The sequence below is a fragment of the Antedon mediterranea genome, chromosome 4 (genome assembly GCF_964355755.1).
Source record: "Antedon mediterranea chromosome 4, ecAntMedi1.1, whole genome shotgun sequence".
NCBI classification, from domain to species: domain Eukaryota; kingdom Metazoa; phylum Echinodermata; class Crinoidea; order Comatulida; family Antedonidae; genus Antedon; species Antedon mediterranea.
In genome coordinates, this window is record NC_092673.1 from 25,247,388 (window position 1) to 25,319,476 (window position 72,089).

General features: G+C 33.8%; 3 protein-coding genes across 3 annotated transcripts; 2 read left to right on the forward strand and 1 right to left on the reverse strand.

The window, feature by feature from the left end:
- The first annotated feature begins 1,767 nt into the window (after nucleotides 1-1,767).
- LOC140047731 (bromodomain and WD repeat-containing protein 3-like) lies at nucleotides 1,768-19,579 on the forward strand. Its single transcript, XM_072092766.1, has 5 exons — nucleotides 1,768-1,877; nucleotides 6,192-6,250; nucleotides 6,329-6,358; nucleotides 6,543-6,602; nucleotides 19,445-19,579. Exons 1-5 carry the CDS (start codon nucleotides 1,829-1,831, stop codon nucleotides 19,577-19,579), a joined length of 333 nt encoding a protein of 110 aa, XP_071948867.1. The 5' UTR covers nucleotides 1,768-1,828.
- Nucleotides 19,580-20,431: 852 nt separating this feature from the next.
- Nucleotides 20,432-34,326, forward strand: LOC140047732 (PH-interacting protein-like; the record flags this gene model as incomplete). Its single annotated transcript, XM_072092767.1, has 13 exons — nucleotides 20,432-20,494; nucleotides 25,351-25,572; nucleotides 26,394-26,494; nucleotides 26,629-26,693; nucleotides 27,014-27,114; nucleotides 27,657-27,826; nucleotides 28,049-28,181; nucleotides 28,540-28,674; nucleotides 29,032-29,160; nucleotides 29,508-29,733; nucleotides 29,997-30,182; nucleotides 30,939-31,112; nucleotides 31,714-34,326. Coding segments are annotated over 13 exons (2,127 nt in total), but the record flags the coding sequence as incomplete, so codon positions are not given.
- Nucleotides 34,327-61,172: 26,846 nt separating this feature from the next.
- LOC140047734 (uncharacterized) lies at nucleotides 61,173-68,379 on the reverse strand. The gene is made up of 12 exons (XM_072092768.1): nucleotides 68,324-68,379; nucleotides 67,840-67,930; nucleotides 67,171-67,308; nucleotides 66,821-66,894; nucleotides 66,096-66,261; nucleotides 65,812-65,907; nucleotides 65,412-65,567; nucleotides 64,744-64,896; nucleotides 64,448-64,563; nucleotides 63,373-63,656; nucleotides 62,359-62,550; nucleotides 61,173-61,757 (listed from the first exon to the last, which is right to left on the reverse strand). The coding sequence occupies exons 3-12, from the start codon at nucleotides 67,297-67,299 to the stop codon at nucleotides 61,255-61,257; spliced, it is 1,869 nt and encodes a 622-aa protein (XP_071948869.1). The 5' UTR covers nucleotides 67,300-67,308; nucleotides 67,840-67,930; nucleotides 68,324-68,379; the 3' UTR covers nucleotides 61,173-61,254.
- Nucleotides 68,380-72,089: the final 3,710 nt, after the last annotated feature.

Consider the following 72,089-nt stretch of genomic DNA (forward strand, 5'->3'; position numbering starts at 1 on the left):
TTAACATTAATTAACTGGAAACATTGTTAATTATCAGTTTGAGTTTGACTTTTGTCTCTTTTGTTGTAGAATTGAATCTCTGTTTATCCATTGCTTTCAACCTGAAAATAAACAGGCCTAATACCTTGGCATTAGCAATGAAATCAACTTACACACTGATGAATCTTAATACTCCTACCTACCTATCTAATATTTTATTAGGCATGGTCTCCTCAACTAAGGGAAGACATTCTTTTATTAGAAAAAGTTCAGAGGAGAGCAACTAGGCTACCACCTAGTTTGCATGGCATGCCCTATGCAGATAGGTTAAAAGTTTTTAATTTAACAACCTTAGAAGAAAGACGACACAGAGGGGACATGATTCAAACATATAATTTTCTTTCTAACAAAGAGGCTATTGATATTTTTTTACTTTTTCAAAAGTCTGAATATACCGCCACTAGGAGTCATAAACATAAATTGAAAAAGATTAATGCTCGATTAAATTGCCGTAGTCATTTTTTTACCCAACGAGTCGTAAATTCATGGAATGCTCTTCCTGCCAGTACAGTAGAAGTTGACACAACCATACTATTTAAAAGAAAATTTCAGAAGACGAGGGGGGCTAATAGAGGGCCACGACCGGCCCACCAGCCTCTTGCACCACTCATTTAGAGTGGTGTACGGTGAGTTATTTAGATAGGCTGTCTATGACCCCCCAGCTATCCCTAGCTAGGCCTATGCCTCTCTAGACCATTCTGCTGGCTAGCTAGCAAGGCCTATAATTAATAGCACAGGTCTCATATAGATAGGCCTAGTAGAGTGTTTAGACTGAGTCTGGTTATATGCCTAGGCCTATTTATTTAACTAGGACTAGGCAGGCCTAATCAGCCTAAACTAAGGCATAATAAACTAGTCTAGGCCCTAACTAGAATACATAGAGCTAGCTAGTTAGGCAGCCTAGGCCTAGCTACTTATGAGCTAGTATTCTAAGTAAGTAGGCCTAGCTAGCTAGCCTACCAGTTCCCTAGTAGGGCCTAACCAGGTGGGCCTAGCCTAGCCTAGCTACATACAGTACAGTAGTAGTAGTAGTTCCCGTAGTAGTATAGTAGTAGCCTACTACTACTTCTTTCTATTTCTAGGCCTAGCTAGACTAGGCTAGCCCTAGTAGGCCTAGCTAGGCTATAGGCCTAGTAGTACTAGGCCTACCTAGGCCTAAACTACTAGCTAGAGTAGAGAGATGCTAGCCTAGCTACCTAGTCCTATAGGCCCTACCTAGAGTAGAAGGGAAGTAGAATAGGCCTAATCTGCCCTTTTTGGAGGTTAAAATATTGTCTGAAATAAGCTATGACCTACAAATATAGCTTAACTATCTGTTAAGGGTGACACTGATGATGGGTAATCAATAAAATATGCTTCTAAATCTACCTTTTTGGCTTGTAATCATAATATCCAGTCTAGCCTAGGCCTAGGCCTGCACGGATCAGGTAGCGAAACGAACGAAGTGAGAGCAGAGAGAGGAGGAGGAGGCCTAGGGCCTAGGTTTCAGGCAGAAAAGAACATCTTGAGTTTGTGTAATTATATATCTATTTATAGTTATTTTAAAATATATCCCTAACATTTAAAAAATTATATATATTACTGATGATAATTAATTATAAGAATGATACTCTACCTAATGATATAATCAATTAAATGTATTTTCCGTACGAAATTAATTATATACGAGGATGGCATAAGTGATAGTTCTCTGTTATCAAAAAACAACTACATACTATACCTGCTTATTTTCGCCGCCAGTTTGTGACTAAACATCAGCCTATGTTGACAAACAGTGTGTTCTTAGACAATGTCTAAACAAGATGACCCCGGTAAAAACCCCACAGACATTGAAAGAGGTTTGTTTTTACAATTATTTTAAATAATGAATGAATAATGTTCCTTCCCTTTACCAGCTAACCCGTCATATATAAAGCTATAGCGGGTCGGCCAACCTCAATTTTCACTAGGCCTAAGCAAAGAATATATATAACAAGAATGAGTAATCCGCGATTTTCCCTGTAACAGTAATATTGTCCATGTGGTAGGGCGCCGCCATAAGTGTGGATGTATCTGGGATGTATACAACTTTTTGTGACGGTTTCAATAATCAAAGGCTAGACCACCGGTAGTATTTTCATGATAAAACTACATGCCAACATCATGTTAAATGCTATTTGGATATTTAATTGTTCGTTTTATGCAATTTATTTAGTAAAAACTGCCGTATAAACAGTTCGCTTTATCAACCGGGCGCTACGATAGCGTGACCGGGCGTGTTGGTGTTTACGCGATTTCACGAAGGATAGTTTAATAATATTCCTATATTTAACTTGTTTCTGGTAAAACAATAAATGTTAATGACATTTAACATTTTATCCTATAAATAACATGTATTTTATACTAATTTATATCATAAAAACAATACTTAATTTACCGGGCGTAGAGTAGTACGCGGCAATGGTAAAGAATAGGCCGTGCTGAGTAACGATTTGTTGATTTTGGTGTTGCTGTGTTAGGCCTTTTTTGTGAACTAATTTAGCATGTTAGTAAATAACTGTCTGTAAAAGTGAATGTACACTAGTTTGTTAATAAATATGTATTATAAAATAGTTTACAATTGCGAAATATATTATCATAATTCTATTTAATGTGACATGTATAATATCTATTAAATCAAGTCTTATTTAGTATGTATACATCCGCCCTTATGAGGGCGGGCATCACTCTCTGGAGCTCTCTGTTACAAATTTCTCATGCAAAAATCGCGGAATACTCATTCTTGTTATATATATTCTTTGGCCTAAGTGACAACTAACCTTGGTATCAAAGTAAAGAGCTGCGATTTACGAGAGCCAGTTGCAATAAATCACAGCTTGTGGTCTGACAGTGCAAGATAAACAGATACAGTGTATATAGCAAACCAAACAAAATAAATGTTTCCGTAAAGAAAAAAATAAAAGTATTCATACAGTTGTATTCATTATATAAAAATATTGTTTTTACATGTTCGAATCGTGAAAATCGGTTAAGTTTACGTGGAGCTAGAAGAAAGTTAAAATACATTTTCAATCATGTCAATGAGCGTAGTGATAGTAATTCCTCGATGATGCACTAGGCCTACATAAGACGTAATGCTGTTTTAGTATATCTATTTCTAACACTTCATCACGTTATTTTGCAGTAAATATGTTATATTATAATGTCAATATTATGATTATATTAATTATTGAGGAAAAACGATTTAATTTATTTTGATGTAATAAAAGTTCTGAACTATTTTTCTTGTGCGTAATTAAGTGACCGAGTCGCGCGGCTGCTAAGAAAAAAATACAATATTTTTGTGGCCGCTGCACACGTGGTCGAGAGCATGTAGATGGTTTACTTGATTGAATGGCGTATTAATTTTATATATAATAACAGGGCTCGAAATTCACGCTAGCAAACTAGCATTTTGCTAGTAGATTCTTGATAATTGGTAGTTAAAAATATCAAAACTAGCAAATGTTTGCTAGTGTAAGTTTAGCTTAGCCGCCGATCGCTATGACAACGGCTAAATAGTAATAGGAACCAATTTGGTGAAATCAATTGTTTCATTTACGCGTCAGCCAATTTACGCCAAGAAACGCGAATAGCACCGTGAATCATGTGGTAGCATAGATGTTAACGATGTGCATTATAAACAGCAAGCTTTTCCCAACACATTAAATCATGTGCATTTAGTAGGTCGCTGAGAATTACATCATCAGTCACGTGATTACAGAATACGCAATTATCAATTTAGGGATTTAACGAACGAAATCAATATTTTGCCTACACAGCCAGTGGTCGAAGCGCATGTTTAATATGTTCGTAAATATTAAACAACCCCATACTTAATGGACTCTACCAATTTTGTTTACGATGATCTTCCGCTCGAGAAGAAAGTCTCCTCGGCACACCACGAGGTCCTGTGCGATTGGTTTCTTATGCCTATTTGTTTACCTGTGGAATAATTACACACACTTTTCGCATCACAACTTTAATTTACACAGCCTAGCAATGGGCAAAGGATTAATTTAATCAGCCCACAATAAATTGAGACCAACATCCTGCTTCTCGCGATAGGATAATAGATTAGTCGAGCGAGAGACGGCGGACCATAGATGGCCGATGAGTGAGGAGGCGGGCGTAGCTTGGACGGATTAGTTAGGGTCTACACTACAATTTCGCTCGGTGGCAATTAAATTTATAATTTTAATTACGTCTGGATATAAACAATATAAAACTCAGTTTTGTCATCGGCAATACAATTTTATACATACAATTTTGTTCTGCTTAAAATTATAAAAGTTTGACGTTTCGACAAAAAAAAAGTGGGCCGAAACGTCTCGAGACGAATCGTCCATAGGCCGAAACGCCTCTGATTTGGCTAGCATGAAAGCTAAAATGGATAGTACAATGTTTGGTAGAAAAATGTTTTAATTGGGAGTTGAAATACCTATAAATGACAATAACATATTCAATATTTTATTCCCATTTTCAAGACAATATTTTACCTCTGCCAAGGAGGTATATGTAGTCACATGAAGATATTTACTTTGACCAAAAATTGGATTAAAAAAAAACAATTTATAGAAAAAAAAAATCAAATTGGCTGAAAGTCAATGGTTTTTGATTTAATTTACCTTTTTATTAAAGAGAACACATTTTTTGGATCTGCAAAATTGCGTATTTAAAAAATAAATAAAATATTCATTATTCATGTTTTTGGGTGACAATACTGTACGGTACATCTTTATAATAAAGCACATAATAATATTATTACAGTAGAAAAGAAATCCTATAATACAAATATAACACCAGTGCTAATGAATTTAGAAAGTAGTTCCAGCTTACTAGGCAGAGAGCACTAGCTGACCTTGCTTGAGCAATAAACTTCCTAATCTAAACAAGCTATTATGGTAATCCAATTAAGGCCCTGTTCAGACCCATGGCGTTAGACCGTTTTAGCGTACAACGTTACTATCAAGGTCACGTTACAAACCGCAGAGAAAAAAACGAGGTGTTCAGACCCATAGCGTACGATTATCGTTACAACGGAAGTACGTCATCCAAGTTGTTTCTAGTTGCATATTCATGTGCTCTTACCCACGTGTTTTCATCATTATTTCCACTGTATACAGGCCTAGATCTCAGCCCTACAATTATGACAAAATTTGCCGTAAATAAAACATACCTCAGCATTTATTTAAGAAAAATATAGTAAAGCCAAATTTCTGTTTCTATTGTTTTTATTTTGTAGTAAAAAACATTTTCCCCAGGCTCTTGTGTTACGAAAATAAAGCAGGCCTCGTAATGATGAAGAAAAAAATGATTGTGATTAGTCTATCCAGTCCAGTCAAAGATTATATATTCTTTGGTCCAGTCGGTTGAAAATAACCCTTAACTTGCTAATAAAAGGGAAACAGCTCCCCTTGTTTGTTTACTGATTTTTTTAGGAGTTAGGGTGTTTTCAGCATTAAACTTGTCCAGTCTAGTCTGCCTTGTATGAATGAGTGACTTGATGTCCCAGGCTAGTTTTTAGCTTGAATGAAATGCGTGTCTAGGCCTAGCTAGGCCTAAAAGCGGATGGGATCGTAGTCCCTATGTTTAAATACAAGGTGCATGTATTTATGTCATTTGTTAGAAAATATAATGGTAATCAGTTGATAATAGTTTGTAGCCTTTGTAACAGTTGTATTTGTAGTGTAGTTAGGCCTTATTTATTCTGGCCTTTTTGTTATTGAAATCCATCTCACACATTGACGATACAAGATGTCAGCCTAGGTCAAACCTTGTTTCGCGTCATAACAGGAAACGTTCTGATTGGATACAACGTTGACTTACAGTAGCGTCGTACGCTAAAACGGTACTATCAACCGTTTTCCACTACAACGCTACAACCGTTGTACAACGCGTTGTACGCTAATCCCCAACTGTTCAGACACACATTCTTTTAGCGTCGTACGCTAAAACGGTCTAACGCCATGGGTCTGAACAGGGCCTAAAATGCAACAGTCCTAGACCTTAATCCCTAAAATGATGGTCAGTAATCAGCAAAATTGGTAAAGGGAAGGAACACCTCAGGCTTCGAATTTTGACCAGTTTTTGAGAACGTCGAAACTGACTCCATTTTCATTTTCCTTTCTCAGAGTTGCACTTCCTAATCGTTAAATTTCTTGAAAATGGGCCTTGCAAAAAATCAGCAGAGGTAAGTAAAATTATCAATTACGATTATATTTAGGTTTTTGTTTGATTCTGTTTTAAAATATTTACTCTTTCTTTACAGAATGTTCGACGCGAATTGGAAGAGTATGGGGTGAGTGAACTAAAAATTGTATGGTTCTCACATGTGAATGTCTATTTCTCTGTAGTGCATGTTAGTTTTTAATTAATTTTCTGCGAATTGAAAATATTAAATAATATTGAAATATACCAATCGCTAGATTTATGATTGTTTTACAACTTTCAATAAAAATAAAATTGATTTATGTTATTTTCAGTTACTTCCACAACGATTTGATTGGGAAGGCAACGTGCGTTCGAATACCTTTGCAAACTTAGTAAGTAAAATCTGAAAACTTTTTTATTTGGATCATACAATCGTAAATTTTGAAATATTTGACTTAGACACCAGATTACATTAAATTTTGCAATTTGATAGAAAAGGGCAATATAATTTTATTCCAATAAATTTTTCAGGTAAAAAATGTTTTTTTATGAGCGAAAAATGCATTAAATTACCAAAATATTTCTCGGAAAACTATTTCTAAATACACATCCAGAGAAATCAGGTATATAAACTATACCAAACTGGCGAGTAAATCATGTTTTACTTTTTAAACCTCGCAACGTCTGGTTGAAAAGGCTACTTGGACCAATATTTTCTATTAGCCTAGGGGTTATTGCGATTTGGACGTTTCTGATTGGTTGTAGCCATGGACTATATTGATTAACACTGTTCTGATTGGTTGTAGCTTTGAATACATCTTCTCGGAACTCGTCCTTAATACAATAGCAATTTAGCACAGTGTTTTACTATATAACCAGATAAATAATAGGAAACATTTAATAATTTGATAAATGACATTTAAATAGCAATTTAGGTAAATGTCTTTTGAAATGAAATTAAATAAATTATAACCAATTTGGTTAGAGTAAAACACAATGATAAAGAATAGGAAACATTTAATAATATGATAAATTACATTTACATAGCAATTTAGCACTGTGTTTTACTATAACCAATTTGGTTAGAGTAAAACACAATGATAAAGAATAAGAAACATTTAATAATATGATAAATGACATTTACATAGCAATTTATCACTGTGTTTTACTATAACCAATTTGGTTAGAGTAAAGCACAATGATAAAGAATAGGAAACATTTAATAACATGATAAATGACATTCACATAGCAATTTAGCACTGTGTTTTACTATAATCAATCAGATTAGAGTAAAACACAATGATAAAGAATAGGAAACATTTAATAATATGATAAATGACATTTACATAGTAATTTAGCACTGTGTTTTACTATAACCAATTTGATTATGGTAAAACACAATGATATAGAATAGGAAACATTTAATAACATGATAAATGACATTTACATAGCAATTTAGCACTGTGTTTTACTATAACCAATTTGGTTAGAGTAAAACACAATTATATAGAATAGGAAACATTTAATAACATGATAAATTACATTTACATAGCAATTTATCACTGTGTTTTACTATAACCAATTTGGTTAGAGTAAAACACAACGATAAAGAATAGGAAACATTTAATAACATGATAAATTACATTTACATAGCAATTTATCACTGTGTTTTACTATAACCAATTTGGTTAGAGTAAAACACAATGATAAAGAATAGGAAACATTTAATAATATGATAAATTACATTTACATAGCAATTTATCACTGTGTTTTACTATAACCAATTTGGTTAGAGTAAAACACAACGATAAAGAATAGGAAACATTTAATAACATGATAAATGACATTTACATAGTAATTTAGCACTGTGTTTTACTATAACCAATTTGGCTAGAGTAAAACACAACGATAAAGAATAGGAAACATTTAATAACATGATAAATGTCATTACATAGCAATTTATCACTGTGTTTTACTACAACCAATTTGGTTAGAGTAAAACACAATGATAAAGCATAGGAATTTAATAATACGATATATAAAATTTACATAGCAATTTATCACTGTGTTTTACTATAACCAATTTGGTTAGAGTTAAACACAACGATAAAGAATAGGAAACATTTAAAAATATGATAAATGACATTCACATAGCAATTTAGCACTGTGTTTTACTATACCAATTTGATTAGAGTAAAACACAATGATAAAGAATAGGAAACATTTAATAATATGATAAATTGCTAGCACTGTGTTTTACTATACCAATTTAGTTTTGGATAAAGAATATGAATTTAAAGAATGGATATAATATGATATGATACAATATGATTTTCTCCCAATTAGTAAGACATTTTGGAATACTGCGTGCGTAGTGCATTTTAAAACCGTAAACGCATAAATTTGCGGACATACTCGTAAAACACACTTCCAGAGATTTAATAATTTTAACAGTACTACAACATCCATAATATAAAGTAGTATAGATTTGTATAAAAAGAGCAGAACAATTAAATTAACTGTCATTGCATCTACTGAACTGTCTCATTACATCTACTGAAAAATTCATCGCGATGAATTTATTAATACACCAATCAGATCACACGCAATTAGTATGGAATGCCAATTTAGGCGATGATAAAATCGCGTCGATGATGCAATGAAAATTGCGTCGATGTGATGAAAATTGCGTCGATGAATATAGTATTGATGTAATGAAAATTTAAGTCGATGTGATGAACATTGCGTCGATGAAAATTGCGTCGATGAAAACTACATCGATGAAAAAAAAAAAAAAATTTTCATCGATGCAGTTTTCATCGATGAAAATTGCGATCTCCCTGCCGGTATGATTTGAATATGATGTCATGGATGCTGGACATCTGAATTTTATGTACTGTACTGGTGGATTAACGGAAGCAATTAGCTAGAAGATATAATGTGTCCGAAAGGACAATAATGGATCCATTGCTAAAATGTGTTGACAATAAATCACTAAAATGTTAATCAGTGCATATATTTCAACATTGTTTTAGTGCGCGCTCACTGTGCGCTTGTCTATAACGCGCGCTAGCGCAAGCGGTAAACATGTTTATCATATCAAAATATTCAGAAACCGTCAATTTTTAGCAACATAATAACATTATTAACATCATTATTAACATCATCATTTACTTTACTAGTAGTAATTTTCATCATTAATTGAATTAAAACCATTTGGAATTTTCATAATCAATTAAATTCGTCACATCAATTTTCATCGATGGGTCATTCCATCTCAGTTCACCCAAAAAAAATGGAATTTTAAACCCTACCTCTTCCAATTTTGATGAAATTTGGTATATGGGTGATTCATAGCAATTAAAACCAAATTTTCAAATTTTAACCTTATCGGACCAACGGTTTTCGAGTTATCGCAATTTCAATTTTCGGTTTTTACGCAAAAAAGCGCGCGGCCGCCACGTTTCAAAGAGCTGTATCTCGGGAACTATAGGTTCGATTTTAAAAACAAAGGTATTTTTGTAAAGGGGAGACCATAAGGAACCTAAATATACTAATTGTGTGTGTTTTATGTTAATTTTAAGTTGAATAAAACTTTGACATATATTTTGACCTTGAAATTGACCCCGTGGAACACGCCCAATTTGTTGGTGACTATCACGAAAAATGTAGCCCTACGTGTCAACTACAACATATAAAAAAATTGGAGGGGTTTTTTTCTTTGTTTCCATGAAATTACAATTTGAAGTTGACATACCTCTTCCTTTTAGTGTATTTTTGGTGTTGTTATACTTATACACAGTGTGAACACTAACTGTTAAGGTGTCTTATTGTTACGCTTTCTCATCAGGCCCACTTAAACAGTAGATATATTTTGATATGAGAAATACTGGGTAACTCACATACTTTTAAAATCAATTTTGACACATAGTTTAGTGTCCTTACTATGTTATTATGCACATTAACATATGCATAATAAGTGATTGCAGAGAACATACAACAGTTACTGTATATGCCTTTTTAAAGGTTGTCATCCCCTATAGAAAAACAAAACTACCAACCATGAAAAAAGTTCATTATTTCACAGATGGATGTGGCGGCCAATACAAAAACAAATATAACTTTATTAACCTTTGCCACCACCAGGAAGATTTTGGTTTAGACGCCGAGTGGAATTTTTTTGCTACATCACATGGCAAGAGTGCGTGTGATGGCATAGGTGGAACCGTTAAGAGGCTTGTCACTATGAGAAGCTTACAGCGTTTGACTGAATGTCATATTATCACATCTCTCAGTATGTTCGACTACTGTGTAATTTTTTATTTTTATTTTATGTCTTTAGGCAATGTGGCCAAGGATTACCAATAGTGAATTAATCACTGTCCTATCAGATAGGTGGTAATCCCCCTGATACAGGGGCTATTGTGTGAACCAGTTCACCGGGGTAACCCCCTACTCTTTTTCAAATAATGAACTGGGTTCTTTAAAGTACACACATGTTATAACTGTGTGTAAATTAATCACTGTCCTATAAGATAGGTGGTAATCCCCATGAACCAGTTTATCGGGTAAACCCTATGTTTTATAGTCCTTATCCGAGAAGACTTGTTCCACCACCAGAACTAGGAGCGAGTCGGCCTCGAACCCTTGCCGATGTTGTTGTTGGCTCTTTTAGGTACGGTAAACGGCGCCCCTGCCTTAACCGCTCGGCCATATGACTCGCTCATATGGACATTCCAGGCATCAACTTTTTTCATGAGGGAATAGATGAGGTATCTACTGTGGAAAAAGAAATAAAGCTGAGATTCAACCTCGCCCAGACCATCAAGGGTACATTACAATATCATCGCTTTGTTCCCGTTTCTCTGGCACAGATGCGGGTCTACAAACTTAGTACCCAGATAAACCCTCCGGATGTGGTAGTGATTCAAGAATCTTTCAGTGATGAAAATGAAATTGTTGCTGATACACAACCCACCATTATTAGACTTCAGAATTTTGTGTGCTGTAGTTATGATGGTGTCCCATGGATTGGTTTGGTGGTGGATGTCTCACTCTCAGAAGAGTTTGGGGATTTTCAAATTAAATTTATGCATCCTCATGGGTCAGCGAAAACCTTTTATTGGCCCTCCAAAGAAGACTGTTGTTGGATTCCTGAATCAAATGTACATTGTATTATAGCCTCTCCGTTTATAAAATCCTCTTCGACTAGGAATTACAGTATTTCCCAAAATGAGTAAAGGCCAGACATAGACAATTGTAACATTATAATAATATTTAGTTTGTAATAAAATTAATTTTGGAATACATCAAATTGACATTGAAGTAATGCATGGACAGACACCAAAAATACACTAAAAGGAAGAGGTATGTCAACTTCAAATTGTAATTTCATGGAAACAAAGAAAAAAACCCCTCCAATTTTTTTATATGTTGTAGTTGACACGTAGGGCTACATTTTTCATGATAGTCACCAACAAAACGGGCGTGTTCCACGGGGTCAATTTCAAGGTCAAAATATATGTCAAAGTTTTATTCAACTTAAAATTAACATAAAACACACACAATTAGTATATTTAGATTCCTTATGGTCTCCCCTTTACAAAAATACCTTTGCTTTTAAAATCGAACCTATAGTTCCCGAGATACAGCTCTTTGAAACGTGGCGGACGCGCCCTTTTTTGCGTAAAAACCGAAAATTGAAATTGCGATATCTTGAAAACCGTTGGTCCGATAAAGTTAAAATTTGAAATTTTGGCTTTAATTGCTATGAATCACCTATATACCAAATTTCATCAAAATTGGAAGAGGTAGGGTTTAACTCATTGGGTGATCTGAGATGGAATGACCCCGATGCAGTTTTCATCGACGCAATTTTCATCGATGCAGTTTTCATCGACGCAATTTTCATCGACGCAATTTTCGTCGATGCAATTTTCATCGACGCAATTTACATTGCATCGACGCAATCTACATTGCATCGACGCAATCTACATTGCGTCGATGCAATTTTCATCGATGCAATTTCATCATCGAGGCAATTTTTATCATCGCCAAAAACTTGTGTAAAACGGCGTTCCATAATTAGTGACGAATCGCATATTCGCCGTTTATTGTTGAGACGCGTAAACAGTGTGCGCAATGCACGTTTTCTTCCCATGACGAGATGAATTGATATTCGACGCTTCGTGTGACGAATAATCGCCAAATTATAATTAATATAATTAATTAATGAAATAAGATACGCAGTTGATGTTTGCATCAATTGTTCTTTAGAATAAATACTTTCGAAATACAAAACAAAAAATGTGTGGTGAGTGACGATATGTTCAATCATGGACCTATAATTTACTAATTTATAGGTCCATGATTCAATATATGTAGCTTCAATTCAAACATAATGTAACAGAAAATTCGAAGCGTAAAAAACGTTCGTTTACACAACACTTTTTGTTATATTTTATTATTGATTATTATATTATACAGGAATACTATTTATTTCCTCATTTCCACCAAAAATAAACAATATTTTGGATACAAAACTTTGTGCATGTGAATTACATTACCAAAATATTAAAATGAGGATAAAAAAACATCGCGTAAAATACTCGTATTCAAAAGCTTCTGAAATTTGTAGATATATGTCATGAAAAAGAAATTTGACATTCCCAATAATTTTTTTTGGCAAAAATGTAATATATGAAACATACAATTTACATAGTTTATCATTGTTTTTTATTAGAACCAATATGGTTACACAGTTAAACATAGTGATAAAGAATAGATACTTGTTAAGTTACTACCCTCCCTCTAGTTTGAAGCGACATTATAAATTCATCGCGAAAAAAAACGTATCGTATTCAGAAACGTTTGACATTTTGTATAGATATGTTCAATAAGACAAAACAAATTATAAATTTCAAGACAAATCGATGATTTCAATAATTTGCATTTCTAAAAATTCACACTTATGAAAGACCATACATTTTCAACATATTCGTTTTACTTCATTGATGATTCTCACAAAAGTATACAATAAAACCATTAGAATATCATCATTTTTTCTGTGTACCGAGTTTAGAAACTTTTTGAATACCAGAAGTATTTTTTTGTGATGCTTTTTCATTTGAATTGTAGTATAAAATGTCATTGAAACGAGATAAAAATCATACAAGACATGTTATAATAGGTTGCTCTATATACATAACAAAATTAATCCTTTTTTTTTTGGTAAGAATCGCCAATGAAGTAGAAAATTAATAATCATTAATAGTAGGCCTAAAATATAATATTAAATATTATAAAGAATATCAAACATTTTATGTTATGAAAAATAAAATTTACATATAAGTTTATCATTGTGTTTTACTATATAACCAATTTGGTTAAAAGTTAAACACAGTGAGTGATAAAGAATAGAACTGTTTTAGTTTATTTAACCCTAACCCTAGTTTGAAGCGATCACATATTTAATATTTATCGCTAAAAATACGTATCGTCTTGAAAAACGTTTGATATTTGGTAGATATGTTCAATATAGGTTCTTACATCTATAATGCAAAAGAAATATCCTAATAGTTTTATTTTGATTTCTGGGAATCATCAATGAAGTAAAAATGTGTTGGAAATGTATGGTCTTTCATAAGTGTAAATGTTTAGAAATGCAAATTATTAAAATCACGAATTTGTCTTGAAACTTTTATTTTTTGTTTGTTTTATAGACGTAAGAACCTATTGAACATATTTACCAAATTTCAAATGTTTCTGAATACGATACGTATTTAATTTTTCGCGATGAATTAAGTATGTGATCGCTTCAAACTAGGGTTAGAGTTATAAACCTAAAACAGTGTCTATTCTTTATCACTGTGTTTAACTGTGTAACCAAATTGGTTCTGTAAAACAAAATGATAAACTATGTAACTTGTATTTATTATATTACATTATATGTATCCTATAATGTAATATGAAAAATAAAATGTACATAGTTTATCATTGTGTTGTACTAAAACCAATTTGGTTAAAAGTTAAACACAGTGTTAAAGAATGGAACTGTTAGGTTAACCCTAACCCTAGTTTGAAGCGATCACATACTTAATTCATCGATAAAAATACGTATCGTCTTGAAAAACGTTTGATATTTGGTAGATATGTTCAATATAGGTTCTTACATCTATAATGCAAAAGAAATATCCTAATAGTTTTATTTTGATTTCTGGGAATCATCAATGAAGTAAAAATGTGTTGGAAATGTATGGTCTTTCATAAGTGTAAATGTTTAGAAATGCAAATTATTAAAATCACGAATTTGTCTTGAAACTTTTATTTTTTGTTTGTTTTATAGACGTAAGAACCTATTGAACATATTTACCAAATTTCAAATATTTCATAAGTGTACATTTTTAGAAATGCAAATTATTAAAATCACGAATTTTTCGTGAAATTTATATTTTTTGTTTGTTTTATAGACGTAAGAAACATATCTAACAAATTTCAAAAGTTTCTGAATACGATATACGTACTTTTTCGCGATGAATTTATTATGTCGCTTCAAACTAGGGTTAGGGTTATATAACCAAAAACAGTATCTATTCTTTATCACTGTGTTTAACTGTGTCACCAAATTGGTTCTGTAAAACAAGATGATTAACTATGTAACTTGTATTTATTATATTATTACATTATATGTATCCTATTCTTTATCATAACGTTTAGATAATAAGATATATTTAATATAATATTTTGCTATGTAAATAACATCATATAATAAATGTTTCATTATCATTGTGTTTTACTGTAACCAAATTGGCTATGGTAAAACACAATACTAAATTTGTATGTAAATGTATCATATTATTATGTTTCCTATTCTTTTATTTGTGTTTTACTGTATCCAACACAGTGCTAAATATCATTTATCATAGTTTAAATGTTTTACTCTAACCAAATTGGTTATAGTAAAACACAGTGATAAATTACTATGTAAATGTCATTTTGTCATATTATTAAATGTTTCCTATTCTTTATCATTGTGTTTTACTCTAACCAAATTGGTTATAGTAAAACATTGTGCTAAATTGCTATGTAAATGTAATTTATCATGTTATTAAATGTTTCCTATTCTTTATCATTGTGTTTTACTCTAACCAAATTGGTTATAGTAAAACATTGTGCTAAATTGCTATGTAAATGTAATTTATCATATTATTAAATGTTTAAATTCCTATTCTTTATCATTGTGCTTTACTCTAATCAAATTGGTTATAGTAAAACACAGTGCTAAATTGCTATGTGAATGTCATTTATCATATTATTAAATGTTCTTATTCTATATCATTGTGTTTTACTCTAATCAAATTGGTTATAGTAAAACATTGTGCTAAATTGCTATGTAAATAATCATTATTATTAAATGTTTCCTATTCTTTATCATTGTGCTTTACTCTAATCAAATTGGTTATAGTAAAACACAGTGCTAAATTGCTATGTGAATGTCATTTATCATATTATTAAATGTTCCTATTCTATATCATTGTGTTTTACTCTAACCAAATTGGTTATAGTAAAACACAGTGCTAAATTGCTATGTAAATGTCATTTATCATGTTATTAAATGTTTCCTATTCTTTATCGTTTTGTTTTACTCTAACCAAATTGGTTATAGTAAAACATTGTGCTAAATTGCTATGTAAATAATCATTATTATTAAATGTTTCCTATTCTTTATCATTGTGTTTTACCATAATCAAATTGGTTATAGTAAAACACAGTGATAAATTGCTATGTAAATAATCGTTATTATTAAATGTTTTTACTCTAACCAAATTGGTTATAGTAAAACACAGTGCTAAATTGCTATGTAAATAATCATTATTATTAAATGTTTCCTATTCTTTATCATTGTGTTTTACCATAATCAAATTGGTTATAGTAAAACACAGTGATAAATTGCTATGTAAATGTCATTTATCATATTATTAAATGTTTCCTATTCTTTATCATTGTGTTTAACTTTAACCAAATTGGTTATAGTAAAACACAGTGCTAAATTGCTATGTAAATGTCATTTATCATATTATTAAATGTTTCCTATTCTTTATCGTTGTGTTTTACTCTAATCAAATTGGTTATAGTAAAACAGTGCTAAATTGCTATGTAAATGTCATTTATCAAATTATTAAATGTTTCCTATTCTTTATCATTGTGTTTTACTCTAACCAAATTGGTTATAGTAAAACACAGTGCTAAATTGCTATGTAAATGTCATTTATCAAATTATTAAATGTTTCCTATTCTTTTTCATTGTGTTTTACTTTCCAAATTGGTTATAGTAAAACACAGTGCTAAATTGCTATGTAATTTATCAAATTATTAAACGTTTCGTATTCTATATAATTGTGTTTTACTCTAACCAAATTGGTTATAGTAAAACACAGTGATACATTGATATGTAATGTCATTTATCATATTATTAAATGTTTCCTATTCTATATCATTGTGTTTTACTATAACCAAATTGGTTATATAAAACACAGTGCTAAATTGCTATGTAAATGTCATTTATCATATTATTAAATGTTTCCTATTCTTTATCATTGTGTTTTACTCTAACCAAATTGGTTATAGTAAAACACAGTATATTTTAACTCAGCAACATGTATAACATCGCCGCAAAATTGTTTATACGTTTATTTTGATTGGCTAACTAAAAGTACGGTCTAATGAATATTGATATCAGAAGATTCCCTAGCTTAGTAAAAAAGTTTTATTACCAAAAATATGCTGATTACGTCACTACCGGAAGTTGTAGTCTAGCATGATTCAGACGCAATTGATTATGTACGTTTGTTAAACATATAAAAAGCTGTAAATTTCCACAAAACGACGATAGGAAAGAATTCAAAGAAATGCCCTACGTGTTCAAAATCATTGTTTTAATATAGTATGTATGTATAACTAACAATTGACCTTGTGGAAGAGCGTATAAATTTAATTTAAAGTAAAACATGATTTACTCGCCAATTTGGTATTGGATATATAGCTCGAGAAATCCAGTGAGGCTAATTTACATAATCACAAATGGTTGACATTATTTCCTATGACGTCGTATTACAACCCATTCTGGCCAATAGGAATGCAGAATTTTATCTACACTTTGACCTATAAGCCCATGTGTAAGATAAGCTCAATTGTGATTGGCTGAATTCCATAATCACATTTTCAGTAATCTTTCCACAGAGAGGGCTCTCTTTCAGATGTTTTTGCAATTAACTAAATAAGATTACATTTCAGATAAATTTTAGTGCAAGAAGAGTTTTTAAATAAATTATTCAGTATAAGCTTGTAAATATTTGATTAAAAGCTTGATTTTAAAAAAAATAAATATTACCAATTTTCTAATTAAATCAACCAGTGATGTGTAATATAAATTGCACTTTTCACTTAATAGTAATTCATTTATTAATATTAAAGTGGAGCTACACTCAGACTTTCTCAGCTTATATTATGTTTAAGTATGTTTAATTGAAAGTGATTACATAAAAAAAAACAGGAAAAATACGGAAACATTTTCCAAAAACTCATTTCTAAAAAATCGGTCAGAAAATAGTGTTTTTTAACACATTACAGTTTTTCAGTAACTTAGGGGTTATTAGTTTACAATACGTCGCAAAACGCGTTACACTTAGCGACTGACGCGTTTTAGTCGCCGTTAAACGCATTGATGAAATGTCTCCCCTTGGGTAAATTATGTGTCGAAAAATGGGGAATAAATTTTATACACACAATTAATACGATTTGTTTAGGCCTAAGTAATATTTCCGATAAGAATGTCAGTATAATTTACATGTAACCTCATGATTTTCACTGTACAACAACAGCATAATAATCTTATCAGATTGCTTTTAACTTTAAGCTAGGGCTAGGCCTAGCTCAGCCGTGTGCTCAGCCTAGCTAGCCTTGAATTTTTGTCTAGAGGCGTATGTATTCATAGGCATGGTCGTTTCGCCCCATTTATTGTTCCTGGGTTTTCTCGCACATTAAGAATTGTGAAACACAAAATCCTATAGTATACAGAACAAGAGTAGTAAAGCGATGTGCAAGCTTAGACCTGACTGAAAAGCAACTATTCAGGCACCCTATCATGGCCCATGGGTAGGCCAAGGTCGGGTGCCAGCAAAACAAACTTCACTGCTGTCAGCCTAGCCTAGCTAGAGGCCACGCAGGATCGGTACATACCTACACTCTAGTAGGCCTAGGCCTAGCTTTATTGAATATACTGTATAGCCACGTCTTTCTCAAATCTCGTTAAATTTGACATTTTAGTAATAGTCTCATAATCACATTATTACACTGTGAAATATAATAGGGTCACATTCAGAATGTTTTAATATACTTTTCGCCCGTCAAAAATAACATCGCGACAAAATAACAGATCGCCAGCTGCAGTAGTGTGATTGTGAAAAATGTCACGTGATCGTACTCCCTAGCAAAATAAAAAACCCAATTGGACCCGATCGGGGGAAAGTGTCTATTTACGCACAATTGCGCAATGTATACGTGATAAAAATACCAGAAATAGAAAGATCTGGAAAAATTACATAAATTTACATTTTACATTTTTTTTTTGGTGAAGAAATGAATTTTTTAGGATTATTCAAATATACCCCCCTTTTGCATGTAAAAGAATAGGAAATTACAAGGTATCCCCCCAAAACGCAAAAAGGCGTGATTTTCAAGAAAATCGTACTCATTGAAAAAAAATTCAAAAAAATATGAAGTATAAGGGATGATATTTTTAAATAATAGTTGAAATGTATGAAAAATAGTAATTTTCTGGGTGGAGCTCCACTTTAATTTGAAAAAATAAAAATTTAAATAAATATTACCAATTTTCTAATTAAATCAACTAGTGATGTATAAAAATAAATCGCACTTTCCACTTAATTAGCAATTAATTTATTAATTTGAGAAAAAAAATTAGAAAAAAAAATGAAACAAATAATTAGGGTTTCTTGCAAGAAAGAAAACATTTGAAAAATTATACTAGATCAGTGACTAAAAGAAAATAATATTAGTGAGTTAAATAAATGAATTATCAATGATCATATTTTTCTTTCTCACAGTAGTCTTCACAGTAGGTTCCTTTTACAGTAAGTTACTTCATGAATATGTGTTTAAGTAGTTTTTATTCATTGTTTTTGGTGAATATCAATGTATCATCTACCTTTTTTAGGCCAATACTTATAATCATATAGGAGCAGACCATCTATTAAAAGTATGTGAACCTCGTGTTAAAGGTGTAAAATCATTGCTTGGTGTAGGAGGACACTCTCTACTGAGAACTGCTGAAGGTAAGTTCCTATGCTAGCTATAGGCCTACAGCAATACCTGTTTCTGCAAACTAGTTTGACAAACAACTTAATATCGTATTTGGAGACGTTTTAGACCATTTTGTGCATTTCGATGAAACTTGGTTACACAAAAATATCAAAGTGCTTAAAATCACATTAGAAACCGTTTAAGGCCATTTTGAGCAATTCGATAAGTATGATGTGCCTAAATTTGGTAGTGATATGACATCATCATGTCCATGGACACGTCACATGGTTTTGTCACATAAAGTTTGGTAGTTGTAGACAGAGCTTTAGACAATAACCCACATTGTTGTGCTTATTTGCATAACAAAGTGCAATTTCTGTTGTCATACTATTATTTAAAGTTAAATTATATGTTTATATTTCTTCATCTTCAATTTATTTAGTACTTACTTTATAATGTTTTTTTGTTTAGATGTAAAACCCAGAGCATGGCGACCATACATGCACAGTTGTACAATAAACCACCATCCACTACTCCCTCCTAAAAAACTTGGTAGAGTTCCAAATATTTGTAAGTACCATTATTTCCAAAAAGGAAATGTTATTTAATTAGATCTGAAATGAATCTTTATATGAAAAGAATATCAGACTTAAAACTTTCAGAAAATTAAAACTAAACATTTTTAAAATGAACCATTAAAAAACATATACCAGGTCTACATTTATTTATCTTGTTTCTTTTCACAGGTTATTTTCCTCCTCTGATTTTAACCCCCCCTTTTACATTTTTCTCACAATATTCAGGTCATGTAATTAGCGGTCGTAGCAATGTTGGTCAAGCACGACATTGCCAACTTTTGCCATTAGAGAAATACAAATCAGTGACACAGCATCTGCGAACCCTAGGTCATCTTTCGTCCGTCTTTTGTATCGTGTTTGATAGAAGTGGGAACAACATTTTTACGGTAAATGTCATGTAGTTTGGAATGTTCAACGTGTTCAATTCTAGCATTAGGGTCATCATTAGCAAAGACCCTATCATGGTTTAAATTCTCTGGTCGTTAATTCAAAGCATTTTTTGATAGCTCATGATTGATATAGTGCCTCCAGGAGACAAACAGGGTTCATCCTGTTTTATTTTCATTCATACCTCACCTGTGGTGGTCACTTTGATTGTTGATCGCACTTATGTGCGTCACTATTAAGGAATTTTCTACATTTCCCCACACGTACGGGAGTGGACCACTAGTCGTGGTTGACCCAGACCTTGATTTAAAAGGAGCGCCATGGCGCTGACGCTCCTTGGCGCTCCTGAAAACGTTCAAAGGAGCGCTCCCCAACCTGTTACAGTGCGTCATAAAAATATATATAATGATAAGAATATTAACCCCGAATACAACGATCTTTTTTGAGTCGGGTTGGTGAACATCAGTCCAAAATATGCAGAATTTTTTCCAAAATACGTCAAATTGAGGGTGCTATACTAATCCTAAATACGCGAGTCTTTCCAAAATACGTCGACTTGAGGGCGCTATTCATTTTCCAAAATACGCGAATTGTCCACAAATACGTCAAGTTGAGGGCGCTATAAATTATCCCAAATACATGAATTGTCCAAAATACGTCAAATTGAGGGCGCTATTTATTTCCAAAATACGCGATTTGTCCAAAATACATCAATTTGCAATTTGTGACCGCTAGTAATTTTCCAAAATACGTCAACTTGAGGGCGGCAAACTTTTTTCCAAAATACGAGAGCCTTTCCAAATGTATCATATTGAGAGTGTAAGGTAAAATTACAGTTTAATGTATTAAAAAAAAGTTTCTTGGAATAAAACAAACAAGTACATTTTAGTTATAAATGAAAGTATTAGAAGGCAGCATTTTTTGTAAATAAAATGTCATAGAGTAGCCAATTATTATTTTTCAATGTAATCATTTATTACTGAATAAAAACAAATATGTGCCAACATCAGTCAATAGACAGTGCCTATAATATACATTAATAATGTCTGAACGATGTACGATTGCATTGCCAGACGTAGCTAGTTTAAATGCGACATAAACCGGCTACAAAACCAGCATGTACGTATATAGTATTTAAGTATAGTCATAGGTATGTGTTATATTGGTGATCTACAAAATCGATATTTTTCCCGAGCTCGACAGACAAACATCGCTTTCAATTTAATGTACAGTACTTATGGTCTAATAAGTTACCTAATCTGAAATCTAACATAATAATTATTTCATACCGGCGCTATATATAAGTTTTCATTTATTATTATTATTATTATATAATATATAATAATAAAAAGCATATGGTATTGTGATTAAAATAATATCAATAATTAATTGGTTAGAAGAAGTAAAGGAGTTATTTAAATTGCGTATTTTGGAAAATGAATAGCGCTCTCAAGTTGACGTATTTTGGAAAATTATAAGCGGTTCCAAATTGACGTATTTTGGACAAATCGCGTATTTTGGAAAATGACTAGCACCCTCAACTTGACGTATTTTGGACAATTCGCGTATTTTGGAAAATGAATAGCGCCCTCAAGTCGACGTATTTTGGAAAGACTTGCGTATTTTGGATTAGTATAGCGCCCTCAACTTGACGTATTTTGGAAAAAATTCTGCGTATTTTGGACTGAATTTCACCAACCCTATTGTCTTTTTTATGGCTACCCCCGATAGGCTAGGCGCGCCTACAATCTTTGATGTTGCGAGAAAAATATCGTAAACAATTCATTCTAAATATAGTATCAGAACGTTCAATCGGTCGCTTAAAAAGACTGCCGACTGAAGACCGTAATTATACAGACCTAGTTTTTTTGGTCACATGGCATGAAACGCGATACTCTCTGCTTTACCGCAACATCTCGCATGTTTTTTTTAAAACTCAGTACGAGAGGGTGGCTGCCGACGATAAACAGTGATTAAGATCGTGTACCTGGATTTTGGGGTGTCACGAAACCTAAGACCACGAAAGCTAAGACCCCCTAAGACCTAAGATCACGAAAGCTAAGACCCAACACCTAAGATTACAAATACTAAGATATACTACAGCTTAAAAACAATACTTGTTTATCCATACATAATTTTAAACACAGTAGGTTTCATTTATTACCATAAATATAATTTAATACTACCGCAAAACATAGATAAACTCACATTATTTTCGCCCGTTGAGTAAATGTATATTTTTTCTTTACAACAAACAAACTTGACAGGTTGTTTGTTGGTATATATTTACTCCATTGTGTTGGTTCAGAGGATGTTTTTCTTACGCACCTGCCTTTCTTGTATTTTGACTCCAAATTTGTTGACTAACTTTATCCTGAACACCACACTTTAAAATTAGGACTTTCAGAAGGAGAAACACATAATAACAAATAAATAAATCCTTTAAATTGATGATTTTACTGATGTGTTTCTTTGTATACTGTAATGTAACTCCTCGAGCTCCCCATGCTCAATGTTTTTGTTTCTATGGAGCGCCAAAAGAGCAACAATAATAGTACAAGTATAAAAACAGAAAGAAAACGAAACAAAAAAACTTATCATGATTTTTAAATTAAAATTTATTTGCCAGTATTTATTTCTTCGTACTTGCATGATTATACTATTATCATTACAATTTTAATTTTACATTGTTCCATCCACACTGTAGATGGACTCCACAGAGTTTTCAGCCCTCTATATAATTTTTGCTCTTTTGACGTTCCATAGAAACAAAAACATTGAACATGGGGTAGGCCTACTGTACTGTAGGCTAGTCATTTTGTGTGCGAGAAAAACGTCTGAAAAATCATCAATTTAAAAATGTATTTGTTACTTTTTATGTGTTTATTTTTCATGAAAGTGCCAATTCTAAGGTGTGGTATTCAGAATAAATGTTGGGAGTTAAAATACAAGGCAGGTGCGAAAGATAAATATTTGTAATCTTAGGTCTTGGGTCTTAGCTTTCGTGATCTTAGGTCTTAGGGGGTCTTCGCTTTCGTGGTCTTAGGTTTCGTGACACCCCTGGATTTTGTGTCACATGACATGAAACATAATAGGCACTAGTTCCGTTTCGCACCTGTCATTTATTTCGACTCAAAATGTGTTAAGAAACGTTATCGTGAGTACCACACCTTAGAATTAGGCCTCAAAAATACTTTTACGAAGGAGATCACACAAAAAGTGACAAATAAATGTTTTAAATTGATGAATTTACAGACGTGTTTCTCACACATCGGTTCGTCAATTTCGCATACGCCATGTTCAATGTTGTTGTTTCTATGGAGCGCCAAAAGAGCAATTATAATAGAGGGCTAAAAACTCAATATAATACGTATATAATGTATGTGTAATGTAGAGCCATTAGGAGCTCTCCTCTTATATTTATAAATCAAGGTCAATGACCCATGTTGTCGTTTTTTAATTTTTGTTGAATGTATATGTACCTTACATTTAAATGCATTTAAATGGTTACCAAACTGACAATTACTCACTTCTTTTGGTATACTATTAAATATTGTAAATGTAATTGTAAATTTGTGAAAAAAAAAAAAATAAACAAATGTTTATTTAGAAATAGGCCCTGTTCAGACCCATGGCGTTAGACCGTTTTAGCGTACGACGCTAAAAGAATGTGTGTCTGAACAGTTGGGGATTAGCGTACAACGCGTCGTACAACGGTTGTAGCGTTGTAGTGGAAAACGGTTGATAGTACCGTTTTAGCGTACGACGCTACTGTAAGTCAACGTTGTATCCAATCAGAACGTTTCCTGGTATGACGCGAAACAAGGTTTGACCTAGGCTGACATCTTGTATCGTCAATGTGTGAGATGGATTTCAATAACAAAAAGGCCAGAATAAATAAGGCCTAACTACACTACAAATACAACTGTTACAAAGGCTACAAACTATTATCAACTGATTACCATTATATTTTCTAACAAATGACATAAATACATGCACCTTGTATTTAAACCATGGAGCTATAAATTATAGCTCCATGTTTAAACATAGGGACTACGATCCCATCCGCTTTTAGGCCTAGCTAGGCCTAGAGCCATTCACGCATTTCATTCAAGCTAAAAACTAGCGTGGGACATCAAGTCACTTAAGGCAGACTAGGCTGGACAAGTTTAATGCTGAAAACCCCCTAACTCCTAAAAAAATCAGTAAACAAACAAGGGGAGCTGTGTCCCTTTTATTAGCAAGTTAAGGGTTATTTTCAACCGACTGGACCAAAGAATATATATCTTTGACTGGACTGGATAGACTAATCACAATCATTTTTTTTCTTCATCATTACGAGGCCTGCTTTATTTTCGTAACACAAGAGCCTGGGGAAAATGTTTTTTACTACAAAATAAAAACAATAGAAACAGAAATTTGGCTTTACTATATTTTTCTTAAATAAATGCTGAGGTATGTTTTATTTACGGCAAATTTTGTCATAATTGTAGGGCTGAGATCTAGGCCTATATACAGTGGAAATAATGATGAAAACACGTGGGTAAGAGCACATGAATATGCAACTAGAAACAACCTGGGTGACGTACTTCCGTTGTAACGATCATCGTACGCTATGGGTCTGAACACCTCGTTTTTTTTCTCTGCGGTTTGTAACGTGACCTTGATAGTAACGTTGTACGCTAAAACGGTCTAACGCCATGGGTCTGAACAGGGCCTTAGTGTCATCAGTTTTAATGCCCTATCATGGTTAAGTATCAATTAGTATAAATGGAAAATTGTTTTGTTCAAGTTCTATAATTTCCAAACTGTATACTAAGTTTTTAGTTCTCTAAAACTTTCTAACAATTTACAGGGAGCTGACGACCATCTTGTAAAGATCTGGTGTAGCCATACCGGTCGGCTTCTGGGCACACTTCGAGGACACGCTTCAGAAATCGTTGATATGCATATTAATTATGAGAACACATTAATTGCTGCAGCCAGTGTCGATAAATTAATCCGAGTCTGGTGTTTACGGACAATGGCACCAATAGCTGTTCTTCAGGGTCATACGGGTACGATCACATCCCTTGAGGTAGGTACTGCAATGGCATAAATCATATTCATATAACTTTACAAGGACACTCCTAGATCCAATTTGACCGTTAGGATATAAGCCTAAATTGATCAAGGTGTTTTTGGGGTGTTCTTGGTATTTTAACAGCAATCAATACACATGTTTAACCTGTTGACTTTTAGCTACAGTCCTATGGATTTCAGAAGTATTGATTTGTTTATATTTGTTTTGAGTTTTAGAGAAAAATTTAGGAGGATATTATTATGCTAGGTAATTGGCTTTTTAAAAACTTGAAACTAGGTATATCCATTCAATTTTACAAAAAAATTGTTTAAAAAAAGCAATTATTTTTAACATGTTAACAGTGAATAATGTTTTATCAAACAGTTGTTTTACAAAAAAAAATATTATGTGTATACAGATGTATTGGAATCATTTTAAGGATTTTTGAATCGAAAAATTAAAAAACTCCATGCTACATAAAACATTCATAATTCAACCTTTAACACTGAATGCTATGCAGCGTACACATTGAATTAATTACGTTATTAAATTATAAATTTATTACTAAACATTAATAACATTATTAGTTACATTACGTGCAGTTAATATAACCCAGAGGGATAAGCAAATACCCCACGTTGTCCGAAAATAGTTTTAGTTCCAACGTTTTTGTGGTAAAAGTTATTTATTTACAATAAGTAAGAATTACAGAAATGTAGAAGTCTGTTTTTGTATAAAAGTTTATTTTTTGCTTTCATTCATTAGCATAGTGTAACTGTAAAAAAAGATTTTTCTTGCTTTTCTCTACTTAATAATTTATTGTCTTTTCTTTTTAGTTTTCACCTTTAAATAGTGGTCCAGTGCGTTACTTGGCCAGTACCGGGACAGATGGGTGCGTCTGTTTTTGGCAGTGGAACCCAGCCACTAACACATTTAAGTAAGCTAATACAATTTGATTTAATAGGCTTTAATATTTTATCTATTAGCTGATCTTTTATATATATTTTTTCACTGATTATGTTAAAACATTAGATATCACATTGATGTATTTTATCCTATGTATTTTTCTAGTAACCGACCAGTTCGATTCCTGTCAAGATCAAGGGCGCAAATGCTGTGTTTGTCTTTCAGCCCAGGTATGTTGACAGTGGCGTAACGCAGGAGGAAAAGGCCCTGGTTTAGCACTCCTAAAAGGCCCTCCAACCCTGGGTAGTAGTTGCATTGGATTGCTCATGCTCTGGGTTCCTTAAGCTCTGAGGCCCCTGAGTTTAGCCAGTGATTGCTCATAGCCACTCACCCTGTTCAAGATTTCTTTAGCCTTCTAAAATAGGTTTTTAACTGCTAAAGATACAATTTATTTTCCTATTGTATTAGTAAAAAAGCTAAGTAAATATTAAACAGAATTTAATTATTGTTTAACATTACTATAACATATATAACATATTTATGTTTGTAGGTGGTACATTCCTTGTAACTGGTAGCTCAGATCAATTAGTTCGTGTTTACATGTTTTCCGGGTCCGGTCCAGAAAAAGTAGCTGAGATTGAAGATCATGCTGTGAGTTTTATTGTTCAAGTATCTTTGCGTCAGGGAGCTATGTAATTGGTCAAATGTATTCCCTACTCTGACGTTATTGTACTTATGCTGATTACATATTGAGAACACTTGCAAAACAAATTCGCAAGTAATTCAAGTGGGACTTGAACCTAGGACCTCCAGATCACTAGCCTGGCGTTTATACCTGTAGACCTTGCGCTGATGGCTAGGGTTAGATTCGAGCCAAGAGAGCAGTGGGTACTACACCAACAAAGATTATATTTTAAGTACTGCAAAGTACGTTTGCATCAGGGAGCTATTTAATTGGTCAGATTTATTCTACTCTGACTCTGAGAATTACTTGTGAATTTTTACTCGGCATGTACTTAACATAAAGTATGAGTACATCAGGGTAGGGCAAACATCTAACCAATGCTGTGAGTTCACATTCAATAATATTTTTTGCTATAGTTTGATGTTTGCCAATATTAGACATTCAAGAAAACGATTTCGTAACCATGATTGATACAAATTTTTTTTTTTCTTTTTACTTTTTAATTTAGGATCGCGTTAATAGCATTGACTTTTGCCATGCAGGCGATAGATTTGTTAGTGGGAGTAAGGATGGGACCGCGCGAGTGTGGCGCTATGAACGACAAGAATGGAAAAGTATGCTTCTCAACATGAGTACAAGGCTGCAAAGGTATATTAACATTTTTGGAATTGAATTACAGTAGAAAACCTCTATTAAGGGACACTTTTTCTTGAAACAACGAGGGACAGTATGTTTTAACACTACAGCCAACCCCTATTAAGGGACACTTTGTTGGGTCCTGAAGGTGTCTTCTTAATAGAGGTTATATTGTAATCGCATGGATGAAAACTGTTGTAATTGTATAGAAACTAACACTTAATTACTTTAAAATAGTTCAAGAACAGCCACAACTGAAGAAAGCAACAAAATTATGAAGAATTGTGTCACGATGGTCGGATGGTCTCTGTACGACGACTTTGTTGTGACCGCGGTTAACGACCTATCGGTTCAAGTTTGGAATTCGTACACAGGGAAACTGCAAAATGAATTAAAGGTAAACTAACAATTGTACAACAACAAGCCTTTAACAGAATAAAATTGAAAAATATAAAAAAAAAACATTAAGCAAATTAACTATAGTATAGTAACAATGGTAATCATTGAACATTAGAAGGTTAGTAATACTTTTTATAGCAATGTTTTATCATTATTATTTGTTTTTTATCAATCAATCAATCGTTCCATTTTTAAAGCACCATTCCAACGATCATTGCTCATAGCGTTGTGACTTAAAATTGTCCAAAGATGTCGATTTCCTAATATGTAAATGCAGATTGTTCCAGGTCCAGCAGTACTGAATGTCTGATCTCCTCAGCTATGTTTTCTCCTTATGTATATATTTTTTATCACAGGGTCATACAGATGAAATCTTTGTGCTTGAAGCTTGTCCTTCTGATCCGCGTGTGTTTCTAAGTGGCGGCCATGATGGTATGATCAATCTCTGGGATCTTGAGACTGGTCAGAGAATAACAAGCTTTTGCAACACAGTAAGACCTTACTTACGCACCTCTCTTCTCATCTCTCTCACAGCAAAAGTCTGAATCTATCTAAGTACATTAGTGTCCATTTCACAGTTCACATTTACTCATGCAAAACCCACTCATTAATTAATACAGAAAAAGTTCAAGAAAATGTTCACACCAATATAAACTTCTTACAATAGGAACCTTGATCTCCGCTGGGATCTGGTTATACTTGTGGTGAACCAAACTGAGGAATTAATTAGTAATCAATCAAGTTGTTTATTTATTATTTGAACTTCAACTTCGTTTGAGTCACCATAACTTCTAAATTGATCTAAGTATCACTCTGTTGTAATTAAAAACTCGACTTACTTTCTGTAGATAGAGGGGCAAGGCCATGGTGCTGTCTTCGACTGTAAGTGGTCACCAAATGGTTGGTACTATGCATTCACAGATTCACATGGGCACCTGAGTATTCATGGCATGGGTTCTGGTGAAAACTATAAAAAGGTAAGTGATCAATTTTAATTATGATGTAATATGTTTGTGATGATTTATTGTACAACATAGGTGTATGTACGTATAGTTTGTAAAGCTCTGTCTACACTATCAAACTAGTTTGACAAAAAAAGTGTGACGTGCCTAAATATTGTAGTGATATGGACAAATATGGTAGTGATAAGACATCATCATGTCCATATATGGGCACATCGCATTTGTTTGTCACATAAAGTTTGACAGTGTGTTTAAGGTTTAATTAATGAAAAGTCCAAACACATTTTAAAATAATAGATTATTTATAAACAACATAAAGAATAAAGACTAAATTTTTTTATTCCTTCTTGAATGTCATTAAGGTACCATATGAACAATTCTTCCACACGGATTATCGACCGTTGATGCGTGACGCAAACAATTATGTTCTGGATGAACAAACACAGCAAGCACCTCATCTCATGCCGCCCCCATTCTTAGTCGATATGGACGGAAACCCCCACCCTCCCAGCTATCAAAGATTAGTGCCTGGTCGTGAAAACTGTAACGATACATCATTGGTGTCGCAAATAGGGGTAGCCCCTAATGGTGAGTTTGATTGTGAATATCTACATTTTGATTTCACAGAGCGCTATAATTCTAAGCAGCTATTGAATCGAAAAGTCACTCTGCCCATGCCCATAATGTTTGTGAGCGTGAAAGCTACATAGTCTAGTGGCGTGAAAAGGTCAAAAGGTAGCAACATGATATTTTTATCAATTTGTTATCAATTTATAAATGCTAATTATTGTCATTGTTTTATTACATTAATATGTTGTCATCTAAACAAATCGTGTGTTGTTTTTTTTCAGGAGAGCCCGGTGTTATCGGAGACGCTCCGCACAATGCAGAAGACAATGAGGCTGCCAGTATACTAGACACCTTAATTATGAGGATGCAACAAAACCAAGACCAAAGAAATGATGCAGACGACAATGAAAATAATCGAACTGGGCCGTCACATCATCAACCTAGTACCCCATCAAGAGAGAGAAACAGTGAGTATACTTTGATGTTTCTTTTTTAAAAAAAGTTGAATTTAAATGGAATAATATAATATATAATAATATCGTGGATTTATAAAGCGCCTAATGTTGTGAAACCTTAAGCGCTGTATGTTATTACATGTTGTTATCCCGGACATTTTTGGATGAATATGTATGGAAGTATTGCATAAATAATGCAGCTATAGTAATCACAGCGTAGAGTTGTGTCTTGGCCTTACCCATTTGTACACCTGGATGTAGAGATGCAAACGTAAGTAATGTGTCTTGCCTAAAGCTCTGTTTACACTATCAAACTTTATGTGACAACAAAATGTGATGTATATATGGACATGATGTCATATTACTACCATATTTGGGAATATAACTACCATATTTGGTCAGTAAAATTAAACGCTGGTCTTGGTAAATTTAACCATGAGAGAATTGTAGCCGTCATTCAGATTGGACTTTTTAGCCAACATGGTTAGTTTTACTGAGACCATGTTAAGTTTCACTGCGCATAGCAGTGGTCGGTAAAACTAACCACGAGTTATGATTAATGTAACTCTTAAAGAGTTGTAGCCATCGTCCGGACTTTTAGCAAGCATGGTTAGTTTTACTGAGACCTAGAAAGTTCTACTGGATATGGCAGTGGTCAGTAAAATTAACCATTGGTCTTGGTTTATTTAAATCTCAGGGAAGTGTATGCAGCATTTGTGTTTCTTGGTGTATTCAATGTTCCAATATTTGTTCTATTTATGTTCTCAGTGGTTGTTCAAAATGACGAAGTTGAAGAGGATGATGATGATGAAGAAGAAGAGGAAGACGAAGAAGAAACAGAGGTGGAAGAGGAGAGTGAAGAAGAGCAAGGGACCAGAACAAGGAGGATGAACACACGGTCAAGTGGTGAACCATCCAAGCGTATGACAAGGAATAGATCTTGTAAGTAAAAACAATATTTACATATATTTATTCAAATACATTAGAACCTCTATTAAGGAGACACCTGCGGGACCCCAACAAAGTATGCCCCCCTTTGTATGGAGTTGTGGTTTGGTGGTTATGATGCTTGGCTACCAATCCAAGGGTCCTGGGTTCAAGTCCTGTCATATGTCAAGATTTGTTCTCATGACAGAACAACTCCAGTCCCAAAGACTTGCTTGCGTATACATTTGTCTTTAAACAGGATTGCCACCTTAAGAAGGATAGTGAATAATTTGCTTATGGTTATCCCGGCAATATGTTAGCCTTAGTGTTAAAACATATATTGCCTCTTGTTTGTTTAAAAGGATAGGTGTTCCTTCAATAAAAGATCTCCCAAAGGAAAGGTTCTATTGTGTTGTTTTAATAATAGGTAAATTGTAATATAACCATTTTAGGTTTATTTAGTATACTGTACAATTCTTTTGGAATCTTTCGTACGTTTGTTCTTTTGGCAACCTATGCTGTGACAGTAATTGACTGTTAAAAATTATTTACTAATTAGCGCCTACAATAAATAATTTAGATAAAGATTACTAATTCGTACTTCATTTTGATACAGTTAATAGTGCTTCGTTGAATGGCTCTAAAAATACAGGAAAGAAAGAAAATTCAAATCCAGTAGGAGAAAGTGAAGAGGAAAGAGAATCAAATAAAAATAGTTCATCTGATGAAGAAAGTGAAGGACACGACAGTGATACTGAAAGCTGCAGTTCAGAAGAAATTACCAAAACTGTTAACAAGAAAACAAAGATTGTTCGTAAAACTCGAAAAACAGCTGCAAAAAATGTCGGACGACGTTCAACGAGATTACGTAAACGAATAACATCAACAGATTTTGAATACCAGTTTCTGGGAAGTACTAAGAATGGTCCAACACTGAGAACCACCAGAAATGCTGCAAAAAGGACTCGGGTTCAGGTAGAAAGCTCTGAGGAAGGAGAGTCATCGTTAGGGAGTAATACCTCAAAGTGTGTCAAGTAGGGGCAGAGTTCGAAGGTTAACCCCTCGTGCAAGAGCAAGTCTGACAGGAGACTAGCTCTAACTTACAAGGTTGAAAAGAAAACTATCTACCTCATCACTTTTCGCCAGTGTGAAAGTTGATGTTTATACTTTTTTTTTGGAAAACAATTTTTTGGAAATATTTTGTAGTTTTGTATAAGATAGTCTTTAAGATTATATACTTTTGTTTACTTACTTTAATTTTGTTTTCTACACTATACTGTATTCATATTTGTAAAATCAACCAATGTGGTTTAAAATTAAAGAGAAACTTTCCTTTTTATAATCAAACAAGTTGATACTGGCTCTTAATGATGTACAATTTTTGATTTGAACATTTGAATGATATTAATACTATTATTATGTCATTTTTTTCGAGGTGGTTACTTCGTAATACTATCTGTATTTCTTTATTAAATTTGAGTGTAAACACATTCAATTTTGTTTTTGTATGAGAATGCAATTTCTTTGCTAATGCAGGTGCCATATTCTGTGCAGTTATGCTGTGCTATGTTAGGGTTTATATGTTCGAAATCAAATGATGTACACAAAAATACTTCATTGGACAACATTGGGGTTGTAGTTGATGGTTGGATGGTTGGCTACCATTCCCAGTGCCATGGGTCCAAATCAAATGCTCCTTAAAAGTCCTGTTTGATATTTGCAATACCAAATTATATAATATCCGTTCCTTTTGAATGAATACTTCACAACTTTGGAGTTGTATTTCGATGGTTGAATGTTTGGCTATCATTCCCAGAGTCATTGGTCCAAATCAAATGCTTTTGTGCATGTGCTGTCCCTTTAACTGATAACCACCGTGATTTAAGGTTGCTATAACGTTCTCCTTTAAAGGTCTTGGTTAATATTTGCAATTTTGTATTATATTATATCCCATTATTTTGAATGTTCCTTCATAATTACTGTGTAGAATTCAATTTGTTGTTCATTACAAGCAGATGGCAGGTACGATTGTCATGTCATTCATTGCATTGTGCTTGTATGTACATGGCTTCAGTCCAGGCTTTATTTATTGATTTTTACATTTGCATAACGATATATTAAAGCTCTATCTACACTATCAAACTTTATATGGCAAAAAAATGTGATGTGCCCAAATGTGGTAGTGGTATGCCCAAATATGGTAGTGCTATGACATCATCATGTCCATATATCACATTGTTTTGTCACATAAAGTGATAGAGATAGTGTATACAAGGCTTAAAGCTCTGTCTACACTATTAAACTTTATATGGTAAAAAATACGATGCCCATATATGAACATGATCATGTTACCATACTTAAGCATATTACTACCATAATTGGGCACATCGCACTTTTTTTGTCAAACTATTTTAGGGTGAACGAGTTAAAAAAAACCTCCAAAAAAAAATACCGAAAACCGCAATGACCTTTTGATTTGGTTTTTCATACTTTTTAGGGCCTCTGGTCAAATTTATTTCAAACTAAACGTTCCCTCCAAATAAACACCTAATTAAACAATCCTATTGCAGACTTCTGCTCCATTTTAAAGATTTTCTCCAATTAGAGACAACTGCAGACCTGATAAACATGATGTGGTCGTATTCGCCATTCACACAATGTTTTCCTGCTGTATGCCTATATTTGTATTTCACTTAAGTCGATACATAAGTTTATTCCCTTAAATTGTATTCGCTTAGTAGATAGCAGATATCTTCGTTTTGTCAAGGGTGTGTCCCAAGTACTAAGTGGTACTGTTGAATACGGCCACTAGTCCTTGATTAGGTGTCAGAGAGTCGTTACACTTTTATTGGAGACCCGACTTTATTCGTTAACAGATTGTGTTTTTCTTTGGTTTAACTGTTTTAGAAATTTAATTAGTGTATGTTTACATATCTTTACACAGCATTATGCCTATGCTATCATACGGTTTTTTTTATTACGCATTCATTAAGTTATTTTGTTATTTAAAAATTAGTGTTTCCATAAAGCACCGTTGTGTATTGTATAACATTTCGATTTGATCATATTTTTTTCTCTCGCGTTGTAGAAAATAATGTGTCGTTTTGAAATTTCCAAACGGGTCTTATATAAATGGTATTATGCACGTTGTATAAAGTATATATAATTAGTAAATTTCATACATTCCTTTGCGCGAAAAAAGTGCAAAATAAAAAAGAAACAATTTGAAACCAGAATTTTGTAACCAAGTGTATATTTTGTTTTACGTTTATTTGTAAGATCACCACAGAAAGAAAACCTGATTACTGTTCTGTTTTGAGACCCTTGTCTCGGTTCTAGGCGGCTATCGAATTAATATTGGTAAAAAGATAAACATTTTGGCACACATGGCGTTTCATACTGATTTACCAGTCTCATTAAATACTAAAACATAAAAAAGACAATACAACTCTGTATACATATCAAAATAGTGATATGACATCGTCATGTCCATAATTGGCACATTTTTTTGTCACATAAAGTTTGATAGTGTCGACAGAGCTTAACAGAGACTAGCGGCTAGTCTAGATAACGTAACTAAGGGCGTGGTCCAGGTTTTCACAGGTTCCCCGGGCACATAGAACTACATGCAAAGTAGGCCTAGGATATTCCCAAAATAAGAAATGTTTCCCATTCTAAGTATACACACTCATAGTTTTTAAAAAAAAATGAATTAAAAAAAAAAATTAAATATTTTTTTATCTATATTTTCTATGCCATGTTGTAAGACAGCCTAGTTTCCCATAACCTCTGCATAACAAAGGAAGAAACAAGATAAACTATATGATTCTACAGAAAAAGGTCTTACAACGTTATCACTGTTTACGCATGAGCGAAAAAAGCTAAGAGATGTAAAATACAGGGATACAGTAGACAGACTTTTAGAAGTCCTGAAGAAAGACTCAAACTAGTTTGGCATAAATCATGCTATCCTATGTATACAAACAAGCTCCGTTGGCAGAAATTAATTTGAATTGTTCATCGACAGCACAATCATCCCTATTTCATCGTAGTAGTGCACAACCCCCCAAATGGGAATGTTCTGCCAGAAGGAAAACATCAAGCAGAAGTTGATTTCAATCACCACCCTAAAGAAGAGCACTGAAATAGTTGAAGCTTCTAAGTTTGAGCAGAAAATGCGAGTGCGTGTTGCTTGTATAAATGACCTAATTGCTGCAGAAGCAGGCCCGTATGCAGCATTTATAATGGGGGGATGCGAGCGAAGCGAGCAACAATGGCTGGGGGCCAGGGGGCCGCCAAGGGCCCCCGGTCATTGCGTTATTTGACGTTCTAAATACTGCATTCGACATATTAAAAATAAATTAAAAAGAAATAAATATTATACATTACATGGTTAAACCATGGACGTATAATTACATCTCGTCTTCTTATAACGAACACTATAGGCCTACCAAGCAGCGTGTTGCGAACATGTGCATGGGGAGGGCCATAAGAAAGCTTTACATTTCACACATTGCATTGTATACGGTCAAACCTTACCCGCCTCTGAAAAAGGGGCCATTTTGACCTGGTATTTCGTGTGCTAATCGAGTCGAATGCAGTTTTAATGATGCACTTTTGGCGTTCCATATCTGTTCGTTTGTTTGTTTTTTTTTTTTTTGTTTTTTTTTATTGAACACTTTCATATTTAAATTTAAAAAATAGCTTAAAATAATAACACTTTCTTATTAATAGTAATACACAATATAAATAATAACACTTTTTAAATAATAATAATATATAATATACATTTCTCTTAAGAACAAACTATAAATAATTTCATGATGTAATAAATATAAATCTATTTTTTCTTTTTTCTTAAAAACAAAGTCTATAAATAATTTGTTGTCAATTTTTTTTTTATAACATATTTCAACTAAATAATTTAATTAAACATAAAACTTTCTTATTCAAATATATAGTTATAACTTACTAAATAAACAGATCATAAAAGTGTATAAATAATTCAGGATTAAAAAACATATTATAAAAAACAGTACTAAGTCCTTTTTTTTTTAATGCAAAGTTACCAGTCAATAAGTTCATGTTTTTCCAAGAAAGGACTCCATTTGTTTAAGTAAGTATGATGCTCCCCTTTGGTTTTCAAAATAAATTCTTCTTGTTTAACGTGTAACTTAATCTCATTCACGAATCGAACAATATTGGGCTTAATTTTTCTCATTTTACAGCTATATATGTAGTGTCGACAAATTAGTAAAATAGTATTTAGGGCTTTAAATGTTTTTTTTCTAACTCCAAAAAGGCATAATTCGGGGTTGATAATTACATTTATATTAAAATATGATTTTAACCATTGTTTAATCTTTCTCCAAAATATTTTAATTTCACAGCATTGTGCAAAAATATGTATTAAGGTTTCTGTTTCTGCTTTACATAAAGCACATAAAGGTGAGTCAATTTTCCCAATTTTATACAAAAAGGAGTTATTACCTAAAATTCTATGCACAATTTTATATTGAAACCAGATTAGTGGTGTGGACATAGTAAGTGAGAAAAACATGGTATTAATAATTTCCCACTCTTTATCAACATATAAAGTATCCAATGCCTTCTCCCACTTAATTTTAGCTTTCGATTGTTTTTTTCTAGAGTTGATTAGAGTATTATAAATTAGCTTTGATCCTTTTTTATTTTTTATTACTACGCTAAGGTTAAAAGGTAGTAGTGGGCTATTTATTTTTCCTTTTGGAGAAATTTGATATAAAGACGTATGTTGTCTGACCGCATGTATTAGGCCTTCATATTGAAGAAAGTTGATGTTAAGATTATGACGTTTACTAAGTTGTTTTAATGGAGTTATTCCATGTCTATCAACTAAATCATTTATAAAATTCACCCCATGATTACTCCAGTTTTTATAATAGATACTTTCTCCGCCGACTTTAATATTATCATTCATCCAGAGTGTTTGTCTACATATCGATTCGGTGCTCATAGGAGTGTTGTGTTTCACAAATACGCACCACGCCTTTATTACATCCAGCCAAAATGCATTGTAAGGCTTAACCTTCGCTAATTTGATTAATTTCGATGATCCGCCTTCTATGAGCCAAGTTTTATGAATATTCAACACGAGTGGAACTAAAAGAGCCCATCCCGTCTCATTGGACGTTACTAACCGTCTAACCCACGTGATTTTTACCGATTGAATATATGCGTTTATATCGACCATTCGTAAGCCTCCAAATTTATTTTCTTGTATAAGTTGATCTCTGGATATTCTATCCACCCCTTTCCATATGAAACGATATAGTTCTGACTTAAGTGATTTTATTACATTTTCAGGGGGATCGGGTAATGTCGAAAGGATATAGGTAAGTTTGGACAGTAATAAAGACTTCACTACCGTGATTCTTCCCAAAACAGTTAAGTTTCTTTTTGACCAATGTCTCATTGTATTTTTAATTGATTTATATACGTCTTCATAGTTCAAATCTACCATTTTATTTAAATTTGTACTGAACCGAATACCCAATGATTCAAAGGGTTCTCCATGTTTGATCCATTTTATATTATAGTTTTCGCATATTGAGTCACCTCGGTCTTTAAAAGAGCCAACCCAGACAGCATTTGTTTTGTTCACATTCACTTTTAGCCCGGAAATTTTGGAAAATACGTCGAGAGTCTTAAATGCTTCGTGCATTGACTTCTCTTTACCGTCAAGAAACAATACAGTGTCGTCCGCATACTGAGATAATCGATACTCATGATTTGCAATTGATATTCCTTTAATTTGTTTATTTTCAGATATCATTGAGGATAAAATTTCTGCGCACAGAAGAAACAGGTATGGACTCAGCCCATCCCCTTGTCTACATCCTCTTTCGATTAAGAATGATTCGGAGAGAAAGCCATTGACAAGAACTGAGGATCTTGCATCTTTATATAGTACTTTCACCCATTTTTGAATGGATTGTCCGAAGTTAAAATGTTTAAGAACGCAGTTAACAAATGTGTGAGAAATGCAGTCGAACGCTTTTTCAAAGTCTATCAGTAAAAGCAGACCAGGGATTTTCTTCTTTTCACAAATTTGAATAACATCATACATAAGTCTTGTATTTTCGCCTATATATCTCCCATTAATAAATCCTTTCTGTTGTTCACTAATTAATATATCAAGGACCGATTTTATTCGTTCTGCAATGCATGACGAAACAAGTTTATAAGTGACACTTAACAGGGTAATAGGTCTCCAGTTTTTTAGATACTCTCTGGGTTTATCCCTCTTAGGGAGTAAAGTAATTATTCCTGACTTTTGGGAAGTTGACAGTTGACCTGAGTTATACGACTCGTTAATAGCTCTCAAAAGATAGTAAACTAAATCCGCAAAAAAGAACTTAAAAAACTCATAGCTAAAGCCGTCAATACCAGGTGACTTTCCATTTTGTGACCTCTTAAGAGCCACTAAAAGTTCGTTATAAGTAATTGGCCCTTCAATTTTATTTTGTTGTTCTTTTGTTAATGTTGGTAATGTATTCATAGTTTTAAGAAGTTTTACAATATTTTTTTCATCATCTGTATTGTGGTTTGAGGAATAAAGGTTTTTATAAAATTGTCTAGACTCAACAAGAATTTCATTTGTGTTTTGCAGAATACTATTGTTGCTTTCCTTTACTATTTTATTTATAGTTTTATCAACAAAATTTTTCTTTTCCATATTAAGAAAAAATTTGGTCGGCCTTTCGCCTTCTTCGATCCATTTAAGTTTAGTTTTCATCATTATTCTTTCCATCTTCACTTTTCTGATACTCATAAGTTCGCCGGACTTAATTTCTAGTGTACCATTTAACGTGGCGTCGCCCTTATTGATATCAAGTGTTATTTTTTCTATTTCCCTTTCTAATTCTTTTTCTTTTTTATTTTCAATCTTTTTCTTATAAGCCCCGTAAGAAATTGTTTTTGCTCTAATTTCCATTAATATCATTTCTAAAAGAAGTTGATCACTGATGCTAAACAGCGCTTTATTAGCATCTTTATTATCTTTTTCGTTTTGCACTATATATTGTTTTAGGACTCTATTTATGGTTTCTTTAACTTGTTGCACGTATTGAATATCTTTTAATAAGGTATTGTCAAATTTCCAGTATCCTGGCCCGTTCGTTCGTTTGTTTGTGTCATGGAGTACTCCATGGTTCGTGTCGACACATTCAGTAGTATCAAATGGCGATATTTCTGTATTTTTTCAATCAATTGCTTGCTTGCGAGTATTATATAAGGTATGGTTTAAAGATCTTTGGCTATGCTCGGCTTCGGGATGTTATACCACACTTAGGCCTGGCTAGGCTAGGCTATAGGGGTCGTCGGTTTCGTGTTATGGGTCGTCCAATTCTAGGTCGTCCAATTCGAGGTCGTTGGGGTCGTCCATTTCGAGGTCGTCGCTTTCTACACACCCTATAAACCGTAGGTCCAGTGTACACAACTTGCTCGTGTGCACTTTAAAGAACCTAGTGTTAAAATGTGCTCTCATTGTACAATAAATGTTACCAATAGCCTACTGGTCATTGACCTATAGATGATAAGTGAAAGTTCCTGTTCTAAGAAATAGATGATATACCGGAACTGTCTCCAGACCACAAAGCAATCCATCATTGCTTTGCTCACTCCTTAAGATGATAACATTCTTCTATGTGAATCACTCTTCCATATTTATTCCTACTGTGTAGATGTGTACTTTGTATAGTTTATTACAATAAAGTTATTATAGTTCTAGATAGAACATTTTGTATCTGCGTCAAATACTGTTATCGATATGGCTCACAATCCTACAACCTTAACAGGTTATGGGCCCAGTAAACGGCTTTTATTTAATGGAGACGAAACTAAGTACGAGTTGTGGGAAGTCAAGTTCCTAGGACATTTGCACATACAAAAATTAAGTAAAATTATTGTACCGGAAAGCGAAGGTGGAGTAGCCGCTCCCGATGAGGCGAAAAATAGTAATGCATTTGCCGAACTTGTGCAGTACCTGGACGATAGAAGTCTATCTTTGATAATGAGAGACGCAAAGAATGATGGAAGAAAGGCTTTAGGAATCCTGCGGGAACATTATTTGGAAAAAAGTAAGCCAAGAATTATATCACTATATACTGAGCTTACCTCAATAAAAATGGACGAACACGAACGTGTAACTGACTACGTTATTCGTGCAGAAACAGCAGCTACAAGTTTAAAAACTGCTAAAGAACAAATCAGCGACAGTTTGCTTGTGGCTATGGTCCTAAAAGGACTACCTCAGCGATTCCGGACATTTGCGACCGTGATAATGCAAAAAGAAAAGGAGATAAACTTTACCGATTTTAAAATTGCGCTGAGAAGCTTCGAAGAGTCGGAGAAGGCTCAAAGAGAGACAAAAGATGATAGTGTAATGAAAACACAAGAAAGTGAAAGAATTGTATGTTTTAAATGTGGGAAGCAAGGCCATAAATCCTTTGAATGCAGAAGTAAACAGGATCGAGGAAGGTGGTGTAAAGTATGCAAGAATAAAACGCATGACACCAAGTTTTGCAGGAAGAAAAGTAACGTCACTGCGGCAAAATCAGTGCAGTTGGAAAAGGATGAAACTGATGGAGTTGAATTTGCATTCAAAGCAAGTATTAATAGTAATTTATGTAATGGTAATTTATTAGTAGATTGCGGGGCAACATCCCATATCATAAATGATCAGTCAAAATTCATAAACCTTGATAAGAGCTTCAATCCAGATACCCATTCCATAGAATTGGCTAATGGCACTAAAACAAATGGGGTAGTCATTGGTAAGGGAGATGCTAATGTCCTAATATATGATGTAAATGGCAATCGACACAAAGTCACTCTTGAAAATGCTTTATATGTTCCCTCATATAAACAAGATATTTTGTCAGTTCAGGCTGCGGCCAGTAAGGGAGCACAAATTAATTTTGAAAAATATTCAGCCCAACTTAAGGCTCCTAATGGCTCTATTTTCAATATTGTAAAGGAAAATAGATTATATTATTTAAATACTTGTAATGATGATTCAGTTAATATGACTTGTGACCTACAAGGTTGGCACAATGTTTTAGGGCATTGTAATTATGATGATATATTGAAACTACCTAATGTAGTAGATGGTATGAACATACAGGTAAGATGTGATAAACCCAAAATTTGTGATATATGCACTATTAGTAAAATGACGCAAAGTAGAAATAGAAAGCCTGATGTCCGTGCAACCAAACTCTTAGAATTGGTCCACACCGATCTGGCTGGACCAATTGCCCCAGTCTCTAGAGAGGGATTTAAGTATGCCATATCATTCACAGATGATTATTCAGGAGCTGTGTTTGTATACTTCTTGAAAAATAAAAGTGACACTATATCTGCCACAGAAAGATTTCTGGCAGACTCTTCCCCACTGGGAAATGTAAAGTGTATTAGATCAGACAATGGTTCTGAGTTCACTTCAAAGGAGTTCAACTCACTCCTTACAAAGAATCGTATAAGACACGATACTTCTGCACCCTACTCCCCTCACCAAAATGGGACTGCCGAACGAAACTGGCGAACATTATTTGAGATGGGTAGATGTTTGATTGCACAGTCAAATTTAGGCAAAGAATTTTGGCCATATGCAATTCTATCTGCGGCATATATACGTAATCGATGTTTTAACAATCGTGTGCAACAAACTCCATATTTTATGATGACGGGTCGAAAACCCAATCTGTCCAACATGGGAGTATTTGGATCTGAATGTTATGCATACAAGCAAGACAAAAGTAAATTAGATGATCGTTGTATTAAGGGTATATTTGTTGGATATGATAAGTACAGCACGGCTTATTTAGTATATTTCCCTGAGAGTGGAAAGATAATGAAATATAGAATTGTTAAATTTAACACAAATAAGAGTGTCGAGCAACAGATCCAAACAGAAGCCGATGATGACGATTACATTCCATTAGATTCCAATAAGGGTAAAACAGATAATTCATCTGAAATTGATAGGATACAGGAGACTGCTGATCCATCCAATCTAGAACCCCAACCTGAGGACCAAAGGGTAATTAATGAATCGGGTAACGAAAATGTAAGGTATCCAAGACGGGAGAGAAAACCTCCATCGTATCTTGAGGATTATGCTACCGATTTAGAGGACAATAATGTCCAATTATTATCCAATATTGATTATTGCTACAAAATTTCAGAGTTTCCTCAAACTTTTAGGGAAGCTATTAATTCACCAGAGTCCAAGTATTGGCAAACTGCAATGGCAGACGAAATGAAATCCCTTAAGGAAAATAACACATTCACTTTAACTACCCTACCCACAGGTATGAATTCAGTGGGAGGACGATGGGTGTACACTACTAAAGAAACTGCCGATGGTTCAAAGAACTATAAGGCAAGATATGTTGCAAAAGGGTATAGCCAAATAAGAGGTGTAGATTATAATGAAACATTTGCTCCAACTGCCAGTATGACATCCGTACGTATTTTGATGCAAATTGCAGCACAACATGATTTGATTTTACATCAGATGGATGTGAAAACTGCTTATCTTAATGCTCCAATTGACTGTGAAATTTATATGGAGCAAGCAGAGGGTTTTGAAGTCCCTACAAATTCTAACAAAAAGTTAGTATACAAATTAAATAAATCACTGTATGGTTTGAAACAATCTGGCAGAAATTGGAACAATGTATTGCATACTTTTCTATGTGAAAATAATTTTGTACAAAACCCTGTTGATCACTGTGTATACACTAAATATGTAGAAAATGAAATGATTGTACTACTCATATGGGTTGATGATTTAATTATTGCGACAAGTAATGAGTCCATGATGACAACAGTTAAAGAAATGTTAAAAACTAAATTCCATATGAAAGATCTTGGTAAACTTTCATATTTTCTTGGTATTGATTTTAAACAATCCAAAGGTTCCGTAAAAATGAATCAAAGTCGATATATAGCAAAAATGCTAGACAAATTTGGAATGACCGATTGTAAACCAAGGTCTACTCCATGTGAACAGAAACTAGAATGTAATAGCCAGGAGGCCATTGACCCTACAAAATATCGTGAAGTTGTAGGTAGTTTAGTATACACTAAATATGTAGAAAATGAAATGATTGTACTACTCATATGGGTTGATGATTTAATTATTGCGACAAGTAATGAGTCCATGATGACAACAGTTAAAGAAATGTTAAAAACTAAATTCCATATGAAAGATCTTGGTAAACTTTCATATTTTCTTGGTATTGATTTTAAACAATCCAAAGGTTCCGTAAAAATGAATCAAAGTCGATATATAGCAAAAATGCTAGACAAATTTGGAATGACCGATTGTAAACCAAGGTCTACTCCATGTGAACAGAAACTAGAATGTAATAGCCAGGAGGCCATTGACCCTACAAAATATCGTGAAGTTGAAGGTAGTTTAATTTATGCTATGATATGTACCCGGCCAGATATAGGCTGGATAGTTACAAAGTTGTCACAATATTTGTCAAATCCAAAAATTGAACACTGGGTGGCAGCTAAACATGTGTTAAGATATCTCAAAGGTACAATTAATCATGAGTTGTGTTACAGTAAGTGCTCTGAAAATTTAAGATTGATGGCTTATAGTGATGCTGATTGGGCATCATCCCCAGAGGACAGACGTAGTACTACTGGCTACTGTTTTAGTTTAAATAATTGTGGTCCACTTATTTCATGGAAATCAAAGAAGCAAACCACAGTAGCACTGTCATCATGTGAATCTGAATACATGGCACTAGCTGCAACAACTCAGGAATGTTTGTATCTTACACAACTATTAGATGGAATTGTTAGCGGATATCAATATGGGCCTATTCAAATTTTTGAAGATAATCAAGGCACAATTGCCTTAACTAAAAAGTCGACAAAGGTCCAAGCACATTGACATCCGATATCACTTTATACGAAATGTATTAAATGATGGTAAAATAAATGTTGTTTACTGTCCAACAGCTGAAATGGTTGCTGATATTATGACTAAGCCAGCAACAAAATTAAAGTTAAGTAAATTTAAGAATTTTATTTTTGGACAATGATGTGTTGTGAAACACACACTGCACAATGTAATAATGTAATACATTTTATAAAATTAATATGGTAAATTAGAGAAACATTTTTATACTTTTATAATTTGATGAATATGCATGTTGTATTATATTTGATTTTTAATATTATTAGTATTACTGTAAAATTAAGAAAAATGAGAACAAGTGGGAGTGTTAAAATGTGCTCTCATTGTACAATAAATGTTACCAATAGCCTACTGGTCATTGACCTATAGATGATAAGTGAAAGTTCCTGTTCTAAGAAATAGATGATATACCGGAACTGTCTCCAGACCACAAAGCAATCCATCATTGCTTTGCTCACTCCTTAAGATGATAACATTCTTCTATGTGAATCACTCTTCCATATGTATTCCTACTGTGTAGATGTGTACTTTGTATAGTTTATTACAATAAAGTTATTATAGTTCTAGATAGAACATTTTGTATCTGCGTCAAATACTGTTATCGATATGGCTCACAATCCTACAACCTTAACACCTAGTACATCTTTCGAGACGAGTAGGGGGTTACCCCGGGGTATTAGTACATCACAGCCACTGATCACCAACTGGGCCCTCTGGGAGATCAGTCTTTGACTGAAGAGGTCAGTTTTTCACATTTTAGGGGTGAAGATCTAAAAATTGGGCCGGGTAAACAGCAGATTTGAATTCAGCACCCAGAAATTACCCTAAAACACATGTTTATTCACTTTTAACACGAAATGCCTACAGCATTTCATTTTTATCAAATCTGGACTAGTCTAACATAAATTCGGACGATTTTTGCTATAAAAGTTGGGGTTTCATAATTAATTAACAATTATCTACTCTCGTTTGGTAGGTATTGCAACATTCTGAGCCTCGTTTTTGTTTCCGTTTGGTTTTTTGTAGGACAACAGTCGTTCACGTGGGGGAAGGGCCGTGCGTCATCGCCTTTTTGTTGAGGAATTATAGACTGTGGGCTCAAACACGGGACCCTCCCCCCCTGGGGATTTTTCGGGACCAGTATTTTTTTTAACCCTACCCATATACGAACTAAAATCAGGTTGTCTGCACATTGCGCAGTGGTGCGTATTCCCGTGAGGCGATCGGGCGCTGCACGACCCTCCCCATGTTATTGAAGGCGCCATGAGAATTAATTTTATTAACGATGATAAGTGGCTTTACAAAAAACAAAACTTGTAGACCTGGAGACAACATTGTATTATGTTTAAGATGGCGATATCACACACGTGTGTACTGACGTCGATGTAAACAAACAGCCAACTTACTACTTCCGTCTGAGTGTATTGCATTTTGGGTAATGATGACGTTTTGTTCGACGACCACCCATAGACCGTGTTCGTACGGCGATTGAAATACACGTTTATTTGGTTTTTACCCTTGGGGTAAAACCCATACGACGTTCGTACGAATAAACAAAGTACCGGTAAGCTGACACGAAACCAATTAAGATCGGAATTCTTAGGTCAAAAAGCGCCCTCTGAGCGTCGACCCATATCAATTGACATGGCGTGTTGACAAATTCAACTGGATATTGCATGTCGTTTCGCGCGCGAATCGTTCAATTATTATTTTTCAATCGACAACCAGACCTATATATTTATAATACATCGAATACAATTTACTTTTTAAATAAATAATGATCGAAAATCCTGCTAACGTATGTTGTTTGTTGACCACGTGTGTTTATCGTGCGAGCCGAACTATTGTTGTGGAAATTCCATTTAATGTACACGCACTGTACCCCTCTTGTAAAAATCACCACGTGTATTTATCGTGCGAGCCGAACTATTGTTGTGAAAATTCCATTTAATGTACACGCACTGTACCCCTCTTGTAAAAATCACCACGTGTATTCATCGTGCGAGCCGAACTATTGTTGTAAAAATTCCATTTAACACGCACTGTACCCCTCTTATCGTGCGAGCCGAACGGTTGATGTGGTAATTCACAGACACCAGGCTACCACAATACAGAACTCCCTGACGTTACATGTACATTATAAGCCACCGATTCGCAAGTTCAGGTCACCGGAAAAAAACCAACGAGTTGATTATTTATATATAATTTTACAAAACAATAGATATACATTCGCATTAACGAAAAAGAACATTTTAAACAATAATTGTTAAACAATCAGAAAGCTAGATTTAACCAAAGATAGTGTTTAGTATCTTTGATTTAACCGGTTATTTCGGAGCACAAATTGAGCAGAAACGCGGTCTTGTTATTGTTATCTATTTTTAATCTATTTTAAAATAACCGGTTAAATTGCGTTATGCAGCAGAAACAGACCCTTATTTGCTTCTCCCACATATTTATCGCTTCTACTAAATTATTACCCATTGGACGACGGTGACACAGACACAGGGGTGGCGCCAGGATCTTCCCGACGTGGGGGCTACATTCCCCGACGAGGGGGCTATGCGAGCGAAGCGAGCATCACTAGGCTGGGGGCCAGGGGCCGCCAAGGTGGGGGTCCAGGGGGCGAAGCCCCCGGAAGCAACGCGTTCTAGCGTCATTTGAGGTCATTTTAATCAGATTTAGGGTAGCCATTTTTTCCATTTTTTATAATGCATAAATAAAATACTGCGTGCAAAAAAACGATGCGCGATGACTGTTTCAATCCATATTTTTCAATTTAAAAAATAAAAGTTCAAAGAAAATTTAGAAAAATAGAGTTGGAGGTCCCGGAAATTGGACTTATTATACTTCAAAACATGAAACAAAATATAAGTCCCTATCATGGTTGTGACTGAGCTAACAAATGTTTGAAAAATAGAGATGTTAGGTGCCGAATGCACTTCTTGTACTTCGAAATATCCGCTTTATTGTTGGGGCTGAGCACAGACATAGAAAGTATTTACTGTTTGTTTCGCCCTTTTCTGTCCATTTTGTTCTTGAACGAATTTGGGCGCTTTGCTTCAAATTCATAAATATCTTCCAACTCTTTAGTTTTCTTTTTAATTTCTAGTTCTATTGTTTCTTCTCCGTTTGTATCTATTAACTGAACATTTAGTTGATTGATTTCTTTTTGTAAATTTTCTTTTTTTTCTATTTTTATAATATGTTTTTGTTTTTCCGTATTTGATTGAGTACTCTTTATTTTTTACTTTAATTAGTTCCCATTTGTCTACAGGATTAAGAGAATGCGACGATTTATCAATTATTTTGTTTACACTGTCAATAAAAATTTGATCAGTTAAAAGGTCTGAATTAAATTTCCATAGACCTCGACCACGTTTCTCTTCAGTTAAGTTGAGTTTAATTGATACTCCTTGGTGATCTGTGAATATAGCAGGTCTGATATCACATGAAGATATATTTTCTGCTTCCAGTAATTTTTTTGATACAAACCAATAGTCTAATCTTTTATAGAGATTTACTGACTTTCTACGCCATGTAAATTGGATTTTATTTTTATTAAGAAATCTCCAAATATCGATTAATTTAAGTTTGTTTAAAAAGTTTTTAACCGTGAATACGGATTTATCAATTTTCATCTTACTGCCTCTTTGGTCGCAAAATTTATCTTGGATGCAGTTCATGTCTCCGGCAATTAAGATATATTCTGTGTCGCAAAAGCTTTGAATCTGTTTCTGAAGGTTTCTAAAGAAAGTGCTCCGTGATTTGCTATCATTTGGAGCATATACATTAATTATTGTGTATTGAACACTCTCTATTTCGATAGTTAACAGGATGAATCTACCACTGACGTCGATATTCTGTTTTATAAATTTGTAATCAAAGCCTTTTCTAATAAGAATGGACACTCCTCTGCTAGCAGAAGTGCCAAAGCTATGAAAGGCGTCACCATCCCAAAGGAAATTGTGATCATTAGTACGATCTTCAGTGAGATGAGATTCTTGTATAAGAAATATATCGACCTTATTAACATGTGCCCAATTAAATATTTTTTGCTGTTTTTCTTTTATCTTTAGACCTCTTACGTTTAAAGAAACGCAGTGTAAGTGTAAATTATTTTCTTTAACCATTTTATATGACAATTAAATAACTTAATTCAAAAGCTTTACAGAACGGTACTATAGCTTAACAGTGTAAGTAACTCTAATACGATACTGATACATACTATCTATGTGGACTTGCTTCTCATACGTTTCCTCTTCTTCTTCTGAGTTTGTTTAGGGCTTGGTGGTGCGATTAGTTTCTCTACATCAGTTTCTTTGCCTTTCAAATTCAAATTCAAATATTCTTTATTCATCCTCAATCATGAAAATATACAACAACAATATATGAGAACATAAAAAAGATGAAAAGGAAACACATAAAAACTCAAAAGAGCTTGATTAGTTGTGTCCCCCTATGTCCCTAACTAGCCTAAAAAACTAAAACATAAATAATAAAAAAAGCTAAATCCTGCAACAAGTATTATTTTTAAAATTATTTGTAAAATGATAATAAATGTTCTTTAAACAATGATTTAAATATATATATTGATTTGGTATTTTGTAGTTCGTAATTCAAGTCATTCCACAATTTGGGTCCCACACATGACACAGTAAAACTAGTAGAAGTACGATTACGTTTTCTGAGTCTCATTTTGTCTTTAAATCTTGTATTATAATTATGGTAAGAACCATTTTTAATAAAGAGCGATGAAAAACGCACGTCCTGATTAGTAGTAACATTATACATGAAAAGCCCAATTTGGTACTTATTGATATCCGCAATTTTAAGAAGTTTAAATTTATAGAAACATTCAGTCATTGAATCATTAAACTTTGACCATGTTATAGCTCGTAATGCCCTTTTCTGGAGTTTAAATAACTCATCTAAATAACTTGGAAATGTGCTACACCATTATTATGTTGCAATAATTTAATACTGGTTCAATGAGTGATTTGTATATTGTCCAGAGAGCATAGGTTGGTAAAAAATGTCTTACTTTATATAGTATGCCTACATATCGAGATATTTTCCTAGCTGTAACATTGATGTGGTTCTTATATGTGAGAAATTCATCAATATGTACTCCAAGGAATTTAGTCGATTTAACTCTTATCTATTCTTTTATTGTTGACATAAATATTTACATTCTATAAATTACTTGGATTTCGCTGATTGCGGAAAATTATGTAATTAGTTTATTTAACGTTGATTGATAGTTTATTGCACATGAACCAATCCGAAACATTTTTTAGTTCACCATTAACTAGTTCTATGAGCGTATCCAAGTTTTCGTGAGATGCAGATATGTTTGTGTCGTCAGCAAATAAAACAAAAGATAACGAGTTTGAACAATTAAATACATCGTTAATGTACAAAATAAAAAGTAGAGGCCCCAGAATTGAACCCTGTGGTACACCGCAATTTATATCCATCAAACACGAACTTGTGTTATCAATAGACGTAAATTGTTTCCTTCCATTAATATAGTTTCTAAACCATTTAAGGGCCGTGCCTCTTATGCCATAGTGTTCCAATTTTTTAAGAAGTATATCATGGTTGATGGTGTCAAACGCTTTTGACAAATCAATAAATATTCCGATGGTATTTTTTTTCTTATCAAGCGCATCGGTTATTCGTTCAACCAGATCTATAACGGCCATAAAAGTAGAACTGTTTTTTCTGAAACCATATTGTGCATTATTAAGGATGTTAAACTTTGTGATATAATTATCAATATATATTTACTCTAATTTGAACAATTTTTTCAAGAATTTTTGAAGCGGTAGGCAGAATAGAGATCAGCCTATAATTACTGACGTCACTTTTATTGCCAGATTTAAAAATTGGAACTACTCTAGCTACTTTCATACTATCAGGGACCATGCCTGTCTCAAGAGAGAGGTTAAAGATATGTACAAGAGGAGATGCCACAGCAGCAATAATATGTTTTAGAATGCGATTACTTAAGTTATCAACACCTTCTGAATTTGAATTTTTGATTTGACTAACTATTTCAATGACCTCTTCTTCATTCGTAGGATTGAAAAATATGGATTGGGATTGACTCTCTTTCATATATTGTTTAAAGTCAGAATTGTTTACATTTGGTATTTTGTTTGCTAATTCATTTCCAATGTTGGAGAAGAAGTCATTAAAAGCGTCAGACATACCTTTTGGATCACATACCAAAGTTTTATTACTATGGTTAATTACCTCATTTGGCTTACACTCGATTTTTTTCTATTTAGAACTTCATTTAAAACTTTCCATGTTTGCTTTGAATCGTATCGAGCTGCATCCAGTTTTTTGGAATAATATTGTTTTTTCCGAATTCTAATTAAATGAGTTAATTTATTTTTGTACTTTTTATATATATTTTTTAATAATTGTGTTGGGTTTTTAAGGTATTTTTTATAAAGTTTATTTTTCTTTTTTATTGAAATCAAAATTCCTGTTGTGATCCATGGTTTTTTCTTTGTATTACCATTTGGCTTATTACTTTTTGTAGGTATGTTATTATCTATGAGATTGGATAGTTTTTTAATAAATAGGTTATATGATGTATTGGTATCTGTGCATAAATATAGTTCACCCCAATCCTCATTAGAAATAGCAATAAGCAAGTTATTTAATGTTGTATCATTAATTATTTTTTGTTTTGTAATTGGAGCTTGTGTGTTAGTATTTAATGACAAGTGTGTTGTCATGAAAATGGGTAGATGATCGGTAATGTCAGTGACTATTACTCCACAATGCGAAATGTTATCATCATTTGTAATAATATTATCTAAAATTGTAGCAGAAGACGATGTTATTCTGGTGGGTAAGTTGATTAATGGATTAAAAGATGTTGAGTAAATAATGTTTGTGAATTCCTGTGTTGTTTTTTGAATGTCATATTTTAATAAGTCTTGATTAAAATCTCCTAAGATATAGCAGTTTTTGTTTTCGCGATTAAGTTTATGTAAGATTTCTTCCAGATCAGAGTTAAATGAGTTGACGTTTGAATTTGGTGGTCGATACAACATACCTACAATAGTATTTTTGCCGTTTGTGTTTATTATTTCTAGAAAAAGTGAATCAATGGAGTTATCATTAAATACAAAATCATCACGTGTTACGGTGTTGATTTGTTCTTTTAAATATAGACAAACTCCACCACCGACTCTACCTTCTCTATTACAAGTGTACATATTGTATCCATTGATATTTAATAAGTAAATTGGCGTGTTCTTATTTATCCAGGTTTCCGAGAAACCAAGTACATCAAACGCACGACCTATGGTATCTAACATAATGCTAATTTCGTCGAAGTGTTTTGGAAGACTACGTGCATTCATGTGTAACGTTGTAAAGATACCATCGTTATCAATTTGCGCCTGTAGCTCATTTAGTTGTGTTGGAGTGAAATATTTGCATAAACCAGCCTCGTCACTTTCAAAGCAATCTAAGGAATGTGTAGGACTCGATTTATTTTCATATTGAGTCGTGCTCATAAAGTAGTATTGAAAAAGAACAAATCAATTCACCAAAGCTGTTAAGCAAAATGGCGTTCAAATAAATGACTAAAAACCGGCAGGTTAGCAATACAATAAAAAAAAAAAAAAACACAATTTACAATAAAAAGAATCACAATAAAGCACGCACACCAAACATTTAATGCAGTCTATAATGTATACAATAGTTAAAATTCTGGTTTCAGGGCAAAAACAAGAAATCTCACAATTTCACATTTAATGTACTACCACACGGTAAATTAGGTGGAATGCAGTTTGTTGAGATCGGAAAATTTTGTTACGACAATCTTCTTATTATTCTTAGTTAGTACATGTATGCGTCCATCTTGGGTCCAGACTGCGGTCAAGGCGGAATTATGCTGGGTTTTGATGGTTCTTAACAATTTCATCCTTTTCATTGTTAGGTTCTCGTGTATAAAGGTATCGGTACCTTTCAGTTTTCTTTTTGCTTTAAAACTTCATTTCTTTTATTGTATTGAGCGAACTTCACAATAACTCCCCGGGGCTTGCCGTTACTTGGTTTCTTGGGGCCTAGTCTGTGACTCCTATCAATGTCATTATGATTCACCGTAAGGTTCATCTTAGAACTAAATAATTGTGTAACAATATTATCGGTATTCTCACCTACTTTCTCCTCCAGTCCGTGTATCACCAAACAGTTCCTCCTGGAATATTGTTCACTTTCATCCAGTGATTCCCTAATGTCCTCGATTTCCTGTTCCATTTTCTTCATGCGATCATTCGACTCGTCAAGTTCAAATCTAAGAGCATCCATAGTGGCTTTACTAACAATTTGCATAATATGCTCAGCCAGTTGGTCCTTGATCATCGATGTTATTTGTTTCGCTAAGTTATCCAATATGTCCGATTTGCCATCAAATAAGAGTTTCAATTCAGATTGGATAATGCCAGCGATTTCCTTAGAGTCTATGTCACAATTGGACTTATCTAACTTATCTTCAAGGCAAGGGATGCCTTTTCCTTCAGCCTCTTTTTGGTTACGACGTGGCCTGGCTGCAGGCGAATGTTTTCGTTTTCTGTTGTTTCATGTATAATCACTATTTCTCTTGAGGCTTGCGATGTTGGTTTAATGAAGTTGGTAATCCTAGGTTGACTATCTTCGCATGATGATTTTATGGCAATTGGTGTTGATAAGTCACCAGATGGTTCATCTTCGCACTGATTACCTTTTTCTTCCTTGTCGCCAGTCGCTTCGATATCACTATCCTCATCATTTGAGAAAGTAAAACTCTCTTTGTCCTCACTGTTTTCTTTCTTTTTATGTACAATATCGTCCCACATTTTCTGTATGAATTTTTCTCCAGATGACTGCCTAAATAAGAGACTAGATTGGTCATCGTCACAAGAAGGGGTGTCGCTAATTTCATCCCGTTGTACAATAGCTTTACAGAACTTAGCAATGTGCCCTTTTTGTCCACATCTATGGCATACATATGGTGTTTTATTTGGACACATGTTGATTCTGTGCCCTGTCTCATTACACTGGAAGCACTTCTCTACGTCGACCTGGTTGTTATGAAAAATTCTGACTCTAAACCCATTAATCATTGTGAAGCGTGGAAGACTCCCTTTGAAATCTTCGACGATAATTGCTCTGTCTCCATTTACGAATCTAGAAAGTTTTCCGTTGATTCGGAATTTAACGTATTGTATACTACCAATTATTTTACAACCTAGCCGCTTTAGAGTGGTACCAATTTCATCATTGTGTACTGATATCGGAAGGTCTTTCACCAGGACACGTATACCTTTATTAACAGGTAGATATGGATTTGTGTCATGAATTGTTACATTTCTACCTTTTATGTTAAGCCCGGCAGTTAGAATTTTGACTCGATCGCTATGTTTGTTTATATAAATTCTCCATAAGTTTTTGATTTTTTGTATTCCTATAAGAGCTTCTCCATCAATAACTTCACAAAGAGCAAAATAAATACTTTCCTCATTTAAATAATTGTTATAATATCTTGTTAACTTTTATTAACGGATGTGAAGGAGCGATCCTGCGGGCCCATTCGACCTTACTTCGCTTTAAATGTGGAAAGAAACGCGAGATGCTATTGGATTCGATCGTAATAATTGCTCCTAGCAAGAGAAATAAAGGTTACGCGAATTTCCAACGTTTAGTACTAGTTGCACGAGATAAACATATCTCAATTTGTTGAAATCCGACTCACACACACACACACACACACACGTATCAGAATGAACCCGCGGGCGATAATAAATGAAAAAGGCATGCGGAGCAGTTCTATGTTTATTTCTTGTTAATCAAGCAATTCAACTCTAACCTTTGAATTTTATCAACGCACTTTAAAAATGACGCACAGTATTATAATCAGGAACAAGCCGGTTTTAGAAAGGGGTTCAGAACATCGGATAATGTATTTATTCTTAAAACAATCATTAATAAATACCTAGGAAAAAACGTGGGAAAGTATATGTTGCTTTCATTGATTTTAAACGAGCCTTTGACTCCGTAGGACATCAATATCTTCACATAAAACTAAAAAATTCAGGAGTAAAAGGAAAAATGTTAAACGTTATTAATTCAATGTACAATAAGTTATCAGCACATGTTAAGGTCGACGGCAATATTAGTAATTCTTTCAAATGTCTAATAGGTATACAACAGGGTTCGCCACTCTCGTCCTTGTTATTTAATGTTTTTATTAATGATTTGAGTGAAACATTAAATGAGGAAGGCGACGAGCATAGAATCCAAATAGGAAATCTAAAAATTAATCATTTACTCTATGCAGATGACCTTATGTTATTTGGTGATACCGTTTATGGTCTACAATATTATTTAAACAAGTTATCTACCTATTGTACAAGATGGAAAGTAACTGTCAATGTTAACAAGAGTAATATTATGGTGTTTAAGAATGGTGGTAATCTTAACAAATTTGAAAAATGGAATTACAATGGAAATACAGTTGACATTGTCAAATCCTTTAAATATTTAGGAGTTGTTTTCAACTCAAATGGTAATTGGAATAAAGCCAAAGAATACAATTGTCAACAAGCTAATAAGGCTTTGTTCACATTAAAAGGATTGACCCATAGACGTTTTGGTAACCTCCAAGTTAATATATGGAACCATATATTTGATGTTAAGATTATGCCAATCTTACTTTATGGTAGCGAAATATGGGGTTTAAATGATATATCAGTATTAGAGAAAGTTCATCTAAGATTCTGTAAATACATTCTAGGAATAGGTAATTCTGCACCAAGTGTTGCAGTGAGAGGAGAATGTGGAAGATTCACTATCCAAATTCAAATTATCATTAATATAATTCGTTATTGGCTTAGAGTAATCCAAATGGATAATGACAAATTTATTAAACAATGTTATGATTTTCAAAATAGAAAAGCTCAAAGAAATGAGCAATGTTGGGCCAATGACGTAAAACAAATACTATGCATAAATGGATTTGGTAACATATGGTACTCACAACAGGTTAATAATATATATACTTTTATTTCAAATTTTAAACAAAGGCTTACAGACATTGAACGACAGAAATTCTACGAAGATACTAGGCTACACTCTAAGCTCCAATATTACAAGCACGTTAAATATAAGTTTGGGATTGAAGAATATCTAACAAAAGTAACAAATTACAAACATAGACAAATTATGACTAAGATACGACTAGGAATTTTAGAATTAGAAATTGAAAAAGGAAGATGGAATTGTATAAATAGAAATGAAAGATTATGCAAATTATGTGCTTTACAATCAATTGAAGATGAATATCATTTCACTTTAGTTTGTCCATTTTATTCAGATATTAGAACTAAATATATGTTTTCCTTTTATACAAACAACCCAACTAAATTAAAATATATTTATCTTATGTCTGCCACAAATACTGATCTTATTGTTAAACTTGGAAAATATTTATTTTTTTCATTTAAACGTAGAACAGAATTTTTAAACGCACTCAACTGATATTTATTTAATATTGTATTACATTGTATATTATTTGGGCCAAAAAGGCCATATATAATAAATGTTTCTTGGATCTCCAAGAAAGAATGAGAATGAATGAGAATAATATTAGTACACTTCCCATTGTGAAGATAGTAGCGGTATAGTCAAGCTCTCTCTACACTATAAAACTAGTTTGACAAAAAAAGTGTGACGCGCCCAAACATGGTATGGATATGACGTCATCGCGTCCATATTATTATGGGCACATCACTTTTTCTTTCACATAAAATGTGATAGTTTATTAGAGCTTTAAGCTCTCTCTACACTATCAAACTAGTTTGATAACATAAGTTTGACACGGCCAAATATGGTAGTGATATGACGTCATCGTGTCCATATATGGGCATATCACACTTTATTTTTGGTCACATAAAGTGTGATAGTGTATCAGAGCTTAGACCCATTTTAAAATAATAGAAACTTAATACCTATAATTGTTATTGTACTAAATTTAATTCGACAGAGCCCCTGCCATTGAACTCAACGATTAACATTATTACATTTCTTCGCAAATCCCCACACCAGAAATTCCTTTCTCATTTACAATTTATAATCACCCATTCCAATAGATGCCCTTGAAAATGAAACGGGACAAAGGGCGCGTTTATACAACACGCTATTACACGCATATTCTACACGCCTACGAAAAGTGTGTTGTATAACAACAAAGAGATTCCGTGTAATGAGATTTTAATTGCAAAAAAGGCTACTTGGCTGAATCCTAAAATTTGGTGGATTCCCGGTCGCCGTTACCGTGTTGGAAGTGTCCTCAGGGTATATTTTGACCTCTCGTTAAAACAGGTCGTAATATCAATCATTGCTAACAAGATTGGGCCCATTTATTGCTGCTTCGCTGCCAGCAATCATCCTCCTACCACGTCTTACGCCTAGCCTAGTGGGGCCAACTCGTAGTGGTAGTAGGCCTCTATCGTTTCCCACTCCAAACAGAATTAAAAAAATAACATCGCAAAAATGGCATCTTCTTCCATAGTGTATAGATGAAACAATTCCATCAATATACACTATATTCATTCATTCAATATATATATTATACAAAATTCTTTATAGTTTATTAAGAGATAATTGGGATGAAAGTTGTCAATGGCAGCCATTTTGATTTTATGCAAATATGGCAACTTATTACTGGGCATAGCAGATTTTGAACATATTATTTCAACAATATAAAACAAACTTTGTTTGGCAATTTGTTTGACTCAAAAGCTATTAGAGTTATTTCCACAAGTCTACAAATAAAATACGCTTAAAAAGTTACAGATACTGTAATATATTATTTTTCCCATTTTCACTATGAGTAAACTAGGTTTATACGGTATAGTTATTTGTGGCACTAAAACCTGGCTGAATACAGGTAATACGATCTAAACAATTCTTTCAAACCCCAGCAAGATAAGCTACGGTACTAGATACCCAATATCAAATCGTTATTAGCAATGGTAATATACTCTAGAGAGTCGTGGGACCAACAGGTCAACACCTAACGAATCATCGTCAAACAAGTTCTTTGTTTTTAGTTTCGTTGTCAGCGTTTATTTCAAAAAAACAAATTGACTGCAATTGCAAAAATGTCCCATGGGTCAAAGCATCAATGACTCCAGTAGACATTAATGGTTATCCATTACGAATAAAACATGGCAGTTGGTAAAGATGTTATTATAATAAAAAGAACGTGATAGCAATCTTCCATTGCGGAGTACTGGCATGTTCTTTTAACTGATGAAAATGCTAAAAGAATCATTAATCATGACTCCCCAGACTCTCTCTAAAGCTCTATCTAATGCTATCAAGCTTTATGTGATAAAAGAAATATGATGTGTCCATACATGGAACTATAGTTCCATGGTCCATATATGAAGATGATGATGTCATATCACTATACCATTGTTGGGCATATCACTACCAAACTAGTTTGTATAGTTGTTCGTAGGTTAAATAGACCATGGAAGTGAACACAATAAATTACATCACTGGAACTCACCCTTCCTGCACACTAGGAGAGGCATTTGAAGAAAATGCATCCTTTCGGTCATATTGTTGTCCCCTGCAAAGTCATTGAATTACTGTATCCGTTTTTTCGTATGAACACCTCACTACCTCGATGTCTGCCAAATCATTTATCATGATCTGAACGATCGGTGGCCATTAATTAGACCGTGAACCGGAGGCCTCTGGGGAATAGTTGTCAATGATATGAGACCCAAATGTTTAATGACAAAAACCTCAATTTTTAACTTTAACCTACATCGTATATATTATTTTCGCGGCCGAACAGTTGTTAAACACAACAAAGGCATCCCCACCACTGGGTACAACGATTTAAATCTGTGTTTTCACTATCAAACTTTATGTGACAAAAATGGGATGTGCCCTATATGGACATGATGATGTCATATCACTACCATATTTTTTAATATCACTGCTATATTTCAGCACATCACACTTTTTCGTTGTCGAACTAGTTCGATAGTGTAGACAGAGCTTTAGGTGCTACCGTACTAATGCCAAACATGAGTCAAGTGGGATTTCGAGTATAAACACTTTGACAGATACAAACAATTATTTTTACTAAACGTCGCAACTAATTATCTGGTTAATGTTCCAGATCGTCATCGATGCATGAACAAAGATAAGACGGCTAATGCATTTGTCGATTTGTATAAATCATACCACAGAATAAGGCATAATTAATTTAAAGAGACATTAGGCGCGCATATGAAGCAAGATATGGTAGGCCTAAACTACATCGATTTTATTTGTACATGGAGGATGTTTTTACTTGATCTTCTTTATGTCCGATGGTTTGCAGACGATTGTGATGACGTATTAATGCACGTTACCACTTTTCGAAAGAAATTATCCGGTGATTCAATCTAGACTAGCCGCTAGTCTCTGTTAAGCTCTGTCGACACTATCAAACTTTATGTGACAAAAAAATGTGCCAATTATGGACATGACGATGTCATATCACTATTTTGATAGTGTATACAGAGTTGTATTGTCTTTTTTATGTTTTAGTATTTAATGAGACTGGTAAATCAGTATGAAACGCCATGTGTGCCAAAATGTTTATCTTTTTATCAATATTAATTCGATAGCCGCCTAGAACCGAGACAAGGGTCTGAAAACAGAACAGTAATCAGGTTTTCTTTCTGTGGTGATCTTACAATTAAACGTAAAACAAAATATACACTTGGTTACAAAATTCTGGTTTTAAATTGTTTCTTTTTTATTTTGCACTTTTTTTCGCGCAAAGGAATGTATGAAATTTACTAATTATATATACTTTATACAACGTGCATAATACCATTTATATAAGACCCGTTTGGAAATTTCAAAACGACACATTATTTTCTACAACGCGAGAAAAAAAAATATGATCAAATCGAAATGTTATACAATACACAACGGTGCTTTATGGAAACACTAATTTTTAAATAACAAATAACTTAATGAATGCGTAATTTAATAAACCGTATGATAGCATAGGCATAATGCTGTGTAAAGATATGTAAACATACACTAATTAAATTTCTAAAACAGTTAAACCAAAGAAAAACACAATCTGTTATCGAATAAAGTCGGGTCTCCAATAAAAGTGTAACGACTCTCTGACACCTAATCAAGGACTAGTGGCCGTATTCACCAGTACCACTTAGTACTTGGGACACACCCTTGACAAAACGAAGATATCTGCTATCTACTAAGCGAATACAATTTAAGGGAATAAACTTATGTATCGACTTAAGTGAAATACAAATATAGGCATACAGCAGGAAAACATTGTGTGAATGGCGAATACGACCACATCATGTTTATCGGGTCTGCAGTTGTCTCTAATTGGAGAAAATCTTTAAAATGGCGGAGAAGTCTGCAATAGGATTGTTTAATTAGGTGTTTAATTGGAGGGAACGTTTAGTTTGAAATAAATTTGACCAGAGGCCCTAAAAAGTATGAAAAACCAAATCAAAAGGTCATTGCGGTTTTCGGTATTTTTTTTTTTAGGTTTTTTTTTAACTCGTTCACCCTAAAATAGTTTGACAAAAAAAGTGCGATACGCCCAATTATGGTAGTAATATGCTTAAGTATGGTAACATCATCATGTTCATATATGGGCATCGTATTTTTTACCATATAAAGTTTAATAGTGTAGACAGAGCTTTAAGCCTTGTATACACTATCTCTATCACTTTATGTAACAAAACAATGTGATATATGGACATGATGATGTCATAGCACTACCATATTTGGGCATACCACTACCACATTTGGGCACATCACATTTTTTTGCCATATAAAGTTTGATAGTGTAGATAGAGCTTTAGACATGCCGATACAATTTTTAGATTATAATGTAATTATAATGAAATGTTTCATTCATGCTTGCGTTCACATTACATGTTTCAAGTTCATTTATATTGGTTTTCTGATTATTTAGTCATTTTCCTGAAGATGAGAAAATAATATATCGTTATGCAAATGTAAAAATCAATAAATAAAGCCTGGACTGAAGCCATGTAGAGAGAAGGGAGATGAGAGGTAAATACAAGCACAATGCAATGAATGACATGACAATCGTACCTGCCATCTGCTTGTAATGAACAACAAATTGAATTCTACACAGTAATTATGAAGGAACATTAAAAATAATGGGATATAATATAATACAAAATTGCAAATATTAACCAAGACCTTTAAAGGAGAACTTTATAGCAACATCAAATCACGGTGGTTATCAGTTAAAGGGACAGCACATGCACAAAAGCATTTGATTTGGACCAATGACTCTGGGAATGATAGCCAAACATTCAACCATCGAAATACAACTCCAAAGTTGTGAAGTATTCATTCAAAAGGAACGGATATTATATAATTTGGTATTGCAAATATCAAACAGGACTTTTAAAGAGAATTGTATAGCAACATTAATCACGGTGGTTATCAGTTAAAAGGACAGTACATAATCAAAATCATTTGATTTGGACCCATGGCACTGGGAATGGTAGCCAACCATCCAACCATCAACTACAACCCCAATGTTGTCCAATGAAGTATTTTTGTGTACATCATTTGATTTCGAACATATAAACCCTAACATAGCACAGCATAACTGCACAGAATATGGCACCTGCATTAGCAAAGAAATTGCATTCTCATACAAAAACAAAATTGAATGGGTTTACACTCAAATTTAATAAAGAAATACAGATAGTATTACGAAGTAACCACCTCGAAAAAAATGATATAATAATAGTATTAATATCATTCAAATGTTCAAATCAAAAATTGTACATCATTAAGAGCCAGTATCAACTTGTTTGATTATAAAAAGGAAAGTTTCTCTTTAATTTTAAACCACATTGGTTGATTTTACAAATATGAATACAGTATAGTGTAGAAAACAAAATTAAAGTAAGTAAACAAAAGTATATAATCTTAAAGACTATCTTATACAAAACTACAAAATATTTCCAAAAAATTGTTTTCCAAAAAAAAAGTATAAACATCAACTTTCACACTGGCGAAAAGTGATGAGGTAGATAGTTTTCTTTTCAACCTTGTAAGTTAGAGCTAGTCTCCTGTCAGACTTGCTCTTGCACGAGGGGTTAACCTTCGAACTCTGCCCCTACTTGACACACTTTGAGGTATTACTTCTGGTTCTGAGTCATGAGTGTCACTCCCTAACGATGACTCTCCTTCCTCAGAGCTTTCTACCTGAACCCGAGTCCTTTTTGCAGAATTTCTGGTGGTTCTCAGTGTTGGACCATTCTTAGTACTTCCCGGAAACTGGTATTCAAAATCTGTTGATGTTATTCGTTTACGTAATCTCGTTGAACGTCGTCCGACATTTTTTGCAGCTGTTTTTCGAGTTTTACGAACAATCTTTGTTTTCTTGTTAACAGTTTTGGTAATTTCTTCTGAACTGCAGCTTTCAGTATCACTGTCGTGTCCTTCACTTTCTTCATCAGATGAACTATTTTCATTTGATTCTCTTTCCTCTTCACTTTCTCCTACTGGATTTGAATTTTCTTTCTTTCCTGTATTTTTAGAGCCATTCAACGAAGCACTATTAACTGTATCACAATGAAGTACGAATTAGTAATCTTTATCTAAATTATTTATTGTAGGCGCTAATTATTAAATAATTTTTAACAGTCAATTACTGTCCCAGCATAGGTTGCCAAAAGAACAAACGTACGAAAGATTCCAAAAGAATTGTACAGTATACTAAATAAACCTAAAATGGTTATATTACAATTTACCTATTATTAAAACAACACAATAGAACCTTTCCTTTGGGAGATCTTTTATTGAAGGAACACCTATCCTTTTAAACAAACAAGAGGCAATATATGTTTTAACACTAAGGCTAACATATTGCCGGGATAACCATAAGCAAATTATTCACTATCCTTCTTAAGGTGGCAATCCTGTTTAAAGACAAATGTATACGCAAGCAAGTCTTTGGGACTGGAGTTGTTCTGTCATGAGAACAAATCTTGACATATGACAGGACTTGAACCCAGGACCCTTGGATTGGTAGCCAAGCATCATAACCACCAAACCACAACTCCATACAAAGGGGGGCATACTTTGTTGGGGTCCCGCAGGTGTCTCCTTAATAGAGGTTCTAATGTATTTGAATAAATATATGTAAATATTGTTTTTACTTACAAGATCTATTCCTTGTCATACGCTTGGATGGTTCACCACTTGACCGTGTGTTCATCCTCCTTGTTCTGGTCCCTTGCTCTTCTTCACTCTCCTCTTCCACCTCTGTTTCTTCATCGTCTTCCTCTTCTTCTTCATCATCATCATTTGCTTCATCATCATCATCCTCTTCAACTTCGTCATTTTGAACAACCACTGAGAACATAAATAGAACAAATATTGGAACATTGAATACACCAAGAAACACAAATGCTGCTTACACTTCCCTGAGATTTAAATAAACCAAGACCAATGGTTAATTTTACTGACCACTGCCATATCCAGTAGAACTTTCTAGGTCTCAGTAAAACTAACCATGCTTGCTAAAAGTCCGGACGATGGCTACAACTCTTTAAGAGTTACATTAATCATAACTCGTGGTTAGTTTTACCGACCACTGCTATGCGCAGTGAAACTTAACATGGTCTCAGTAAAACTAACCATGTTGGCTAAAAAGTCCAATCTGAATGACGGCTACAATTCTCTCATGGTTAAATTTACCAAGACCAGCGTTTAATTTTACTGACCACTCCTGCCCTTATCATGGTCTCAGTTAAAAACAAAAATAAGTCCAATTTAAACATGCAAATTAAGTAAACCCCAGGTGTTCACCACCTACTTCAATCATAATTTTTAATATCATGGTTGAATTTTGGTAACACCATGGTAAAAATGGTGTTGGTTTATCTTGTTTAAATTTACTATTTTACAAATCCTGTGCAAATAAGTCAATAGTGTAGAATAGGCATGTAACGAAGTGTGTTGAACGTTGAACTAAAACTTCTGTTGCTTCTCTGCACCCAGGTGTACAAATAGGTACCTGGGCTGATACTATGTGCATTATGGGAGTCTGTTCCCATACATGTTTGATCCAAAAAATGAACGGGGTAATAATGTAAAGCGCTTAGATAATATGCGCTATATAAGAACAAGTATTATGAGTATTAGAATATAAAATATAAATATGATTTTACATACTTGTACTACTTCTAGTGACCCTAACACGCACTGTGGGTTCCTCATCATCCTCTTCTTCTTCATCATCTTCTTCATCTTCATCATCCTCGTCACCTTCCTCCTCTTTCACCTGTTTCTTCTGTTCTTCAGTATTACTCCGTCTTTCTCTTGATTGTGAACTCGTGGCACTAACTTTATTTTTATTTTTGAATCTCAGAGATGGACGTCTTGACATGTTACTGTAAATTGATAAAGCTGTGCTAGTTGAACCGTCGTTGTAATTGGTTTGCTTTCGGTTTACTTTCCTATAAAAAAAAGATGTATTATTTAAATATTTATGGCTCTTTGGTATTTACGCTTGTCTAATATAACACACATGATTATATTCTTTTATATTCTATATTGGTTTAATTACACATCACGTGTCATTTGGAATTAGCCCTACCTAACAGTGATAATTAACTTGCGCTAATGTGCGCTCAGCTTTCTGTAAACATTTTAAGAACTTTTCAACTTGTTGTGCCTGCTGTCTATAACTATAAAGTTGGAGGAGCACTGCTTATTTTAATGGCCTAGCTCCTGGCCTAGCATGATTTACGATGGAGATTTTGGATAAATAAAACAAATAATGAATGTTTTGTATTTGTTGAATGGAGAGAATATTTAATTCGATGAAAAATTTACTGCTCTATTTTCAACTCGGCTCTGCCTTGCAGTCAATTTTTTAACTCATGAAATATTCTCACCATTTTATAAACATTCATTATATGTATAATATACCGGGATTCTAGAAAACTCAGATCTAAAAAACTCAGATATAAAGATCTGAGTTTTCTAGTTCGATTCTTCAACTAGAAAACTCAGATCATCAACTGGATCGTTCCATTATTAATCAGAGGGTAGGTTATTTGCAATACTAGAGTATTATTATGTTTTTTTACTAATATTGTAAAATTACAATATTAGTAATAGTAGCAGCCTACAACTTAAGTCACAAAGAAAATACAATACATGTTAGGCCTAGCCTAGCTAAGCAAACTCGCAAAGTAGATCTGAGTTTTCTAGACACCCATACCATACAGTTTAATACACTTACCTGCGAAAGCCTCTTCCGACTTGCCTTTCGTAGCGTAAGGCCGATTTATAATCGCCTTGAATTGACCGGATTCTCTCCTCCCATAAATCAGATAATCTTAATGTCATACCATATATCTATAGCAAAATACATAAATATGTTTTTAATAAAAAGCAAATCAATATTCACCAGCTTTTTAAAAGAAATAACCTACATTTACTGAACTCAGACTCTATTATTTAAAAAAAATCAATATCTGTCATGTTGGGCGATTGTAACTATGTGAATAAATATCTATTTTGAATTATTATACTTACTCTAGACTTTTTGCTTGGTGTATAATTTTTAGCATTTCCAAAAATTAGACGCACATCTTTACACAATTCTGACGGATCTCGGTAAGTGCCAGCTGCTAACTGTTCACGGGCGGTGTTCAAGTCCATTGGTACATCAATGATATCACGATAATCCTGCAACAGAGATCGTAATTTTAATAAAAATGGAAAAATAAATACCGAGGGAGAAAAACTAATACATGTGAAGAGAAAATGCAGAAAATCAGTTATCAGGGGTCCAACACAGAAAAATTAAATACCAAGTCGTGTAATTGGATATTCGTTAAACATTTAAGTGAGTGGCCAAGCAGGTAAGTCAGTGGAAACGTAATATGTAGCCATAACATCGGAAACATTTTGAGGCTCATTCGCTCCATGGTTCTGGTGGTAGAACGAGTCTTCTCGGATAAGGATTATAAACCGTAGGTCCAGTGTACACATCTGGTTCATGTGCATTTTAGAGAACCTAGTACATCTTTCGAGATGAGTGGGAGGTTACCCTGGTGTGCTAGTTCACACACAGCCACTGTCACAAACTCATCATAGTACTATACACTGGGCCCTCTGGGAGAACAGTCTTTGACTGAAGAGGCTACCCAGTGAATAAATAAGAAAAATAATAAAACATTTAGACCATTACTGGATCTTACCACATATATAGATTCATCTACCGGATAGCGAAACGGTTCCGCATCTTGACTTTCCCAGATCAACTGCAACAATTCCTGACATTGTTGAATCCAAGCCTTGCTGTTATAACATGGATTATCTGTCTTGGCACGTTTATGAGACCTACTGTCATTACCCTTAAAAACATTAAAAAGGTATGTTAATATAAAATATAAGTTCCCAAACACATGCATATATACACAATATTGCACATTACAACACATTTATATTTGTAGTACAATTCATTGATTGACATGTTCTAAAATTTACCAAACATTTTTATACAATTTTTAGTGTAATTTATCATTTTTTGATATTGTGTTGTAGTTGTAGTATTTTTTCATATCTAGCGGGTATTTGATTATAATATTACATACATACTCTTGGAATAGAGTCGGTAATCCATGGCGAGGGTTTAAATTCATCTGGCAGACTGTGTTCTAAGGGACCTTCTAAATCTCGCCGAGGAGGCGCTTTCTAAAAAAAACAAACAGACCAAATCAGAGAATGTTTTTCTAACAACAAGGTGGTTCATTTCACTATAGACCATGACCAATAACTTTACATCCCATTTGAAAAATGAGCTTAGATAGTAATAGAGAGGTCTCAAATTCTTCTTTCTAGCACAAAACAAAAGTTTGTTGCACTAAAACACAATTAAATACCTTTTTCCTTTTTTGTTTTTTCCTACGTTCTTTTTTCTTTGCTTCTTCTTCTTTTTCTGCTTCAGAGTCTGTTTCCATAAACTTCACTTTAACTGGCGGACGTTTTGGGGGTTTTAAGTTTATGCCAGCATCAGCAATCCAGTCTGAATACACACTACTGGTATCACTGAAAAAAAAAAACAATGAGTGCATAAAATTTGTAATTAACAAAACAAATAATTTCTGAAGCAAGTCTTGTTATGAGTAGAGGGTAGTGTCATGGTGTTGGCCATGAAAACCTCTGTTCAGACAAAGATGTATGCAATTGAGGTTGTTCCATGGTGTTGGCCATAAAAACCTCTGTTCAGACAGAGAGGTATGCAAGTGAGTTTATTCCATGGTGTTAACAATGAAAACCTCTGTTCAGACAGAGGTGTATGCTAGTGAAGTAATGTCGTGGTAATGGCCATATAAACCTCTGTTCAGACAGAGATGTATGCAAATGAGGTTGTTCCATGGTGTTGGCCATATAAACCTCTGTCCAGACAGAGATGTACACAAGTAGTGGCAATGTGTTGGCCATACAGTAAACTTCTGTTCAGACAGAGGTGTACGCAAGCGAGGTTGATCCTGGTGTTGGCCCTATAAACCTCTGTTCAGACAGAGGAGTATGCAAATGGAGTAGTATCATGGTGTTGGCCATATAAACCTCTGTTCAGACAGAGGTTACAATATAGGTAGTTTACCTGTTACTGGCATTACTGCTTTCCCATTGTAATTCATCGTCTGAACTATCCAGACTCGAGTTGGCAGCACCAGCCTAAAATAAAAAAAACAGAGTGTTTGTAAGCAGTCCTGAGTTAAGTCCGGTTCCCACCAGACATGAAGCAGATCAGATCAGAGTGTTTGTATGTAGTCCTGAGTAAAGTCTGGTTCCCACCAGACATGAAGCAGTGAATGATTCTCTGTCCCATCTGGTGGGGACCAGTCTTGAGATACATTTAAATAGATTGATTTAGACTTCTCTGGCACATTTTTAGTTGGACTTTCAATTGTGTCAGAACAATACTCAATTGTTAAATATTATTTGTGTTACCTCATCTTCTGGTCCAGAACTCTCATTACCAGATGCTTGCAAGGAGTCACCAGGAGCTGATCTTGTTTGGTAGTTATGGCTATTGCATTTCTTCTTTCTGTTTCTAAGATGTCTTTCTATAGAATCCATTGAATCAGTCTGTTGAAATTCAAAATCCATACTGAATTACTTCAAACTAGTACAATTATCATATTATATGGTCGTCCCAAAAAAGATAATTTTCGTTTTGCTATTTAAGATCTACAGTAGATTGTATCTGCTTTTTTTAGTGTTGTTATTACTCACTGAGTGCGTGGCACAGCAGTTAAATTAAGAATTGTAAGTACGTAGCTATAACATTGGCAAGGGTTCGAGGCTAATTCACTCCATGGTTCTGGTTGAGTCTTCTTGGATATAAGGACTATAAACTGTAGGTCCAGTGTACACAACTATCGCATGTGCAATTCTGTTGGTACCTAGTACATTTTTTTAGATACTTAAGGGGTTACACCAGTGTACTAGTACACACACACAGCCACTGATCATAACTTAACTCATTGTGGAATTGGGACTGGACTGTTTTAGAGGTGTTTTACCACTTGTTGGTCCCATCCTTCACTAAATGTTTGTTATGTCTTTTTCTTTGGATGTACATCTTAATGAGAAGTTGAATAATTAAAAAAAACTTACTCTTTGTAGGATATTTGGTCTTTTCTTTTTCTCTGCTTTAAATTTACTTAGTTCATTTTCCCGATATGCTAGACGATTTTCTTCTAATCTCCTGTAACATAATAGAAAATTATAAATTTTTCTTACATGTAAAAACATACATTTTACATTTGTATATTATTTCAAAAAAACTTGTTTATCTTTTATTGTTACTGAAACTAGTTTCAATGTGTAATTTGATAGTGTTGTCTAAGACAAGACTATTTCTTAGTTGTATAGGAATTCAGTGTTATGTACAATACAATTCTGAAAGCTCTGTCTACACTATCAAAACAAAAAAGTGTGATGTACTCAAATATGGTAGTGATATTCCCAAATATGGTAGTGATATGACATCACCATGTCTATGTAAGGGCACATCACATTTTGTTGTGACATAAATTTTGATAGTACAGACAAGACTTATACTGTGTATGTTGATCAAACATGAAAAAAAATGTCTTACTTAGCTACATATAGCGGCAATTCTCTTACAACCACCCTTCTACTCCAAGCCAGTAGATCGGCTTGAGAGGCTTGCTGTATGACAAGAACATTCCCCGTCGATTGACGCACGCCCTCTATATGTCCACTGCGACGTAATCCTCGGGGGGATGCAATACCTGGACTAAGAGGTCCTTGATCTACAACGAAAGATAATATTACATGTATAAATTGCTCTGTGTACATTATCAATCTAGTTTGACAAAAAGGTGTGAGGTGCCCAAATATGGTAGTTATATTCCCAAATATGGTAGAAATATGACATCATCATGTCCACATATACATCACATTTTGTTGTCACATAAAGTTTGATAGTGTAGACAGAGCTTTAGGCAAGACACATTACTTACGTTTGCCTCTCTACATCCAGGTGTACAAATGGGTAAGGCCAAGACACAACTCTACGCTGTGATTACTATAGCTGCATTATTTATGCAATACTTCCATACATATTCATCCAAAAATGTCCGGGATAACAACATGTAATAACATACAGCGCTTAAGGTTTCACAACATTAGGCGCTTTATAAATCCACGATATTATTATATATTATATTATTCCATTTAAATTCAACTTTAAAAAAAAAAGAAACATCAAAGTATACTCACTGTTTCTCTCTCTTGATGGGGTACTAGGTTGATGATGTGACGGCCCAGGCCGATTATTTTCATTGTCGTCTGCATCATTTCTTTGGTCTTGGTTTTGTTGCATCCTCATAATTAAGGTGTCTAGTATACTGGCAGCCTCATTGTCTTCTGCATTGTGCGGAGCGTCTCCGATAACACCGGGCTCTCCTGAAAAAAAAACAACACACAATTTGTTTAGATGACAACATATTAATGTAATAAAACAGTGACAATAATTAGCATTTATAAATTGATAACAAATTGATAAAAATATCATGTTGCTACCTTTTGACCTTTTCACGCCACTAGACTATGTAGCTTTCACGCTCACAAACATTATGGGCATGGGCAGAGTGACTTTTCGACTCAATAGCTGCTTAGTATTATAGCGCTCTGTGAAATCAAAATGTAGATATTCACAATCAAACTCACCATTAGGGGCTACCCCTATTTGCGGCACCAATGATGTATCGTTACAGTTTTCACAACCAGGCACTAATCTTTGATAGCTGGGAGGGTGGGGGTTTCCGTCCATATCGACTAAGAATGGAGGCAGCATGAGATGAGGTGCTTGCTGTGTTTGTTCATCCAGAACATAATTGTTTGCGTCACGCATCAACGGTCGATAATCCGTGTGGAAGAATTGTTCATATGGTACCTTAATGACATTCAAGAAGGAATAAAAAAATTTAGTCTTTATTCTTTATGTTGTTTATAAATAATCATAAAGAATAAAGACTAAATCTTTTTAGTTGATTTGATTAACAGTAAACAATTAAATAGTAGGAATAACAGTAAATAATTGTTGATAAAACAGTATACTAATTACTATACCTAAAAAAGGTGGCCTCCAACACACATTCCAAACTGATTCGTGTACTGTATGTATATGCTAATTAACTTTATGAGTGGGGGGGGGGGGCCGAGCGGTTAAGACAGTGGAACCATAATCCATAGCATTATGACAAGAGGCTCAATCGATTCATGGTTCTAATGGTAGAATGAGTCTTCTCAGATAAGGATTATAAACCATAGGTCCAGTGTACACACAAAGCCGATGTGCACTTTAAAGGACCTAATGTTGTACATCTTTCGAGACAAGTAGGGGGTTACCAAAGCATACCTCCGTACACAACCACTGTCGGGGACAGACCAAATAGCGCAGAACCGATGCGTGCGGTAGCCCTAAAGCTTGGTTCCCATTAGAACGTAACGCAAGGACGTAAACGCAACGCAAGCGTTTTAATCAATGACAAGCAAAGTTATAGACAGTAGCAATCACAAGCGAATAAGCCATCGCTTGTGATTGGTCAATTCACTTGCGTTGCGTTACGTCCTTGCATTGCGTCGCAAGTGGGAACCACGCTTTAGGAAAGAAGCATGTACTTGAAGTACGTAACATTTAAGTCCACATTATTTGTGGAATGGGCTTTATACAGTATATACAATTAACATTATTATATACAGTAGTTATGAATATGATAAAATATTATTTTCCTACCTTCTGTGAAGCATGGTTAGTTTTAGGCTCTTTGGCAACATGATTGGTTTTGGGCTTTTTAGGATTGGACTGTTCAGTTGGTTTTCTACATACATCTGACATTTTACTTGAAGTTGCAGCGAATTGATTGGACGAATGTGGTATATCATTCCCATCATTCACTTTACTGGTGCTTGAAATAGATAAATTAGTCTTTCGTTTCTTACCTGGTTGTGAGCATGAAGCCTTTTCTAAATGTTCACATTTTTTTCTTTTTGCGGTAGATTGTGAATCTTGTAATTGAGCACAATTTGTAACATTACTCATTCTATCCAAACTTTGTTCACAATTTGTTTTCCGAGACCCGCTTTGGGTTTCAGTTTTCTGATTTTGATCCTCTGAACATTTTTCCGTGATTACCGCAGCCATTTCAAGATTTGTAGATTGGTTACGATTTGATTTGTTCATCGTGGGTGTATCTTGTATCAATATCATGCTATCCTGTGTCCAATCTTCCAACAAAGTATGTTTAGCTTGGCTGCTCTTTAAACATACTTCGTGGTTTTTGTCGTTACCTGAAACATCTTGCCGTGAAACGGTCGAACAAGTTCTCACACAATCTGGTAAATGGCTGTCAAGCGTGAAAGATGCTGAACCAAAGATGTTAGATTCTGAAATGAGAAGAAATTCCATTTGTTGACACTGAAATTTGGTTTGTTTCAAAGACAGTGTTTCGGATTTCGAACATTGACGTTGGAGGCATGAATGTTTTGTTTTTTGGTTAAGAATTGTCTGCATGAAATCACCCTTATTATCTAATAGTAGAGAGTTTACTTATTCCTGACAGGGAGTACTACATACGTTGTTATAACACTTTTAAAGTAGTGTTACTGTTCTTGACTATTTGAATCTTAATCATTTTGGTTAGGCCATTTTAGTTAAGTGTTTTAAACGGCTAATTGGCCATAAGCCTGTAGTTTTTACTGTAATTTGAACGAAGCCCAGGTACGTGTTTTTTTTTTTCATTTCATTTCATTTCATTTATTTCAATATCATTATCGCAGCCTTAGCTGAATTACAAAGATATTTACATTTTCTCAATATTAAAATTTGTATAAAAGTATAAAACCAATGATAATTATATATAAAAACGCGATTCCACGCGCTTGACCCTACGTGCGCGCGCGTTTTTATTTGCTAATATTTTTACCCTTGACCTGAAGTTAACGTGTAGTGAATTTCATAAATATGTGATAATGAATTATGGATATATGATTGATAATGTGATTTCACAAAATGGCGTATACGTGACGTCACGGATGAGTGATTACGCTGAAAAGCTTATTATGGCTAAGTTAAAGTATTTGAAAGACATTGTGAAATTTTTGTGATCATTGTTGTTCAACTTTTTGAGATAATTGCTAAACAAAAAGTGTACAGAAAGAATAATAACAACTAGACATGAAACTCGTCACTTTGACGAGTAATAGTTATCCGCACGACAAACGCCACGTGCACGTCATACGTTGGAATATTGCACACAGAAAAAGATTATGGCATTATGACCTGAACTGAAGAATATGATATGTTGTTATTGCTGAATTCTGTTATTTTGTGTCAT

What these genes read in the sequence shown, in the direction of transcription:
- LOC140047731 (XM_072092766.1), top strand. Translation starts at nt 1,829, where the DNA reads ATGTCTAAACAAGATGACCCCGGTAAAAACCCCACAGACATTGAAAGA. An exon ending in CTTGCAAAAAATCAGCAGAG is followed by an intron (nt 6,251 to 6,328) that starts GTAAGTAAAATT and finishes CTTTCTTTACAG; the next exon opens with AATGTTCGACGCGAATTGGA. An exon ending in GCGAATTGGAAGAGTATGGG is followed by an intron (nt 6,359 to 6,542) that starts GTGAGTGAACTA and finishes TGTTATTTTCAG; the next exon opens with TTACTTCCACAACGATTTGA.
- LOC140047734 (XM_072092768.1), bottom strand. Translation starts at nt 67,299, where the DNA reads ATGGATTCTATAGAAAGACATCTTAGAAACAGAAAGAAGAAATGCAAT. An exon ending in AGCAGTAATGCCAGTAACAG is followed by an intron (nt 66,262 to 66,820) that starts GTAAACTACCTA and finishes TTTTTTTTTCAG; the next exon opens with TGATACCAGTAGTGTGTATT. An exon ending in TAGATGAATCTATATATGTG is followed by an intron (nt 64,897 to 65,411) that starts GTAAGATCCAGT and finishes TCTCTGTTGCAG; the next exon opens with GATTATCGTGATATCATTGA.